Below are 72,089 nucleotides of genomic sequence, written 5' to 3'. Positions count from 1 at the left end.
CCCCCACCTCCTCAGTTCTCAGGCCAAAGTAAGAGTTGATTAAGTAGTGAAAATGAGCCACCAGAACATGCTTCTTCATGCTGTAGTACAAGGTGTTCGAAAAGTTACATTTTAAACATGTGAAACTAATCACATCACTTCTAGACGACTTAGTCTCGCCTAAGATGTTCACTGTGTAGTTCTGCACTTTGTGAACAGGGGCGTGGAACATCCTGAAGAGCTTGCCCACCACCTTGGGCTGAGAGGCAAAGGTGCAGTTGGGGCACGGGATCACCAGCTCCTGGTCAGCCTCATCTTCGTGGTGATGATGTAAATGGTTTTTGAGTGAAGCAAGCACCTTTGTCGAGTATCTGCAAAGGCACTTTCTTTCCAGAAGGTTCCCAGAGAGAAACATCTCCCCATGATGTGTTATAGAAGAACTTCTCTCCTGGATCAAAGCCTTTAAGGTCCTTCAGCAACTCCCTGCAGCTGTCAAGCCCGACATCCACAAGAATTCCTTTCACCCTTTTCCGCACCTTTCTGATGTTGTCAAGATTTTCCACAGGAATTTGAAACATTTTTGAAATTTTCCTGCTTGTTGATTGCCTCTCTTACTGCACTCCCTGAGGGTGGTTTCATCATTTTGTTTCCTGCTTTATCCCCAATGCTTAAATTCTTGATAACTGCCATTCTGACTGGAGTAAGATGAAATCTTAGAGTAGTTTTGATTTGCATTTCTTCAATTACTAGAGATGTTGACGAGTCTGTTCAGCTCCTTAGTGCATTTATTGATAGGGTTGTTCTATTTTTTGGTGATAAGTTTTTTGAGTTCTTTATATATCCTGGAGATTAATGCTCTATCTGAGGTACATGTGGCAAAGATTTTTTTTCTTGTTCTGTAGGCTCTCTCTTCACCATATTGATTGTTTTCTTTGCTATGAAGAAGCTTTTTAGTTTGATCCCATCCCATTTTTTTAAAGATCTTTTTGTTAGGTTGTAAATGAACACAATATCTTTTTATGTATTTACGTTTTTATATGTGGTGCTGAGGATCCAATCCAGGGCCTCACACATGTGAAGCAAGTATTCTACCACTGAGCTACAGCTTCAGCCCTTCATCCCATTTTTTGATTCTTGACTTTACTTCTTGTGCTTTAGGAGTCTTGTTAAGGAAGTGAGTTCCTAAGTCAACATAGTGGAGACTTGGGCCAACTTTTACTTCTATTAGGTGCAGGGTCTCTGTTCTAGTACCTAAGTCCTTGATCCATTTTGAGTAGATTTTGGTGCAGTGTGAGAGAGAGGGGTCTAATTTCATTCTGCTACATATAGATTTCTAGTTTTCCCAGCACGATTTGTTGCAGAGGCTCTCTTTTGTCCAATTTATGTTTTTGGCGCCTTTGTCTAGAATGAGATAACTGTATTTATGTGTATTTGTCTCCATGTCTTCTATCTTCTATCTATATCTGTTTTAGGGCAAATATCATGCTGTTTTTGTTACTATGGCTCTGTGGTATAACTTAAGGTCTGGTATTGTGATGCCCCCTGCTTCACTCTTCTTGCTAAGGATTGCTTTGGTTATTCTGGGTCTCTTATTTTCCCAAATGAATTTCATGATTGCCTTTTCTATTTATATGAAGAATGTCATTAGGATTTTAATAGGAATTGCATTAAATCTGCATAACGCTTTTTGACAATGTTAATTTTGCCAATCCAAGAGCACAGGAGATCTTTTTATTTTCTAAGGCCTTCTTCAATGTCTTTCTTTAGTGCTCTGTAGTTTTCATTGTAGAGGTCTTTCACCCATTTTGTTAGATTGATTCTAAAATATTTTTTGAAGCTATTGTGAACTGGGGTAGTTTTTCTAATTTCTCTTGCAGTGAATTCATCACTGATGTATTTCTAAATGCATTTGATTTATGGATGTGAATTTTATATCCTGCTATTTTGCTGACTTCAATTATATGTTCTAGAATTTTCTGGTGGAATTTTTTGGAACTTCTAAATATGGCATCTTGTCATTGGCAAATAGTGATAGTTTGAGTTCATCTTTTCCTATTCATATCCCTTTAATTTCTTTCTTCTGTCTAACTGCTCTGGCTAGAGTTTTAAGGACAATGTTGTAGTGAAAGAGGGTATCCTTGTCTTGTTCCTGATTGTAGAGGGAATGCATTCAATTTTTCTCCATTTAGAATGATGTTGGCCTTGGGTTTAGCATATATAGCTTTTACATGATGTTGAGTTATGTTCCTACTATCCCTAGTTTTTCTAGTGTTTTGAACATGAAGGAATACTGTATTTTGTCAAATGTTTTTTCTGTATCTATTGAGATGATCATATAATTCTTGTCTTTTAAGTCCATTGACATGATGAATTATGTTTATTGATTTCTGTATGTTGAATCAAACTTGCTTCCCTGGGATGAACCCTACTTGATCATGGTGTACTATCTTTTTATTATGTTTTCGTATGTGATTTCCCAGAATTTTATTGAGAATTTTTGCACCTATAATCATCAGGAATATTGTTCTAGAGTTTTCTTTCCTTGATGTCTCTTTTTCTGGTTTTGGTATCAGGGTGATACCAGCTTTATTGAATGAGTTTGGAAGGTTCCTTTCTTTTTTATTTCATGGAAGAGTATTGGCGTTAATTCTTCTTTGAATGTCTTGTAAAACTTGGCTGAGAATCTGTTTGGTCCTGAGTTTTTCTTGATTGGTAGTCTTTATGGCATCTTTTATTTCATTGCTTGAAATTGGTCTGTTTAAATTGTGTATGTCCTCCTGGTTCAGTTTAGGTAGGTCATATGTCTCTAGAAATTTGTCAATGTTTTCAAGATTTTTTATTTTATTGGAGTATAAATTTGCAAAAGTGTTTCTAATTATCTTCTGCATTTCAGTAGTATCTGTCATGATATTTCCTTGTCTATCACATATTTCAGTAATCTGAGTTTTCTCTCTCTTTCCCTTTGTTAGTGTGGCTAAGAGTTTATCAGTTTTATTTATTTTTTCAAAGAACCAACTTTTTGTTTTGTGAATTTTTTAATTGTTTTTTTTGTGTCAATTTTATTTATTTTAGCTCCAATTTTAATTATTTTCTGTCTTCTGCTTTTAATGTTGATTTGTTCTTTTTTTTTTCCTCCCAGGGCTTTGGGATGTAATGTTAGGTCATTTATTTGTTGACTTTATATTATTTTAATGAATAAGCCTAATGCAATGAATTTTCCTCTTTGCAGTGCCTTCATAGTGTCCCAGAGATTTTGATATGTTGTATCCTATTCTCTTCTCTCTCTCTCTCTCTCTCTCTCTCTCTCTCTCTCTCTATATATATATATATATATATATATATATATATATATATATATATATATATATAATCACCCCTGGTTTATTTTGCTATCCATTCATCATTCAATAGCATATTTTTTAGTCTCCAGGTGTTAGAGTAGCTTTTACTTTTTATTCTATCATTGATTTCTAGTTTCATTCCATTATGGTCTAATAGAATGCAGGGTATCTCTATTTTTTTTTTTTTTGCATTTGCTTAGAGTTGTTTTGTGGCATAAGGTATGTTCTCTATTTTAGAGAAGGATCTGTGGGCTGCTGAGAAGAAAGTGTATTCTCTCATTGATAGATGAGATATATGTCTGATAGATTGATATATGTCTGTTAAGTCTAAATTATTGATTGTATTATTTAGTTCTGTAGTTTCTTTGTTTAGTTTTTTGTTTGGAGGATCTATCCAGTAGTGAGAGAAGTGTGTTCAAGTCACCTGGTATTGTTGTGTTGTGGTGTATTTGATTCTTGAAATTGAGAATGGTTTAGGCTGTGTAGTAGTTTAGTAGTTGAGTGCTTGCCTAGCATATGTGAGACACTGGGTTTCATTCTCAGCACCCCATATAAATAAATATAATAAAGTACCATCAATGACTTAAAAAAAGTTAAGAAACTGAGAAGGATTTGTTTGATATTTATAGATGCTCCATTGTTTGGGGACATAAATATTTATGATTATTATGTCCTGTTGATGTATAATTCCCTTAAGAAATATGAAATGTCCTCCTTTGTGCCTTCTGATTAACTTTGGCTTGAAGTCTACTTTATCTGATATGAGGATAGAAACCCCTGCTTGTTTATGCGATCCATGTGAGTGATATATTTTTCCCCATCCTTTCACTTTCAGTCTGTGTATGTCTTTGCCTATGAAGTGAGTCTCTTGGAGACAGTATACTGTTGGTTCTTGTATTTTAATCCATCTGCCAGTCTGTGTCTTTTGATTGTTGAGTTTAGGCCATTAACATTCAAGGTTATTATTGAGATATAATTTGTATTCCTGGTCATTTTGGTTTATTTCTAGTTTTTAATTTGAAATATTTTCCCCCTTGATTGTCTATTCCTTTAGGGTAGTTCCTCCCTTCATTGGTTTTTACTTTTTTATTTCCTCCTCATAGAATATTTTGCTGAGAATGTTCTGTAGTGCATGCTTTCTAGTTGCAAATTCTTTTAATGTTTGCTTATCATGGAAGGTTTTTATTTCATCTTTAAATCTGAAGCTTAATTTTGCTGGATATGGGATTCTTGGTTGGCATCCATTTTCTTTCAGAGCTTCATATATATTATTCCAGAACCTTCTAGCTTTGAGGGTCTGGGTTGATAAATCAGTTGAGATTCATATTGGTTTACTCCATATGTAATCTGATATTTTTCTCTCCCAGCCTTTAAAATTCTATCCTTAGTCTGTATGCTAGGCATTGTGCCTTGGTGTGAGTCTATTGTAAATTTTGTACATTTGGTGTTCTTTAAGCCTCTTGTATTTGATTTTTCATTTTATTCTTTAGATTTGGGAAACCTTCTGATATTATTTCATTGAAAAGATTGTGCATACCTTTGGTTTGGATTTCCACACCTTCATCTATCCCAATAAATCTTAAATTCGGTATTTTTGTGTTATTCCATACTTCTTAGAAGATCTGTTCATGGTTTTTTAACATCTTCTTTCTGTGGTCAACTCTATTTTCAAGATTATATGTCCTGTCTCCATTGCCTGAGGTTCTGTGTTCCAAGTGGTCTATTGGTGATACTTTCTGTTGAATTTTTAATTTGGTTTATTGTTTCCTTCATTTTGAGCATTTCTGCTTATTTCTTTTTCCCAGAATCTCTGCCTCTTTATTGAAGTGATCATTCACTTCCTGTATTATCTCTGATTTAATTCCTTATGAATGAAATCTACTTTCCAGATTGGTTTATGTACATTCTAAACTCCTTCTCTGACATCTCTTCCACTGCAATATCAATGGATTCTGTTATTGGAGTATTTTGGGCTATTTTGTTCCCTCGCTTTTTCATGTTGTATGTCAACCCCTCTAACAGTATGGATCTGAGGCAGTACAGTTTTTACCGTGTGTACTTATAATGTCCATGGATATTTCCAGTACCTCACTATTTAGGGTGAGACAAATAATATTAACAAGGAATGCAGACAATATACATAATTAAAATAATTCCTACTATGACATCTATAATGTTAGTTATCATATTAGTCAGAAATTATGTGATCACTTATTGCCTATAATAAAAACAGCAAGTTTGCAAAAGGGTTTACAGTTTTAAATGATGGACAGGGAGAGAAGAGAAGTGATATAAGAGGTAAAGATTCTGAGGGAGAAGATGAGAAGACAGAGTAAAAGTTTAAAGAAAGAGTGAAATAACAATAGAGATTGGCTGTTAATAGAAGAAAAGAGAGAATGGAGGAAAATAGGTAGGAGAAATGTGTGTGTGCCTGTGTGTGTGTGTGTGTGTGTATAAAGAAAAATAATAAAATACAAAACAAACTAAAATATACTAATCAAACATCTTTGTTCACAAAAACCTAAGTCATGAAAACTAACTGGCTTCAAAAATGCTAAAAATGAGAAACAAAAAACATGAAAATTTGTAAGCATTCGTGTATCTTCAAGGTCACAATTAAGCAGAGAAAAAGAATTAAAAAAAAAGAAAAGAAAAAAATATTGATAAAAAGTTAAAGAATTGTTTTTGTTGGAGTTCAAAAGATTCTCAGATTCTCTTCTCAGCAGTTTTAGGTGGGGTCTTCTGGAGTGTGATGCTCCACACTCTGGCTTGCTGGAGTGAGAGAGGTAATTCCATCAGTGGAATTCCTGGAGGCAGGGTGTAGGCTTAGGTGGCTCCAGGATCTTCACTGAATGCCAATTGGTCTGGAGATTCTCAAATCACTGAATCTCCAGTGCCCAGTACTTGCTGGTTCACTCTAGAAGACTGTATCTCAGAGATCTTCCCTGGGTTCCACTCATGTGCTAGGGGAGCCAATTCTTCATCCCCTACATCACCTGCTAATCCCATGTTTCCTGGTCTTGGGTTCAGTCTCCAAACAATCTTTCCCACCCTTGCCCTTGTGAATTCCTGGCCAGGTGCATCTCTCCCAGCCAGTCCTGCAAGCAGTTGGACTACCAGCAGTTGGAGGGGGAGCAGTAGAGCCAGTGGGTTTCCATACCAGTTGTCCCCTTTGTAAACCTCTCTCCATGTTTGATTTTCTCTTGGTCACTTAAGCACACTCCATGTCATGTAGTATGTGTTTACTGAGCCTGTATTTTGGGCCAAACTTGGGTTTGCCAGGAATCGGCTTCCTCAGCTGCTGACTCCCATACCATGGCTGCAGAATGGTTCCTTCTTTTGTCCTCTGCAAGCTGCCTGGAGAGATGGTGGCTTCTTTCCTTGAACACAAATATCATGCAGTGTGTCTTTCAGGTTTCTTAGGCAAGGTCCTTGGTCTCTAAACACTCTGTACCCAGACATATCTCAGCCCCCCCCCCCCAAAAAAAATGCAAGTTTCCTTAATTCCCTGTGGTCACGGAGGCATTGCTCTGGATGGTGTTTCTGGCCTGGCTGTGGCAGGGGCTGTGTTGCTGAGGACTTTTTCCTTATTTTATTATATCCAACCTCTGCATTCCTGGTCTGCTTTGGATGTCCAGCTTTAAATTCCAATAAAGGCCCCGCCCCCACTTTTTTTGTTCACACATCTTGCAGAGAAGCTGCCTATCTGCTCTCTTGATTTCACACCATGAAGCAGCCAGGAATGTGAACTCCTCTATTCTGCCATTTTGAAAAACCTTAAAATGTTCATATTTTAAAATGTATCTTGTATTATAAGAAGATCCATTTATGACATATGACTTTTATACCTAGAAATGGGGAGAGGTAGACTTATAATCAAATTTGAAAGTTTGGGGGGTATTTTTGCCTACCTTTTTTTAGTCAAATACAACTCTCTGATTCACGCTGAATCTATAAGAGAGAGAATGACTTGGAACATTCTTGAATAACTTAGAGGAAAACCTTATTTTTCTATTGAAAATATTTATATCCTATTATAACTTTATAGTGCTTTCCAGTGAGGTGTGTTACTTTTAAAGTAGGTTTCTTAAATAGTTTTAATGGAAATATGATTAAATTGAATTAGCAGCTAATCTACCATATAGAATTTTTCTGAGCATAATAATATGCATCATTGACAATCACATTCTACCTTAAATTAACTTTATATCCTTCTTCATCTTAATGTCAGAATCTCATAACACTATAATTCTGTAAACAGCTTCTCCCACATTTTGTATTGTTTTTATATTTTTAATCTCTAGTCATATAATAAACCCACAATATGGTATTTTCATTTTTATATTTTATACTTAATTCACATTTAAAGAATGCAATAAAGGAAAAAATCATCTATTCAGATATTTGACATTGCTACTGCTCTTCTTTCCTAACTGAAGATTCATCTGTATGTAGCATCATTTCTCTTCAGCCTGGAAAACTTCCTTTATCATTTCTTGTAACAGAAGCCAACTTGCAGTATATTCTATCAGCTTTTTATTTGAAAAAAAATAGGTTTATTCACCTAAATTTTTGGAAGATGTTCTCATTAGTGATAGAATGGTTGATTGACAATTTTTTTTTTTACTTTCCACATTATCTTCTAGATTGTACTCTTTCTGATGAGAAGTAAACCATCATTATTAATGAGATGCCTTTATGTCATAAGTTTTATAAAACTCTCACTGCTTTTTAAATTTTTTTAAAAAGTTTACTTACGATGTTATCAGATGTAGTTGTACTTATTTTTTCAGCTAGCTTGGAGTTCATTAAGCTTCCTAGATTTTTGAGTTCCTGTTTTTGACTATAGAAAAATGTGGGCCTATATTTCTTCAGTTATACTTCTTATGCCTCATTCTTTTCTCTTATTTCCTTCTGGGACTCCAAATACAGGTATGTTTGATGCTTCATATTATTCCACAGGTAAGTCAGGTTCTGTTTATTTAAAATAATTTGTTTATGTGCTTTTGTTTGGATGACTATTATTTTCTTGTATTCAAATTCTCTAAATCTTTTTTCTGTGATGGCCAATCTACATTTAATGCCAGCCAATTAATTTGTTTCAAATATTCTATTTTTCAGTTACAGTATTTCCATTTGATTTCTTTCTACAGATTACATATATTTCCTAAAATTCTTCCACTTTCCTCCATATCTTACCAATATTTTTCTATAAATTCTTTAAATAGCCACTTCATTTAATAATTATAGTTATTTTCAAGTTTCTTTCTGCTAATCCCAACATCTGGGCCAGCTGTTGCCCTGTTTTTATTGACTAATATTTCTCTTGACTATTGATCACACTTTTCTAATTTTCCATTGTGTAGGGCTTTTGTAATTGCATACTTAATCTTGTGAATAATACATTATAGAAAATCTGAAATCCAATGTCTTTCTCTGAAAAGTGCTTAATTTTGTTCTAATGGGTAGTTGTGTTACTGAATGAAAACACTGAGCCTGGGGAATCTTGGTTTTAGCCTTTTTGAGTGTAGGTTTACTTTAGTTTTGTCCTTACTCCTAGGGGAATTCTCAGTCTGAGGATAAGGTATTTTTTCCCCCCGTCCATGCTCTGGATGGGAATGTGCCCCCAGAAGAAAAATTGAATAATGTGTGTCTTACGTACTGCGGTGGTTCCTTCTAAGTGCTGAATGCTATCCTAATTCTGCCTCCTTTAGGTCACTTTCCAGTGGCTTTAGCAGAATATAGAATATCTAGAATATATAATGTGGTGGGTAGGAGGGTTAGTCTGAAAGAAGGCACTACAACATCATCAGCGCCAAAAGACTTCATGACAAGGTGCTTCCATCAGTGTGAAGAGTAAGAATGAAGAAACATATTCAGGGCCAGAAATTAGGATATCACCATTTAGGAATTTGTGTTCATTTATAGAGAGATGTAGCCACAATTTCTTTATGGATGCAAATATCAATGAGATTATAAGACCAATTCTTAAATTATCTGTGGGGAATATTCTATATATTTCTGGTCATTTTATATTTTTCTTCATTTGAAAACATTTAATTCTCTCAGCACTTAACTGCCTTGCTTATAGTTGCTGGATACATAGACAATTATGAGAATAGCTAACTTTGATCAAATACTTATTATGTGCTAGGTACTGTTAGAAAAGTTTTAATGTATTATTGATGCTTTTAGTATTTACAAAACAGAGTTTATTCATTGAGTAGCAGTTTTTGGATTTGAACTTGGTGATCAAAAGCCTGTTCAATCATTTGCTATCAGGGATGCCTCACTGGGGTGAGAATTTGAGACCAAGGATGCTATAAGAAATTGTCTACTTGTCTTAATGAACTCAGTACTAAAATGGGCTAGTCATGGCTGCCCTTGGTGACTCTAGATAGATCTAAATAGTACTAGTTGACCTTAAATTCTAGAGGGATCTAGTGGGTTAGTTTCTAGTGGAACTAATACACCAACAAACTAATAAATCAGTTGCTTTTCTCTGTAAGTGGGGAGAAGGGACTGGAGCTTTTGTTAAGCCTTCTGACTTAGATATTGCAGGTTCCTGCAGCCCCCTCTTTGGTGCTACTAGGATAGAAAATTTCTCACATGTGTCATGCTTTACTGCTTTGGTGGCAGCTGAGGCAGCTTTTCCAATTATCTTTTGCTGAACATAACTAATTAATGGCTGATGGTTGTCAGTTAGGCAGAACCTGTGCCCCTAATGAGAAGGCACAGCAAAATGCTGCTCTGATTATCAGTGGAAGCATCTTTATTATACCCTCATCAGCTGTCTAATTTATGACAGAAGAGGGGGGAAATGTAGAGAATGTCTTGATGGTTCAAAATAATTTCAACTTTCAGATATGTGAATTTGCTCACAAAATTAAGTCTTACTGGAAATAGATATAGCAATGTTTGTTGGTTTGTCTATAGACATTGTTTGTGCTTTTAATATATTTTTCATATCCTAAAAAATAATGCACACTACTTTTGGACTTAAACTTTTAAGTTGTATGGTAGACATGGCTCTGTGTTACTTCAAATATGGAACTTGAGGCTCAGAGCCTTGTCCCAGAAAGCCTTAAATTGTCCCCCAAATCTAAGACCCTTAAAAAATTCAAATAGACTTGTAATTCTAACTTCCCCAGAAACCTAACTTTTCAGTTTTTTTATAAATATCAAGAACATGATATATAATTTTCCAATAAAACTAGCACATAATAATAAACTGTTGATAATTATAATCTAATAAACTATTGAATAAGTGAATGAATAGATGAATGAATGAATGAATGACATAGTTGGTTGGGAGTTTTTCATTTGCAAGTTTCTGAAAACTTAAACTAAAATGTTGCAATTTTGGTTGCTGTACCTGGAAGGCAAAGGGTCAAACTGGATGTGGGTCCATTTGTTCTTATATTTACTGTCCATCAATTGGCTTCAAATTCTCTCTGGCTTCTTTAAAACCATGCCACATGGATATGATAGTAGACAGCTCTGGGGTTATTTTCTTAGAACTTTTAATTCAAAGTAAAAGAAGGATTTTATATCACTTCTAATCTGGGAATTCCAGATAAGTCTCTTTCTGATAAGTCACTGAGTCATAAGTCCACCCTTGTATCCAGCATGGCTGGGCATTGTAATTGACAGTCCTTCCAAACCCTGTGGAGGTGAGAAGCGTCCCTCAAAAAAAGGGAGTGGAGGTGCAGTTCCTTAGGTAAGGAGGGAGGCAGTTTGGGCAGCAAACTCTAGAGAAAAAGCATTATTAATAATAAGAATGAAAACACTTATCCACAATCTACGAGTACTAAGGATCTGAGACATTAAGTGACTGAAACAGGAACAGAGCAAATGACAGATAATGAAAAGGTTAATTCTTAATAGATTCTAAAGAAAATACTTCATATTTAAATGTATCTGCTGATGGCATGCTTGCCTTTTCTTCTTTTTTTCTAAAAAGAGAATGCATCAGTCAGTTTTCATTGCTGTGACAAAATACCTGAGAATATTAACTTAAAGGAGTAAGGTTTTATTTTGATTCATGGTTTCAGAAGTTTCAGTTCATAGTCACCTGGCTCCATTGTTTTTAGACCTTCAGAACAACATCATGACAGGGAGCTGCCCACCTCATGGTGTCCAGGAAGCAGAAAAAAGATAGAGAGGAAGGGGCCTGGGGAAAAAATATTTTTCAAGATCATACCTCCAATGACCTACTTCCTCAAATTAGGCCCTAACTCCTAGAGTTTCTACTACCTCCTAATTCCCCATTAATCTATGAGTTCATAAGTGGATGAATTCATGAGGTCAGAACCCTCATGACTCAGTCATCTCTCAGAAGCCCCACCTCTGAATATTCAAAATGTGAGCTTTGGGGACGTTTTAGATACAAATCATAGAGGCAAACTCATCCATGAACTAATTTTAAGGCTATGTTGCTAACATGAATTTTAATTTAAGAATGTATGCCTTCCCTGTGACTCTGTAATTAAACTTTCTAGTTTCTCATGTGACTTGATTCTTTTCAAGTTAAGGTGATAAAATTTATCATACAACTAAATAACTTAATTTTGTGGATTTTTTAAAAAAATTATTTATTCAAATTTTCTGATATTTCATCAAATAGATTGTTCATTTCTTTAGTTAGTAACTCTATGCCTTCCTCTATCCCAATAATTCTTAAATTTGGTCTTTTTATGTTATCCCATAATTCTTGAATATTCTGCTCATGGTTTCTTACCATCTTCACTGTATGGTCAATTTTATTTTCAAGATTATATATTTTGTCTTCATTGTCTGAGATTCTGTCTTCCAAGTGATCTAATCTGTTGGTGGTGCCTTTTATTAAGTTTTAAATTTGGTTTATTATTTCCTTCATTTCAAGGATTTCTATTTTTGGGTTTGTTTTAGAATCTATATCTCCTTATTGAAATAATCTTTGCTGCCTGTGTTTGCTCTCTTATATCATCCTTTAATTCACAGAACATTTTAATTATATACATCCTGAAGTCCTTCTCTGTAATTTCTTTTGCTGTGCTGGCCATGGATTCTAATAATGTAGTATCTTGGTTTGTTTGGGGCACTTTCTTCTCTCTCTCTCTCTCTCTCTTTTTTTTTTCATGTTGTTCATGTGTCTTCCCTTCTAGCACTGCAGATCCAAGGTGTTACAGTTTTTACCTTATAAGCTTATAGTGTCCCTGTGGGGTTCCAATACCTCGCCTTTAAGGGGGAAGAACACTATTAACAGATCCCAATGCAAACAATATACAGCCTTAAACCAAATAGCTCCTATTAAGATGTTTACGGTTTTGTCACAATATACAGAAATAGTAAGTTCACGTTTTAGCTACAATATAAACAGTAGGTTTACAAAAGGGTCTACCGTTTCTGGTGGTGGACAAAGAGAGAACTGGGGGTGCTGTATAGGATGAGATGTTAAGGGGGTAAGAGGTGAGGACATAGAGTTATTAGGAAGCATGAAAGAGGAATCTAAAGAAGTTGGCTAGCAGTAGAAGAGAGAAAGTGATTTGGGGGAGACAAGTAAGTGGGAAGACAATAGAGAGAATACAACAAATAAACATAAAAATTAAGAAAAACAAAATGTAAAAATAGGAGATAAAAGAATATGCAATACAACTGTAATATACTATTCAGACATCCCAGTCCATGTGAGGGTGGGAGAAGAGAGAAAAGAAAAAAAAAAAAAAACCTTGAAGGAAAATTCAAGGATTGTTTCTGTTGGAGTTCAGTTATATTTCCTGCTTCCCTTCTCATCCAATACGTGGGGTTGTCTATTGTTTGCTGGTATCTCCACCCTCAGGATGGCAAAGGTTTTTAGGGTGGGAGGGTTGGTCTTGGGGGTGGAACTCCTGGAAGTGGTGTGTAGCACTTGCTGGTCCCCAATGGGAGACTGTACCCCAAGGATCTCCTTTGGGGCCAGCTCTTGTGATGTGGATACCTGGTCTTATCTCCTTATATGACCTGTAGACCTCACAGTTCCTGGTCTCTAATTTCATCTCTAAACTGTATCTCACTCACCCCCTCCCTTTCTCCTTCCCAGTTAGGACCTCTCACTCCCAAGGTCTTGTGGGCTGCGTTCTTGGGGCTGTGCACCTGCGGAGAGCTGTTTTGTATCTGGCAGATCAGAACTAGGCCTTGGGAGCTGAGGACCAGCCATGTAGCCTCAGGCACTGTGCTGAGTTAGTGGCTGCAGGGGAGAGGGGGGAGTTGGGGACTATAGGTACCTTGGTATTGTTTTTAGCTCCCAGCTGGTGTCCTAAGCTGGAAGTTGCCCCAACTAAAGAGGGCAACAAAGGTATTCCAAGATGGAGGTGGCTGCTTTCAGAGATGGGGTGTCTGGCAGGCAGTGGTGTTGGGTGGCACATTCAGAAAAGTAGCTTGGTGGAGTGCAGTTTTGTGGCTGGGGGGTGTCTCCAGACCCTGTCCGGTATCCCCAGGTGCAGGTGACTATGGCAGCAGTTGCAGTGTCCCAAGATGGAGGCAAGGGTGGAGCCCCACATTGGTAGATGGAGGTCCACACGGGAGCGGAGGCCAGGGGTCCTGCACTGGTGCTGATGCTGGGGGTCCTATGTGGCCCAGCAGCCAGGAGTCCTGCATTGATATTGAGGCCAGGGCATCTGTGTGGACACAGCTGCCAGGATTCTTGCATTGGAGCAGCTGTTGGGGGTCCTCTAATAACTCTCAAAGAAACAGTATTCCCACCAATTTTGTGGTTTTTAAAACTATAATTAATCTTATTTTTATTTAAGCAAATCTAGAAGTTAAAAAAAATCACTTAAGCAGGGATTTGGGTTGGATAACAATGACAATTTATGACCTTTGTTAAAAAAACAAAACAAAACAAAAAACGATTGACATAAAGCCAGTCACGGGAAAATAGCATATCATAGTAAATTCAGAGCATGGGTTCTAGGGCCACATCTAGGTTTGAATCCATGTTCCTAATGACTTGCTTTTTTAAATCTCGGTGACCACGAGCAGATCACCTAACTCTTCAGGATCTTGGGAGGTACAATGGGGAAAAGAGGTTTGCTATGTGGACTTAAATACTTCAATCCATTCAAGGGCTTAAAGTGATACCTCCTGAATATATAGGAACTCTTAATTTGATTTTTCTTCTCTTTGTATTTGTGACTTTTTAATATCTTCTCATAGTCCTTGTTTAAAAATTTTTGTTTTCACAGATCTGTGATGGAGAGGAGATACAGTTGCTATCCTCATTAGAGAGGCTGCATGCATCCCTTGATGCACAGCTGCCATGGGAAAATGGGGAATCACTTCACCAGCCAGTGTTGCTGAGGAATCAAGTGTCCATACAAATATCAAGTAATCGGCTCTTTTGTATCCACAGTGTTGCACTCTCCAGTTGAGACTGACGTTTAGTGAATTCAAGATGAAAAGATGCCTTATGGTGAGGATATTGAAAGTCTCTGGAGTTAGACAAAGGAGAGCTGAACCTTTACTGCAGGCCAGAGCATTTACTTCATCAAAGAAGTGATTTGGTGATTGGATAACCAGTTCTGTTAAATCACGAAACACAAGCACCAAAGTGAAATAAATCAAAAGGCACCCTTAAACCTACAGCAAATTTCAAAACTTAATTTTGTTGGTATGGTTCATGTTAATCAGGTTAAAAACTTGATGTCTATACAATGAAAAGTTATTATTTATTTGAATCTGTGTTTGCTTTTCAGTTACTAAGAAGAAAGGTCAGTGTCTTCTTGTGATTTGTCTATGTTAGCTGAAAGTTCTCTTGAGATTAGAGATTCCCTCAGAAGAGGAAATGAACAGATGTAATGGACCAGTCCATTTTTTCCTGTGTGTTGATAGCTTTTCTGGTTGTTAATTTTGAATGATGTCGAGCATATTCAGAGAGTTAGATCCCTGTGCCTAGGGACCAGAGAGGGTGAGAATGAAGTTGAAATATTCATATTAAGAGGGCTAGTTAGGACCTTGTTCTAACACTATTAAGGTAGGAAGCTTATTCATCCACTATTCTTAGGTTTAATTAGTTGATTTGTTTGGGACTGTAAAACTTTGAAATGTAAATCTCATCATCCTTTATTACTTACTTTTATCATCCCATGAAATTATGCTTTATTGGCTTTTAAGAAAAATATCTGAAATTGATATGCAAAGGGCCACCCATGGACACAACAGTCATGAAAAAGATAAATTTGCATTTTGAAAAAGAAAAAAAAAACACTAAAATGTCTTTTGCTTTGAATTCTTTTTGCCCTTGAGATGAATATTCATGCTTGATAAATATTCACTCAAGGCCTTTTACATGCTGCCTGTGGGAAGATTCTAAAACACAACCTGGAAATTAAAATTTTTTTTCTTCTATGAAGAAAAAGGCTTCACTGTTAGTTCTCAAAGCCTCCACAGATCCACCTTCAAATTTCTTCACACTGTGTTGTTGCTTTTTAACTTGGCCTGGGCCTTGCCTCAGCCCCACTCCTAAGAAGTGGAGCTTATTCAGAATTTCAAATGTTTATGGTGCTGAACTGGGAGTCTGGATAGAGGGGAAACAAAAGGAAATTTTTAGTTTTTGTCGAGTTTACATTCTAAAACTGAAAAGACTTGTTTTTTAAAGAAACTACACTGCTCACAATATTAGTCAAGAGAATTTTGGAAGACTTTTGGAAGGGGTCAGTATAAATCAGTATTTATCTTATAATTATATTAACAGTTTTCCATTGATAAAATTTTAGATTAAAAATGTTGTAAATGTGGATATTGTACCCTATTTGAATTTTTAAAGTTTATAACTGATTTTTCTCCTTTCTATCATTTCTTCCAAACATAAAAAAAATCTTAACCCAGGCTTCTGATGGGTTAAAAATATTTTCAGACTAATTAATATCCAGCCCTGAATTCCATTACATACTCTTCTATGAATAATGCCATCTCACCCCAAATTGAAGCCTGGGAAATTTGCAATTCCCTCAAAGGATTGTAAATGAGCCCCTTGTCAAGCTGCCAAAGTAAATGAACAAGATTTAAATTTTGCTATAATATCTATCAGAAATTCAAATGACTAGTAATTAAAGCAGTCCGTGCTCTCTTGTGGCATGTGCAGCATGGCAAAACAGCCCTAATGTGTCACCTCTCTGCTTCTGCTTGTTTTATTGTATCTATTGAGTACCAGGTGGCTTATCTCGTGTGCCTTGTAGTCTATTAAATTCTCAAAGTGAAATAGCAGTAAAACACAATAAATATTTTATGGTATGGATGAATATATGTTTCTCAATGTGATTCTGTGCCCTTGAGTTTTATAAGAGTAGTATTTTCTATTATTAAATAGTTTTTATCATTACATAAAATTTCAAAAAATACACAAGAGGTAGAGTCTATTCATAATTTATTACCACATGATCATTACTATTAATATTTCTGCAGGTGTGTGTTTACTGATGTCTAGATATTTTGCTACATATTCTAAAATAATTATTATCCTCTATACCATAAAAAATTTATAACTTGATCTTAAAACATCTTTTTCTGTTATAAAATAATATAGTATTATTGAATATTTAGAAAGTTATTTAACATAATGTAGAATTCATCCAGAGGTAACCACCATTAGTATTTTGATAATTTTTAATTACAAGCTTTTTTTTGAATATTTTTATGTATTTAGAAGCACATAATAAGAAATGATTCTTTTGGCATAACGAGTGGGGGAGTATTATAAAATTTTGATGAAGGATGCCTGGCAGAGGGGCTTATGCCATAATATAATTATCTTTCAGAGTTAGAAAAAGTCAATGATTCAGGTCATTAAAGATGAATTTTAAAGAAATGGAAAATGTTTCTAGGTTACTTGGCAACGAGAATGGTTTCCACTTATTCTCTGGAACCTCTGAAGATGTATATTGAGGGGGAAGGGAGACAGAGTTTGGAGAGAAGAAATTTCTAGTTTAGTTATTTCTTCTTATCCAGTGTTATAACTGTACTTAGCTGCTATTAACAAGAGCTGGAATCCAACTTCAGCAAGTAGTATTTTACATCATCATCAGAAATAGTGGGAGATAACTCTGGGGTATGTGATAGAGCTCTGGAATTGTGGGTAAAAATCCTGAAGCAGAAGAGAAACATTTGAGAAAGTCTAAATCTATGAAAATTTGTCCTTGATCTATTGAATACTCCTGAAAATACTTGTCCAATTGTTTTTCTTTTTCCTTCTTTTTTGGAGAATCACATATTCATTTATTTCATGAAATGCCTTAAATTTTAAGTTCTAGGAATGTGAATTAGTTTTTATTTTCATTGTTGGTATAGATGAAAGGAATGTCCAATCATACAAATGGACAGCTACTTTCAGATTTTATCAACATATGGCCAATATACATAGTAATTGGTTATTAATTTGTTGTCATCACATACATCAATTTTTGTTGTAGTCTAAGTTTGAAATTCAAACTTACATAAACCTTAAGAGCCTTTTTATATAGTTGGGCTATTAGTTGAGTAATACAATTTTCACTCATCTTGACTAAGTACTCCTCTAAATAATTTTTTCAAGAATTTTTCTACATACATAGGCTTTGTGGGTATTTTTGTATTAAAGAATGTCTTTGTGGACATTCTTATTTTATAATCTTTTCATTGAAATTCTGTAGACATTACTCCAAAGGCTTGCCAATTGATGTTGCTAAGGAACATTTTTTGGGGGTCTGGGGGTTACTGGGGATTGAATTCAGAGGCACTCGACCACTGAGCCACATCCCCAACCCAATTTTGTATTTTATGTAGAGACAGGAACCCACTGAGTTGCTTAGCACCTCACTTTTGCTGAGGCTGGCTTTGTGCTAAGGAACATCTTAATTCAGGTTTTTTGGTTTTTGTATTTGTAAATAATGGATAATTTCTGCTTAATTTCTCAAGACTTTTAATCCCCTTTGTTTTTCAGTCCATAGTCTAACGGTCCAATGACTATCATTTGGATTCTGATACTGAAACTGAAGTAACAACTTACCTTTACATCCCAAAGTGCTTATTAATGATTTATATGCAACAAGACTATGCAACAAGAATGTTACCTAATGGCATGGAAGGCACCTGTGCTGCTACCACCAGGTGCAATATCCCTGTTATCCCTTAGCTGAATAGGTTCAACACATTGTTCAAAGATGTTCATTATTTATGCCAGTGATATCTGGCCGAAGTGGGTTTTCTGAACTATAGTAAGACTAAAGCTCAATCATTTTTCTAGAAGACAATGATAACTTTGATTGCTTCTTTACACTGCAATATTCCACCTAGTAATTGATGAACATTATGTCAAGATTGAGAAAAGCATTTTGCAGTAAAATCCTAGCTAATCAAAGAGCATTAAACATCTGGCTTAGAATCCATCCCTGTCCAAGATGAACACTTGGATGTTACAAGCAAGGCAACAGCTGAGCATCTGTGGTTAATGTTGAGAATCATAAACAATTTTGATAATTAGATGGCAGTGATTAAAATTTTTACTATGGATTTAGCACTCTCATTTGATTTAGTCTAGATGTAGACTAAATTTTCAATCTCCGTTTTCAGGTATTTTATATATTTCAAACAATTTTTTTATACTTTTGTTGCTTGTGATAGTTATTTTCTTGTTTCTGTGTTCCAAATAACTGTAATCCCCTAATTTTAAAAAATTTCTTTCTCCCCTTACTATGCATTCTGGGAAATCTAAAGTTTGTTCTCCAGATCACAGATTCACATTTTCCTGTGCAAGTTCTGCTTTTTACTGATACAAAGGTATGTTTTGGTTATATTTTAATCTTGTTTCCTTAAAATTCTTCTCTAGCCATCTTTTGTCACCTAATTTTAATTTTTTTTTGGGGGGGGGGATACCAGGGATTGAATTCAGAGGCACTCGACCACTGAGCAACATCCCCAGCCCTATTTTGTATTTTATTTAGAGACAGGGTCTCACTGAGTTGCTTAGCACCTCACTTTTGCTGAGGCTGGCTTTGAACTTGAGATCCTTCTGTCTCAGCCCCCTGAGCTGAAGTACGTGTGCTTCCGCACCTGGCTCTAATGTTCTTTTAATCTCAGTGGTTTTCTCTGCCTTTTGGCTCTTCTTCCACAGACAGTGCATATTTGCAATCTGTTGAGGATATCAAACAATTCTAAAAATGATTAGCTCATGTATTATATGTTTAAAAGTTCATTCTTATTTTAGATCCTAAGGATAAAATCTTCAGACAGGTTTTAAAATTCATCCTTGTAATGAAAGATCCATGGCTAGGGGCCAAGTTGATGTACACACCTTCTGACCCCATGAAAGAACCTTGGCATGCTCATCAATCTCAAGGGCGACTCTGCAATACTCAGATGAGGTGCTGCTCTCTGACACTATTTCCTGTCAACTTGATTCTCTGAGCAAATGAAAGACTAGAAAAAATAAAACACACTGACACTATACTTGGTGTTTCTTTCTGAACCAACAGCATGGTGGGAATTGCCTTTCTCTGGTGTCAACTTGAATCCTCCTACTTTATATCCTGTTGCCTTGAGGAGTTGCAGTTTCTGAGGAGACATAGATTTTATGGGCTGTGGGATTAGCAGCCCACCCTGCAGAAAAATCTCTACCTGTACATCTCAGAAGTATTTCTCATTTCAAAATTAATGGCCCAATAAAAATACTGCCCTCTTTTCCATTGATCTTTGTAAGACAAAAAGGCTGAACATTCGCATTAAAAATAGATAACTACCATAAATGTAATCCAATTTATAGTTTTCTCTTTGGCTATGGAGTCTCTGGGTGTCTTATTTTTCCTGTGCTTTTAGGTGATGATACTGTGTAAAGGAAATTTGTAGCAATTACTCAATGATTTGAAATAAGATTCATTACTAATATGTTCATGTTTCATTTCTAGACATTACGCAATGGCATAATTTTTCATTTGCTAAGGCCGTGACTTGATGCTAAATGTCACAGTGTAAAATACTTTAACTTCATGGAAATTACAGTTTGTAAAAAATATTAAGCAAGAAAAAATCTTGCCCATATTGAACAGGGATAATAAACCCTGCTGTTATTCTTAATGTACCCTACACCCAGTATTTGACTTAAGCACAGCAGGGAGCTTAGAAGCTGAAAACAGAAAGAAAACATATTAAGTGTATATTTTTTCTGCTTTTGTTGATACTCATATTTAGTGTGATGTAGTTTCAGTTTAATTATATGACTAGACAATAACTATAATAGTTAGGAGTCCAGTATTATGTTTGTTCAAGGTAGTTTTCAATCTTTAGTTTTTACATTGATTTTTTAAAATATCTCCAAGAATTTTTCAAAAAACATATTTCTTTTTGGCTATTTGAAATAATTTAAAAATATTTCTCATGCTTTCTTTTAAGAAAGACCTGAAAGCATTCTGAGTTCTGAGTAGACCACATATTTTCATTTGAAGTTAAGGAATAGGGATCTGCATTAACTTTGGGGTTAGGTAATGTATTAAATGGAATCCCTAACAGTGGCATATTCTTTTGCATATTTTCAATCATGCAATTGTGAATGCATGATTTTACTGTTTGCTTACAATCCAGTTTTGCATGCATATTCAACCTGTTTTGCATGTGCTAATTAATGGAAGAAATAAATACAAGTAGAAATCAGATGATAATCTTCCACTGGCCCTATCTCTGCTGTCATACTCTGGAGGACTTTGCCTATTCTTGTCCCCCAACTGCGTGCATACTTCTTTAAGGAAGTAAGGAATTATAGATTTGTAGAATGGTCCTAGGTAGATGTGCTACCATGAGCAGCTGGCTTGTGGTTACACCTGTGATTTTATGTTTACCTTAGATTCAAGCCCTGTTAAGTCTAAAACCCCTGAGCTTCCCTGGATGTTGAGGTTGTGTTCTACAGATGCCTGATTATATATCATTCACATTATTATTTAATTGTTGGATGCTCTAAAATTTTGTGTTTTCAACGAAATTCGTAGTTCTTTGAGGTCAGGATCATTACCTTATAAACTCTTTTCTTATTAGATAATATTATACTTGGCATTCTGTAAACAATTGAGTTAAGCAGAGCTAAATGCAATTGACTTTACATGAAAATGTGCCTGCATGCTCTGGAAATCAGGGTATTCAAATTTATTTTCTTTTCTGGCTAAATAAATATGTCAAAAAACATTTTCTTTTAGGCTTCTAACTTTCTTATTTTAGTTAATATAGAGTTCTTAACAAAGGGAGAAAACATATGCTGTGGTGTCAACCAGGATACAAAATTATATATACTATGTCGTTTCTACTAGTATAGGAAAAAGTTTAGAAATGTCTGTCTCTGGATAATTATGGGTTTTCTTCTTCTCTTCTTTTGACTTTCCTGAACTTTTAACATTTTTGGCTCTCAGAACATTCACTCTTGTAATCAGAAGAAAATTAAAGCAAAAAATCTTTGTAGCCCTTGTGTGTGTGTATGTGAGAAAGAGGCGGGGGTGGGGAGAAGGAGAGAGGAGTGAGAGAGAGGGAGAGAGAGAAAGAAAGATGTTTTTCTCTGCAAGTAAAATGAGCTAACAACATAACACTCCAAATAAAGTTATATTGTGGTGAATTGCTATTTTACTGAAATGTGTATAGGGACTTGATAGAATAAAAGCCATTTTGCTCTACATTTTATTAACCAGAACCCTTACTTTATATTTAACACACATGTATATCTCCATTCTGTATTTATAACATCTCTCCTCAATTTCTATTTTAATATTTAGCAGGCTCCAATTTATCTGTTAAGTGAAGAAAATATGTTTTAGTAAATCAAATGTCAGAGTTAAAGGAGATAATAGTTTGCAGTTCATAGAATGATAAAAAACACTTTTAAAAATGTTTTTATTAGTGCATTATAGTTATACATAACAGGAGGTTTTGTTTTGACATGATCATACATGCATGGAATAGAATTTCTTCCATTTCAATCCCCACTGCTTTCTCTTTCTTTCCCTTTCTCCCTCCCCCTATTTACTGGTCTTTCTTCTATTTATGTTTTAAAATTGTTCCTTTACAGATATACATACAAATGGAATTAATTGTGGCATATTCATATATGTCCATAGCGTAATTTTGTCAGTTTCATTCTGGAGTTCATTCTCTTTCTCTACTGTGGAGAACAGTTATTTGAATCATGGTCTCTGATTGCCTCATGGATATGTTGTGTTGGAAACTTCTTGTACAAAGGTACGGTCAAGATGGGCCAGATGTTATGGTGACGCTGGCCTGAGGAGGCTGCATGCAAAGTCACAGAGCTGTATCAATCGGGACCTTGAGCTCAGGCACCAACTCCCAGGGATAGAGAATTCTGAGCATAACAAGATAACCCTAGTGTCTTGCAGTCCTGTGTCCTTCAGATTGCCTGTTTTGTTTCATATATATACATATAACATTTTCTTTATTCATGTATCTGTTGATGGGCATCTGGTTTCGTAATTTAGCTATTGTGAATTGCACTGTCATGAATATTGAATTGCACTACTACAACATGCTGATTTTAGTCCTTTTGGATGTATACTGAGGAGTGGGCTACTTGGGTCATATGATGGTTATGTTCCCAGTCTTTTAACGAATCTCCAGTTTGCTTTCTAAAATGGTTATACTAATTTGCAGTCCTGCCAACAATATATGAGTGTATCTCTTCTCCAATGTGCTTGCCTGAATTTATTATTATTTGTGTTCTTGATGATTGCCATTCTAATTGAAATGAAATGAAACCTCAATGTAGTTTTGATTTGCATTTTCCTGGTTGCTAGAGATGTTGAACATTTTTTTCATATCTTAATTTTTTTTTTTTAGTTCTTGATAGACCTTTATTTTTTATTTTATTTATTTATATGTGGTGCTGAGAATTGAACCCAGTGCCTCACACATTCCAGGCAAGTGTGCCACCGCTGAGCCCCAGCCCCAGCCCTATCTTTTTCATATCTTTATTTTATTTTATTTTTTTGTTTCTTGACCTTTAGGGCTCTTTTAAGGAAGTTGGTGCCTGCGCCAATATGTTGGAATATTGAAGCTATGTTTTCTTCTAGCAGTTGCAAAGTTTCTGGTATAATTCCTAGGTATTTGAACCACTTTGATTTGACTTTTATACTGGGTGAGAGATGAGGATTTAGTTTCATTTTTCTACATATAAATATCCAGTCTTGCCAGTATCATTGTTTAAAAGGCTATCTTTGCTCTAACATATATTTTTGGCTTTGTTTTATCAGATGACTATAACTTTGTGGGTTTATCTCTGTGTCTTCTATTCTATTTCATTGATGCTAACACCATGCTGTGTTTGTACCATAATATAACTTGATATTGGTACTATGATGCCTACAGTATCACTCGATCACTCTTCTTGCTCAGGATTACTTTGGATAGTCTGGATCTCTTATTTTACCAAATGAATTTTAGAACTTTTCTTTCTTTTTTTTTTTTAATTCTGTGAAGAATGTTGCTGGTATTTTGATGGGTATTTCATTGAATCTGTATAATACTTTTGGTAATTTGTTAACATAGCTATTTTGACAATATTAAATCTGCTTATTCAAGAACATGGATGGTCTTTCCATCTTCTGAGGTTTTCTTGAATTTCTTTCTTCAGTGTTCTCTAGTTTTCATTGTAGAGTTCTTTCGCCTTCTTGGTTAGATTTAGTCTCAGGTATTTTATTTTTCTGAGATTTTTTTGAATGGGATAATTCCCCTGATTTCTTTCAAAGCATATTTAATATTGGATTATAGGAAAGCAATTGATTTATGAATGTTGATCATGTATCCTGCTATTTGCTGACTTCATTTATCAGCTCTTGAAGTCTTCTGGTGTAGGTTTTTGGTTCTTGTAGATATAGGATCTTGTCATCAGCAAACAGAGGTCAGTTGCAGTCTTCTTTTCCAATTTGTAGCCCTTACTTTCCTTCTCTTGCCTGATTGGTTCTGGCTAGAGTTTAGAGGACTTTGTTGAATACAAATGAAGAGAATGGATATCCTTGTCTGATTCCTGATTTTAGAGAAGTGCTTTCAGTTTTTCTCCATTCTCTATTGGCTTTGTTTTTTTTTCATATATATCTTTTATAATGAAAAACACTATTTTTTAACTTGTGTTCATATTAATGGGCAATGTTTCAGAAAAGTTAAATAATTGTATAATAATTTGTCTCTTTTCCCCCTTCCTTCCCAAAACCCTAATGACATTTGTGAAATTATGAAGTGATGATGCTGGAAATTAGTAGAAACAAAGTCATCTTGAGCACCTGACTTCAAGTATGTGGAGGGTTGAGGGTTGGTCCAATTTCTGCCCCTGAAGTGCTTCAGACTAATGGGGAGAGAGGCATGTAGAAATAGTTACAAGTGTGCCAACTGCTCTATGTTTATGCAAGGTTGCACTTATTTGGAATCCTATTTGGGCTTCAAAAGTTCTCATGGATGTATGGTACATATTTAATCAGCATTTATTAAGCTCCTATTCTGTGTCTGGTTTTATATAAAGTTCTGGTCTTTAGAGTGAAGGTCAGGTTTGAATCTTGGTCCTGCCTCTTTTCAGCACCCTCATGTGGGTAATTGTGGAACCAAATGAAGCTGTTGCTTCTTGTGTCAGAGACTATAGGGAATTTCCCTTGAGATAATAGTTTGGGAGGGCCCTGACACCAGATATGACCAAGGCTCAGTACAACAGGAGTGTAATTACTGGGGTCTCAATCTCTGACTTCACCTAAGGGTGAAGGAAATATCATTTTTATATGTTCTATAACTCAGTTTTTTTCCTCCTGACCCCCATGTCACTGGGCCACCCCCAGGCTGTGTTGACCTTTCCGCATTTTTATACAGAACCAAGGGGTGGTGGTGACTGAGAGAGGACCGTCCTTGGTCATTGTTCATACATGCCACTGCTTTTGTCTTCTTGTCCCTTTCAGGTCTGGAGCTTCTCTCAGCTTCCTCTACTTTCCCAGGGCTACAGGAATCACTATGTCCCACCTTCCAGATAGTCACACAGCCACACCTGTCTCCAGTGTCTCATGGCCTGCAGGGTGGGTCATCAAACTTGGTGTCATTTCCAACATTTCTCACAGCCTCCAGACCCTTCCTTCCTGCCCCGCTATCATATTCTCCTGCCAAATATGTTGTTTGTACACATAAGTAGTCCACCATAGTAGGTGTCTATGGAAAATTCTAAGGGGTAGGGTGTTTTCCGAAGCCAAGGCCAGGAGGATTTTCAGACCAGTTCTATTTTCTCCTCAGCCACAAAATTCCCTAGAGGAAATGAGGGGCCGATTGGTTACTTATTGGAAGAGAGAAGGAAACACACTGGAAGAACAAAAACAAGTGAATGTCTTGAAGTTTTATGTAGCTACATGAATTTAATGAAAGCATCAGAAAAGAATGATAGTTAACACACATAGTTATGCTGTAATACTTTACTTTTTACTATCTTATTTCTTTTTGGTAGGGTTCTTTTTTCGTCTTTTCTTTTTTTGGAACTGGGGTTCAAACCTAGAGCTTTGTGAATGCAAGGCAAGCGCTTTGCAGCTGAGCTACATCCCAGCTCTGCTGTAGTAGTTTAGATAATAGTCTATAAGTGTTTTATACTCCAGCTGTGCAGAAGTAGGACTTAACTGTTGAGTGTGGCCTGGCCTTCATAACTGGCATCTAATGAATAGAATACGGAAAATGTAACAAAATGTTTCTAAGGTGAGGCTTCTGTGTCAGGCACTCTTGGTTGATGTGTTCTCTTGTTTTCTTTCTCTCTCCCTTTTGGAGTATTTGCTCTGCGGGGGAGCCCACTGCCTCTCTGTGAGCTGCACTATGGAGAAGCCCATGGGCAAAAGCAGAAAGAGGCATCTGGCCAACAACCCATGAGGAACTGAGACCTGTCAATAACTATATGAGTTTGTAAGTGGATCCTTCAGTTCCAGTTGAGCTGTGAGGGGATTGCAGCCTTGTAGATGGAAATCACATAAGAAACCACCTAGCTAAAAATACATATAAAGCAGACTAGAGCCAAATGCAATGAACACCACAAAGTTTTAATGGATAAGATTAAATTAGCAGTGGAAAATAAGTTGTTTCCACCTCTGCTGTATAGAAGAGGTCGTTTTCATGGCAGCATATTGAAATATCACAGTATGAAATCAGTTTCAATGAAAGGCAAAGGCAGTGTGGACAGTTTGCTCATCTATAAACTTAGTTTAAATGGATGCCTCCATTACTCTGCCCAGAACCAATAGCAATATGTGTGGAGTAGAAGTAGCTGAAGATACCCAGTAAAATTGCATTTGTCTGCTGTCAGTATTATAATCCTGCTCTGGAGTTCTAGAATTTACTTTTCTTTCTACTCTGATGTTTATAATTGAAAACATAATTGCCATAACTTTGAAGCAATTTAAACAATGCTTTGTTAGAAAAATTACCCTTAAAAATGTGATTTACAAAGAGTATACTGGGGTAAGCAGCCACAATTATCTCTGTTGCCATAGAAACTTGCAGTTTAAGTTTAATCTAGGGTGTTAAAGTAACTAGAAGAATGTTGGTGAAATTGAAATACAGAAAGATGCATGTACTACCACTGACACACAGTAGCCTTGACACGAAACTTGTGATAAGCATTTTAAAAAGCAAAAGCATTTTGTTCTGTTTTGAAAATGAGTCACTATAACTTGAACTAAAAATTACTCAGAATTTGGATGTGATCTTTTGTATCATACGACTAAGGTAAGTTTGGTTTCTGCTTTGTCTATGGGAAGTTAGACATGGAAGATAATTTCCAAAAGTTGTGGTTGATGCCTACACTGATTTTTCTTTCTGCACCTTTAAAAAATAAATTTAGAATTATAGCTCCATTCAACATCATGACGAAAAAATAAATGAGATTATAACTTAGATGAATAAAAAAATTAATGAGTGTTCTGTACTCTTTTTCTCTAAAATGACAGTAGAACTCAATGCCATGAGCTTACGTGTGTGAATGTGTGTGAGCATGCACACACACACACACACACACAGAGAAGATTCAGAATTTTAACAGTCAGTCCAAAAGATTTATGTGCATTTTAAAGTTCAGGTTTTATTAGAATAAGTACAATTTAAAAGCTCTTTCTAAAGTCTTTAAAATAACAATGCAACAGCAAAAATATTATCTTTGTGAGAATCTTTTCTGGACCAGGCACTGAAGTTTGAAAGTTTTAAGCTCCCTTGTTTATGTATCAGTGTAATTGAAGGGAATCGGGGTATGTTACCACAAAGTAGGCCACTTTGGCATAAGAATTATTTTAAGATGAAAACGTTTGAGATTCATCAGATGTAGAAATGCCTTCTTGGAGCTTCAAACTCCTGAGAAATAAGTAATGCCATAAATCTCCTCTTCTGGGGAAGTTTCACAGCCACAGTGATAATGGAAAATTAGCACTGAGATGTAGTTCCACAAACCAACCTTGCCAATACGGCCTTTGTCTTCTACTGGTCTCTTCTGTGTATTTACCCTCCCACAGCATTCAGCCCTTAGAAGTCTCAAAAGCCTCTCCCTTTGCCTTGTTTTGCCTTCACAATTTATCACTCTTTGTTATAAAGGGTTTATAAACTCTTGGACTAACTGCCTCTTGGGGATCTTCACTTCTTTCCTAGTAAGGCCTCTGTGCCACATAAAAACATCAAATAAAACTTGTCTGCTTTCCTCCCTGTTTATCTGTCTTTTGTCAGTATAATTTGCAGGGTCCTAGTTAATGAACCCAAAGGGTAGAGAAAAGCTTTTCTTCTCTTCTATGCCATTGAAAACTCCACACCCCAATTTTTGCTTTCTGGGGCATCTGATAGTGAGGATTGGGTACAGCAGTTGTGAGTACAAAAGTCTGGGGGTCGAAGTAGGGAAGGGGAGATTTTGTAGGTGAAACAAAGAAATAGAAAACAATAGTTAAAGGGGGAAACATTGGGAAAAAATAGGCCCAGTCTGTTTCTCTATGTACCCCCCATTCTATTCTTAATTCTAGGGAAATATGGAAGAGAGAAGTTCTGAAAGGCCTTTCAATTCCTGAAACCACAGGAAGAAATATGTAGTTGTGCAGAGAGATTCGATGGGCAACTTTCTCCTGATCCTGAATCCCTGCTTCAATTTCCCCAGGCCGTGCGTATGTGGTCTGTCCTGAGCAGACCTAAAAGCAAGCCACAGTTTTCTTTCCTCTCATCCTCTTTTCTAGAAGGAACTTAGAACACACAAATCCCCTCATTTATTTAAAATTCAAACATGATTCCTTCAATTTTGATCATGTGTAAAACAGAGGTTTCTTTTTAAAAAAAATATTTATTTTTTAATTATAAGTGGACACAATATCTTTATTAATTTAAGTGGTGCTGAGGATCGAACCCAATGCTCCATGCATGCTAGACAAGCGCTCTCTCTCTGAGCCACAATCCCAGCCCTAAAACAGAGGTTTCTTGATTGCTTTATTCAATTGTGAGATATTTATCAATAGCAGAATAGCAGCAACAATTCAGCCATCAGCTGCTACTGTCATTTATGAATGTTAATCAGGTGCCAAACACTGCTCCAGCTAGTTTATATACATAAATCTGACAATTTTTTCTCACATGATTCTATGGAATAGGTATTATTTACCTTCATTTGTTGGATAAGAAATCCAGGCCTGATATATTAGTCAGTATTTTATCACCATAACCAAAATACACAAGAACAATGTAGAGGAGAGAAGTTTATTTTAGGATCAGTCCATAGTCAGTTGACTCCATTGCTCTGGGCCTAAAATGAGGCAGAATATCATGATGGAAGGGTGTGGCAAAGGAAAGCTACTCAGCTTATGCAGCCAGGAAGGAGAGAGAGTGTGAGGAGCCAGGGACAAAATATAATCCCCAAGGCACATCCCCAGTGACCCACTTCCTTCAGCCATGCCACACTTGACTTCAGTTACCACCCAGTAATCCATTCAAATTATTAATCCATCAAGTGGATTAATCCACTGATTAGGTTACAGCTTTCATAATCTAATCCTTTAACCCCCGGCATCAACACAGGAGCTTTGGGGGGACACCTCATATCCAAACCATAGTATCTGATGAAACTGATAACAGCAACACATTCTTTTGTTTCCTGAATTTATCTTTTAAATTGGTTCTCTTACCATTCACATGGAATCAAAAGCTCCTTGAGGACTTATTCATACTCTGTTTTGAGTTGATTCATAGCACTGAGCAGAGTGAAATTTTTTGGTTATTTTTTTTTTATAATTTATGAGTCATCCTTGGAGAAAAGGAGGACAATGAAGCACCATGTTCCTGAAGTTTCCCTCTCTCTGCCCAAGAATGTAGCCAAGTTAAGGGAGCAATGAGAGAAAATCTGAGCCAGAATGTCTAGATATGTGCAATCTTGAAGACACTGACATTCTCTCGTGTACACTGGGAATTAGGGTAAGTTAGCGTCATCTGTAGAAAGCTGCTTTCTTACATGCACACCAAGTTCCTTGGGAAACAGGTCATTCAATGGGACAAAACATGCTAAGCTGATGATGTCACTGCTTCTGTAATCTAATCTATAACTCCCCCCCCCGCCCCCCCCCCGCTTCACTGTGATAACTGGTGTGGAATAGAACACCACAGAGAGGGAGATGCTTGTCCAGCTGACTACCACTAGACAATGCATCATGGGGCATGGAGGCTGTATGTGAGATGGAGGTGGAATTTCTGGACTTTCTGGACTTTCTGGAAGTACCTGTCCAGTCTACCACCACTGTATCCTCCCTACAGACATTTTTCAATAAAGTTTATGTCTCATATTTCATCTCTGAGTATCTTCTTTGGTCTCTTGGCAACTTATCCCATGGTCCTAGTGCAATAATTAAAAACTATATGTTTATGATGTACAGAATGACATTTTGATATATGTATACATTGTGAAATTGTCAAGTAAAGCTTGCATGTAGTACCTCACACATTTTTTTGTGGTGTGAACTCTTGAAATCTTGTCTTATAAATTTTTTTAACAATATGTTATTTTAACTATAGTTATCATGATGATATGAAATAGATCTTTTTAAAAAAAATTTTTTTTAGTTGTAGATGGACACAATATCTTTATTTCTTTATTTTTATGTGGTGCTGAAGATCGAACTCACATGTGTGAGGCAGGTGCTCTAACACTGAGCTACATCCCCAACCCATAAAATAGATCTCTTGAACTTAATACTTATAACTGAAATTTTGTGTCCTTTGACTAACATTTTTTGTTTTATTTTTAAAATTTATTTATTTGTTGTAATTTGTTATACATAACAGCAGAATGCATTTGAATCATAGTACACATATAGTGCACATTTTTCATTTCTCTGGTTGTACACAAAGTAGAGTCACATCATTTGTGTCTTCATGCATGTACTTAAGGATAATGATGTCCATCTGATTCCACCATCTTTCCTACCCCCATACCCGCTCCCTTCCTCTTCCTCCCCTTTGCCCTATCCAAAGTTCCTCCATTCTTTCCATGCTCCCCACCAACCTCCATTATGGACCAGCATCCATGTATCAGAGAAAACATTTGGTCCTTTGATTTTTTTAGGATTGGCTTACTTCACATAGCATGATATTCTCTAACTCCATCCATTTACCTGCAAATGCCATGATTTTACTCTCCTTTAATGCTGACTAATATTCCATTGTGTATATATACCACAGTTTCTTTATCCATTCATCTACTGAAGGACATCTAGGTTGATTTCACAATTTAGCTATTGTGAATTGTGCTGCTATAAACATTGATGTGGCTGCATCACTGTAGTATGCTGTTTTTAAGTCCTTTGGGTATAAACATAGGAGTGAGACAGCTGAGTCAAATGGTGGTTCTGTTCCAAGTTATCCAAGGAATCTCCATACTGCTTTCCAGATTGGTTGCACCAATTTGCAGTCGCATCAGCAATGTTTAAGTGTCTCTTTTTCCCCACATCCTCACCAACACTTATTGTTGTTTATGACCAACATCTTTCCAATCAGTCTTCTTTCCCCCAACCTCAGATCCTGTAGCTACCATTTTATGCTTTGCTTCTGTTCAACATTTTTATACTCCACATATAAGTGAGATCATTTAGTATTTGTCTTTCTGTACCTGGATAATTCCCCTTAGCATAATATCCTCCAGGTTCATCCATGTGGTTGTAAATGGCAGGAATTCCTTCTTTTAAAAGGCCAAATAGTATTGCATTATATATTTATATGATGTTTTATGTATTAATTAATCAATGACACATAGATAATTCCATTCTCTGTTTATTGTGAATAATTCTAACACAGTGTTTTGTTCATAGGTACTCGACATCTGTTAGCTGATTGTTATAGTTTGTATATGGATATAAGTTTATTCAGCTTTACTATTTCTGTATTTGATATATTATCTATCTAAAGCAAAAATTTCTCTCTCTATTTTGAGTTGTCATAGTCTATACTGGCTGGAGGGATTTTAAGAGTGAGAATTATGAAAATTATTCATAATATCTTATTTATTCCTATAAGTACTAGATTTTAAATATGTGGTCTACTCCCTCTTTTGATTATAAAATCTTAATACTATATCACAATTTGGGGATGTTTACCTCCTTTCCCAAAGCATACTATTGAAAGAAATAGAACATTTAAACATAAACACTGTGCTGGAGACATAGCTCAGTGGTAGAATGCTTGCCTTGCATACATAAGGCCCTTGGTTCAATCCCTAGGACTACCAAAAAAAAAATTAAAACCCACTACAAATCAGTTGCTTAAAGTTTCTTGAATTATACCGTTAGTGATTTAAAAAATAATCTTTTCAGTTATCTCAGATGATTAGTTCAGAGTTCAGGTTCTGAAGTTCATAGTTTGTATTTATTTATTTATTTATTTATTTTTAAAGAGAGAGAGATTTTTTTAATATTTATTTTTCAGTTTTCGGTGGACACAACACTTTTATTTTTATGTGGTGCTGAGGATCGAACCCAGCCCCGCGCATGCCAGGCGAGTGCGTAACCGCTTGAGCCATATCCCCAGCCCCAACATAATTATTAAGATTATGTAGAGGAAAAAGAAACTAGAAACCCCACATCCATGCTCCGATGACTGGGGCTATATGACAATCACTGAGGCTTCTCCATTACTCAAGACCATTGTGTGTCAGAAATTGCCCTGCTACCAAGTTGCTGTTCCTCTTAGATTAAATAGCCTGTCACTCTTAGGGCTCAGCAGAAGTTCAGACTCAAATTCCACAATCAGAGTATTTATTATATTTTCGAAATGCATTTCCTTTCTAGCATGACCAAGGTAATTTTAAAATGAGAAATTTTACTAAATCTTAAAGAGGTATTTTTTTGCAATCATTTTTTACTTTAAGGTACAAGAAGATCATTATAAAAAGGTACACAAATGTTAGTACCTTATATTGCTTAACATTATACTGAAGTTCTATTTTTGAATAGTTGATGTTACTTTAATAAAATCTGGCAGCTCATGAATAAATGAAGGTATACATGAATGTGATCTAAAATGGAATTGTCTAAAAATACTAAAGTAGCTATATTTGGGTCATCACAATCACTCTTTCTGAGCTTTTTTGTTCAAAATTTTCAGTGAACAAAATATGTTGTACTGATGGATGGTGTCATGTCCTAATACAAAACATTGAAATATAAATGTCACAGTTGCTCTTGCTCTTGAATAGAACACCTTTTATTTTTTTTCTCTCTCTCTATTTTTTTGGATTCTGTTAAAAAGCACTTCTTTGAAGACAGTTTCTACCTTTGAAATGTCATTACTGCTGCTTTATAGATCATTCTCTGAAAAAGGAGCTATAACCAGCATTCTTAATTGGGCTTAAACCAATATCTCCTTGAAATTAGCAAAAAGTTATGACTGAGAAATGTGAAAGGGGCTTAGTATAGTAGTTAATATAACTACAATAAAGCATATCCTGTTCATAATTATTACTGAGCTATAAAGCAACTTCCATAGCATGGAAATCTGCTTTTAGAGACAACTATCATTAGGCTTCCTTTCAGGGCAACCAATACATACTGTGGACTGCTGAATAAAGGGAAAAGGGAACTGGGAAGATTCTGAACTTATTCTGAGGTCATAATCAAAAGCCCCAGGGGCCATTGTGTACTTTTGATTAGGGGTGATGCTTTTGCTCCTGGTTGCTTCCAGCACAAGTAGAACCTAGTAGCAGAGTGGTACCCATTTCATGTCTTTTGTTGAGGGGCTGTTGTAGGCTGTACCAGGTGGGTCAGAGATGATTGTTCTATGCTAATTAGGCCTCATTAATTCCTACAGTAGAAAATCAATCCATCAGTGATCAACTATAGACAAAACACCAGGTGTGGCCCTGCTCAAAACATGAAGATGAGGATGATCTGGTTCCTACCATACAAAAAGTTCATTTCCTCTGATCCATCTAGTCCAGATAGACTATTTTTCTCCTTACCATTGGTCTGGGGCTATCTCATGGATTATAGCAACAAAAGGCTCAGTGGTTTAAAGGGAATTTGATAAAACTCTTATCTCTCTATTGGGAGAGAAAGTTGATTTATAACCACTTTTCCTTATACTCTCCCTGGTTCTTTATAGGCATGAGGAGGGCAGCCTGGAGAGTAGGAATTAGGTACATTTCTCTTTTCCAACATATGCTCCTGTCTCCCTTTGCCTCCACACACCACTGACTTATGTAAAGTTGACAACACTTATGGGAGATGGGTAACTCTACGTCTCTCCTTAGTTAGTTTGTAAATATCATTTACATTAATCTATGCCACACAACATTCCATATATGACATTGATGTGAGAAATGTTAGTTGAATATCTCAATTATGATCTCTCTCAAGAAATGAAAATTTGAATAAATGAATAATGTGGGTTAATGCAATTAAATTGTTTTTCTTCTACCATTCAGCTGAGATTTAGGGAATATGATTTCTAATTTTCAATGATGAGAGAGATAGAAAAAGTGATAATTGGATATAATGGGCAAGAGGGACATAGGGCAGCCAGAGGCAACAGGAACTGTGGGGAGCTCTGCCTGAAGGGGAAAAAGGAGTGGATCCAGGAAGAATTTACTAAAAGAAGCCTGTTCTGTCATCACAGCCAAATGTGCTGCTAATCCCTGCACATCCCCTTAAAGCCACATCGGCTTTCTTTCAGAATACTGAAGTGAGATCAGAGCTGAAGAGTATGAAGGATGCTTCATTGCAGAAGCATAATAGATATTTCGGGCAGGGACAGCTTGTGCCAGACATGGAATTGCCCAGGGGTACTAACTGACAGTTTGCCTGATCATGTGCCCAACTTATCAGCAACTTCAAGCTTGGGTAATATTTAAACAAAATGCACTTCCCAGGAACTCTTACTAGCTTTGGTAAGTCAGAGAACAACCAGGATTCTTTGATAGCTACTATGCAGGGATCCTTAAATCCATGGCTAATGGAAGGAATGTTGGGGAAGCAGTTTTGTTGCTAGGTCTGGTAGGAGAGAAGATTGTGACTCTCTTCAGGTGTCAAACCTAGAGAAAGTGGTCTCATTTGCATTTAGGAATTGAGCAATCTCCATTATTTAAGAAGTATGGAAATGAAAGTCATGATTGATTGATTTATTAAAGGATGATTAGAATAACAAAAATCAATTTGTGATATTTCTTTAGCTTTTTCTAATTGGACAAATGATTTAATCCCACAGATCTCAGTTTTTTTTTTCATAACCCCCATCTCCCAAACTCCTATTTCTATATACTAAGGTTACATGGCTGATTGATGGCTGTATTTGAATTGTCAACTTGATTGGATGCCAAAGATTAAGAGGCTTCTGGATGTGTCTAGGAATGATTGGCATGTGGGATAGTGAACTGAAGTGGAGACCCTCCTGAAGCATGGACAGCACTGTCCAATAGAATGTTTGGAGGCTTGGATGGAATAAAAGTTAGAAGAATAAGGAAACAGCAGCAGATGCAAGCTCTATTCTTTTTGAATGGGTTCATGATTGCTGCTGTGATTGCCTGAAGGTGTCAGACACTTCTTCACTCTTCCAAGTGGACTCTGCCAGTGATTCTTCAGGGAGTTTCCAGAAGCCTTTGGTCTCAGACTAGGGTATCACTGTTGATCCCTCTTGTTCTGAGGCTTCAGCCTCTTGGACTGTGCAGCTACTGGTTCCTCCAGCTCTTCAGCCTGCAGATGGCCACTGTGGACTATCCAGGTTCTGGTTCCATAAGTCAACCTAATAAATCGCCTTTTTATAATTACTTTCTGTTGATTCTGTTCCTCTAGAGAATCCTGTCCAATATAATAGCATAACCAAGATTAGAAATTAGGTTCCTATCTCTAGTCTTCCATCTCTTTTCTTTGATCTATAGTCCATGGCCATAGGAAGGAGGGAGAAATTAATAGAATAGCTATTAAAAAGGGCAGTAGAAAAAGAACATTATTGGACCATTAAGTTGAGTGAAAATATAGGGGAAAAATCACAATAAAAGCTAAATCTATTATTAAAATCAGAATTCCGATATTTAAATAAGTATACAAAGTAAAAGAGAGAAACATTAGTAAGAAAGTTTGGCTTAGGCAGGTATGGTCAGTTGGTGGCTTTAACGGTATGCCACGTTTTATAGACTCAAAACAAAGGTTTCAGAAGACTTCTGAGAACTCATGGGCATGAAATCTAAAGTTTTTATTACATCTTCATATTGAAGACATTCTTCTTATTTATTTTAAGGGGAAAATTGTAATCACACTTCTGCTAAAATCATTTATTAGAACTAAGAAACATGATAAAGAAAGGTCATCCCAGGTATTACCTGTCAATTTAGCTGTATCTTTTCTTTTTACTCTTTGTCCCTGTGTCCAGGCCTTTATACTTCTTGACAACCTATTGCATATGAAGTGGGCTGCTATCCTGCTGCTATAATGAGCTGAGGGCCAGGGGGAACAGGAGGAGGCTGGAAATTGTTTTGTCTATATTTCTTCCTTAACCCAGCAGAAGTTTGATGCATTTATATTGCTGTCCTACAGAAACAACAATGACAGCATAATTTACTGAGCTCCTATCTTGTGCTAGGGATTATGCTACATTCTTTGAATGCCTTACCTGATTTCATTAATCTAATCAACAGGAGACACTGGAAGAAGAACTAAACCTCCTTCCAAAGAACACCTAATCTATTTTCAGGCAAAAAATTTCTTTTGGTAAAAGCAATCCGTGATTTTTAGTATGACTGAGAACCCTAGATACAATGTAGACAATCTTCATCAATCCTATAAATTAAAAAACCTCACCTACTATTTATTTCCCTGTTGTTTTCCACATGCTTGTTATCTCATTTTCTGCTGATGATGGAAAGCGGCATCCTCCAATTCAGCCATGAGAGCAAAACTCACAGACGTGACTACACAGGCAAAAGTATGTCTGAAGGTTCATAGAATAGGGATCTGGAAAGTTTGTTCTGATTCAAAGGGGACAAAGAAAACAGAATTAGGAGCTCACATGTTTAGTAAGGTGTAAGCATCTGCAAGTGAGATGGTACAAATCGCCATCCACAAAACAGGATCTAGATGATGTAGCCCTTCCTTGACCTTCATTTAATGTATGCAAGAGAGACTTGTCCCTTTGCCCTGTCATTTGGGGGGCTGCTTCTTCTCCCAATGTCACTTTACAATTCACAGAATCCTGATGAACTGGGAAGATCATAATTTCCAATGCAGACTGATTTCTACTGACACCTTCATCTTTCAGGCCATTTGTGGTTCCCAAATTCTGGCTCTGGGTTTCTACACAGGTGCATTGGAATCTTTTCTGGGGCTGGGACCACTTTTTTCCCTGGGACTCACCATTTCTGTGTATACCCTGTAGCATCTGCTCTAAGTTCTTTCCACTTTCTGGGGTGGTTGGAGACAGGGTGGGCGTGGGTTTCAGCTGCTTAGAATCTGCTGACTTTAATTACTTTTCTCACTCTTCTTCTCCCTTCCTTCTCTCCTTTTTTTATTCTTCCCTTGGGCAACATTTCTCCTTCATTTCCAGGAGCACTGGGAAGTATAATATTTTTCATGACTGAAGATTTAGGAAAACAATAGTTGTCTTTGCAAGCAACATCTGCTTTGAGGCTTGCACACAATATTAACCTGCCACTCTGCTGTGCAAAGTATCCCAAAGTAAAATACAGGAAGAAAGCTATACATGTTATCATACAAATTATCCTGCCAGGTTATTTATTAGAATAAGCTACTGAGAGAGATTGTAATTTCCATTCTTACTTAGGAAAAGAAGTGATCACAGGGGTCACTGTCCTGTTTGCTCCAGCTGACACATATGTCATAGTGTCCAGGAGATCTTGGTCTTCATTAGTTAGGAAGTAGAGACCTCTCAGTCCAGTCACAGCAGCTGGACTCCCCAAGAGTTCTCATCCTTGACTGACAGGCTGCTCACCAAACTGTCCAGAAGGACCTGCCCATGCATGCTCAACAACACCCATGCTCACCTCTTTCTTTATGTGTGACAGTGCTAATAAGAAGGACAAAGGGAGGAGTTTGGGGACAGAGGTAACTGGCACCAGTCATTGAACCTCCCTCCCAACTTCTCATCCTTCCCCATCTTAGTAGCTCCAAGAAGGAGGGAAACAGAAAGAAATATGTGTTTTTTTTCATGGTATTTATCCTTTTCTTCTCTTTAGACCTAGTGGTAAAAGAAAACAGAAAAAAAGGGAAAGATGTTGCTACATTTCACTCCCTATTAGCCCCCATTCTAATCCTTTGTTCTTCTAGTCTCAATTGAAATTCTTCTTCACACTGCATCCCCAGACCCAGTTTGGCTCCAAGTCCAGATGCTCTTTACCCCAACCCTATCAGTGTCTCACTCTCATCTCCAGTCCTAGCTTTTCCTAGAACCCTGGGTCTCCAGCTGACGTCTCCATCCCAGGTCCAAGAGTCAGTGTGAGTGTGAGTGATGGGAGCAGAGAAGGTGATATTCCCAAATGTGAGGTTGTACCTACAGGGAAGATGTATTCCTATCAGCTTAGTCAGAAACTCTTGAGTGAAGGTTCCTTACCAATACTGGCATGCTTGGTGATATTGTGCCCATGAAGAGTGAATAGAAGTTAGGGGGCAAACTTAAAAAAAAAATCCCGATTTCCAAGCATAAATCTCAAAGAAGATGTTATTAGGATCAAAGACTTCCAGATGCTTTTGGCAAACAGCATATTCTCAGGTTAAACTGGTATTTGATCATTTCGCTGTGCAGCAAACTACTCCAAAGCTCAATGAATCCTAACAATAAACATTTGCTTACTCATGAGTATGGTCAGGTTGGCTTGGCATGGCTGGAGTCTATCATGTGCTTCTGATCAACTGGCAGATGAGCTGGGGTTGTCTAGTCCAGAATGGCCTCAGTCCACTGGTCAGGGGATTGAGTAGAGAACACTTGAGTCACTTGTCTTATTCTCAGCTGCGCTTGTTTTTGTGGAAATGGCAGGTTTCCAAAAAAAAAAAAAAAACAGTGGAAGTACAAGAACCACTTGAACATGGGGCACCATGTTGCTTCTGTCACATTCTTTGGCCAGAGCAATATACAAAACAGCTTAGAGCCAAGCAGTGAGGAAATAGATCAAACCTCTTGGTGGCAGGAATTGCAGAATAACACAGCAAAAGGAATGGATTGAGAGAGTCCTTCACTGGGCCATCAATACCATTGTGAGTCTTCCATGGGTATAAAATACATAATGCCTGAGGAGTAAAAGACCATCTCCAACATAAATAGAGAAGTGGTTGAAATTAATCTTTGCTCTCCTCCAATTGATTCCTCTCTTTGTCTTCCAACAAGGTGACTTACTTATATATCATTCAGAACAGCTTAGATTTCTAAGATGGGATAAAATAGTTCCTGGCTAAAACTTCCCCTTTTCAAGAATATCTATATTTAATGGAGTATTCTTAAAATCTGTAATGATTGAATTTCAGACATTCAAGTTAGTGATGACAAATTCAGAAGGTAGCAAATGCATTCAAGTTCTCAAATCACATTTATTACTTGCAAAACTGTTAGTTAATTTATGTATTGGGTCATTCCATTTTTAATTCTCTTATTTGCTCCTCCAAGATGTTGGCTCTCCTGCTAAGTGCCATAGGTATTAGGTAATTGTTGAATTTATTGTGTAGTTACAAGAAACATAAACCAAGTGCAACTAGCTTAAGGTTAGAAGAGCATATTTCATTAGAGTGTCTCTCTAATAAAATAGAAGAAGAACAAAAAGTCAAGGGCAAAAATATGGCCAGACTTCAGGAAGGATTGAAACGGGACCCAGAACTCTGACAGGAAGCTTGTGCTCTTTATCTCTGGTCTTGATATCTCTTTTCAGGTCAGCTTCATGGGTCTTTCTGTGTAGCTACTGTATGTGAGACAGAGCTCTTGGGGCTGGAGATACAATAGTATTTCCAAGCTGACCAAGTCCCTGCTCTCACAGAGGCTACACTATTACAGAGAGTTTAAGGGAACAGAAAGAAGAAACAGGCACACAAATAATATAATGCCAGGTAGAAATAAGGACTACAAGGGAAACATGAGTAAAAAGTGTTGAGATGGGAGAAGTAAAATTCTGAGGAAATGTCGAGGAGAGTGTCTAGGAGATGACCTTTGAGCAGAGACTTGAATGAGGTAGAAGAGTGGAGAAAGAAAATTTTCCTTTCAGTGTTCCCTAAACTTTCAAAGAAGGAATGTTATTTGGCTCAGCTTAGATCCAGACCAGGTGGGTAGGGAACAGAGTCTGGTGTCTCAACATGGCTGCCCAGGGAATAAAACTATGTAAAACTATGCTGATAGGTAGGAAGTAATTTCCAGAGAAACAAAGTGTATTCGTTTCTTACCACTGCTGTTACCAATCACCACAAACTTAGTGGCTTAAAACAGCAGAAATTCATTCTCACAATTTGGGAAGCTAGAAGTCCAAAATCAAGGTGACCACAGGGTCATGCTCCATCCAGATGCCCAAGGAGAGAACCCTTTCCAGCCTCTTGCAGTTTCTGGTGGCTCCTGGTGTTCTTTGCTGTATAGCAGTACAATTCCATCTTTGCCTGTGTCTTCACAAGGACTTCTTCCCTCTATGTCTCTCTATCATTTTCTGTCTCTTACATGGACAACATCATTACATTTAGGAGCTACCCTAACCCATTTGGAACTTATCTCAATCCTTACCTCAACTACATTGTTAAAGATCCCATCTCCAAGTACGGTCATATTCTGAGGCTCAGGGGCACATGAATTTTGTAGAACACACTATATTCAACCCACCGCAGGAGGAGAGAGTGAGTTACTATTGGTCCCAGGATTTGGAGAATGCCGGAGAAAGTGTCTAATAGGAATGAGAATATAGGTGACTGCACTAAGGAATTCATAGTAAAGGCATGTTGATAGATGCTGGCAGAGCTAACAGAATATTATAAACTGCTACAGGAACCTTGGTGAAAGTATGGTGTAACTCTGGCTAGGGCTGTCAGGGTAGGTCATCCCACTGAAGGGATACTGAATTATCTTAAGATAGAAGTACTGATGGATGCTGGATTCAGATTTGACACAACTTAGGAAAAGAAGAGAGTCTCTGTGTCTCTCAAAATGACTATCCCACTTTTCAAAAGAGGAGCAAATTCTAGACACTTGAGTACATATTGTGGGTTCTGCAGCATGGATTTAAAGCCTTGCATTTCACCCAGTGTGGTTTTGGTATGTGCCTTGTTCCATGGACTAACCGTTGTTTCTGTGATATTCCTTCTTGGCTTATTGTCCCTCTCCTGGTCCCCTATTAACTCAACTTTATTTAGTGAGGCTGTCATTACACAGCAAGAGCTATAGTGACTGATAAGAAATGCATTAATATTCTTACACGTCATGCTGAGAGGCTTTTAAAACTGTAGTCATGTCTTCCATATACCAGAGTCAGATCTCTGGATACAGGGATATAAAAGATTTTTGCTTCCTGCGAGATCTGTTTCTCACAGAGGGTAATGAGGTTCAGGAAATGGCAAACCAGATGCTTTTTTTTTTTTTTTTTTTTTTTGCAATTTTGCATAGCTCAATCGATTTGCTTACAGCATGCAAAGGTCTCAGATTTTAAGAGGAATCTGAGACCTGCTCTGCATCTAAAGCACTGAGCTGCTTGTTTAAAAGATTTTCTATTCCCAGTTTCATTTGCTATTAGAAGGAATAACCCACATAGTATTATTTTTCATATGAGTGTCTGTAGACATAGTATTTCCGTTTATTCTTTGCTAGACATTCAGATCTTTAGTTGCAGTATTTGGATAGGTTTTCCTTAATTCCTTCCTTTGCCAACAGTGGAATTTGCATGAAGAAATTTATTTATTTATTTATCTATCATATGCATTGAGCCAATGTGACTCTACTACAAAATGAAAGTATCAAAGAATAAATTTGCTTCAAGAAAATCAGTGAAATTAGCTGTCTGAACTAAGAAAAAAAGAGAAAGAATTAGAACAGTCACAATTAAGAGAATCCTTGTAGTTACAAAGGCCTTTTAATGTGGAAATTAAACACAAACTTTGTTTATATACTTAAGGTAAACAAGGTCAATGAAGGGGCAGCATAAATTAAAAACTCATTCCTTTTGTACTATTTTTCTTGTTAGTTTTTATTTTACTGAGTATCATTTAAAAGCAAAACAACTCATTTCATCTTTGTTATTTCAGATAAATTATTACAAGTCTTTATATTAAACACTGAGGGTTTGGACAGGGAGATACCTGGGACTCCCAGTTTTCCAGGTGCAAAGCTTGGATCCAATTCTGCATGCCTGCTGGTGTACCTCATTGAGGGGCCATCTGGCAGAAACGGCAAACCAGAACAACTGGGAAGCAGTTATTGTGTGGATTTTCAAAGGCTTAGGAATGGTTTAGTATATCTCTCCAGACTTTCTCCAACTGACCAATGTCTGAAATGAACAGTTTTTGTAATAACACCATGGCCGGGGGAGGGGGGCTGTACTCGTGATTTATCCTGAAGGGTGGTGCATGGATCAGGGAGCAGTCCGCAGCATCAGGCAGAGTATCTGATGGTTCTGAGGCATGGAGAAAACTTCAAGAAACCTATGGAAGAACCTTTATGTAGTCTGGGTATTATCTGGAGCCCGGGCTTTGGAGTGGCAGACCTGGGATTAAATCCTGGTTCTGAGACTTTTCAGCTGTAAATCATTTCTCCTGTTTCCTCCACTCTAAGAGAAGATTTTCCACCTTGTTTCAACCCTGCTGTGATCCTTAAATGCAATATCAGCACACCTCCCAGTGTCAGTCTCTCCATAGATGATTATTTCCTTCTTTCCCAACTTCCTCCAGAGCCAATCCACGTTCTTTGCACTGGGCCAACTTCACACCTTGCCATCTTATAATGGTTTTCTTTGTTTTATTTATCGTACATGTCATGAGTGAAGATAACTGCATTTTCCCCATCAGTGTGAAGCAGACACTCTGTCATCCCCATTCCGTCTACGTAGCCCAACTAGTGACCCTATTGCTCTGACTCTGGTTCCCTCCTGCGTTCTGGCTCTACACCTTGGAGCGCTTACTGGGGTTTTCCACTTGAATGCTCTGCCAGCTCATCAAATTCATCATCTGTTCAATCTCATATGAAATTTGCCACCTTATCCCCACAGCTGATTTTCCCTTCTATTTTTTTTGTCAGTTCTGTTGTTCTTCTAGTCATCTGAAGGGAAGTTATTAGAATTGTCTTCAATGCCTCCTTCTCCCCTGAACCTTTTTTAACAGACTCTGAATGCCACTGACTTTCTTCTCCCTCATGTTCTTAGAATCTGTTATTTCCTTTTTTCATCTTTCATTCATTGTTTGCTTGTCAAATGCATTTATGGAGCACCTTGTGCATGACACTGCAACAATTGGATTATATCAGTCTAATTGAATTATATCAGTCTTATAATTATTTTTATTATAAATATTAACATTTTAATTGTAAAAATCAATGGGTTTCATGGTGACATTTCCATACATGCATATATCATGCTTTAATCTTATCCACCCACCCTATTATACTCTCTTAGGCTCCTCTCTCATCCCCTCCTCCGGATCTCTTAAAATAATCTTTTAACCAATTATAGATGTTTTGATTCTGGAACCAGATGATCTGGATTCAAATTATTGTTCTGCAAATTCCTATCTATAGGACTCTTAGCAAATGACTTGACCTCTCCTGACTCTGAGCAAATGACTTGGCCTCACTTTCTCATTGATAAAGTGGCCATCCTGATAGTACTTAGCTCACAGGATTGTTGAGAGACTTAGGGGGGTTAGTGCATGTCAAGTGCTAAGCTGGCACATAAGCAAATAAACAGCTTGACATAGGTCACGGGTATTAAGTTGTTTTTTTTTTGTTCCCTCTACTTCCTTTCTCTATAGTTCATCCTTTATCTGATTTTTAAAATTTGACTTAGTTTCCAGTTTACTAAGTGTTCATTTCTTCTAGAACAAGTCCCTTCCTTCTAGAATAAGTCTTTTGCTTGACATTCAAGAGGCTGTTTGTCCTTGGCCCTAACCTCACCTCTGGCTATTCACAAACCCTGTCCTCCTGCTATTGGGTGCTAGAGCTCATCAGAGGGCAGAACCTCAAGTTTGCATGGTCCTTTCTGAATTCTTGGGATTCCTGTGTGTTAGGGGAGTATTCCCTTCACCATCCTCTGCTGGCTTTCTATGTCTTACTCTTCAGATTTGTGCATTATAAGCTTTCTTATTTTGTCAGTCTAACCTTTTCTAGAGATTCTTCTCCAACTACTCTGAGACCAGACTTCCAAATAGCATTGATTTAGTTTTCCTTTTTTAACTACAGCACATTGTACCTTGTTCTATATTTTGCTCTTTTCCTTACCAAATTTTGGCTCCACATTATTAGAACAGGAATTGGCAAACTTTGTCCCTAAAGAGTCATATAGTAAATATTTTTAAGGCATTCAGATCATGTAATCTCTGTCACTCCAATCAGCTCTGCTGTTGGAGCTCCAAAACACCCTTAAATAATGCATAAATGCAAATGGGGCTGCCTTCCAAAAAAACTCTACTTATCAGCATGTGTTGTGGGCTGGATTTGACCTTTGGGATGTAGTTGCTGATCCCTGATTTAGGGGAGTGTCTGGTCATATACCCAGATGTTAAATAAAAAGCTATTGATGGGGTGATTTTGAATGTGAGATTTTTGTTGGATTCTAATGGGTCTGTGACCATCTCCATATGTGGACCGAGGAGAGTCTCCTACTACTAATAGGCATGCAGCAGGTACACTTTGGGAAAACCATAAATGCTTGCTATATTATCATCCATGTTCTTCACAGAAATTCTATCAGTATTCTTGATAGTGGAAAAAAATGGGAGGTGGGGGAGAAGTGGTTGCCAAGAGGAAAGTCTCATCACCATGGAAACACCTTGCTGCCTTCTTGCATTGGTCTTTGAACACCAGGTGGTTCACAGACAGCCAAGAAGCACTGAACTTACAGTGTAAAGAGAAAACTGCTTTTGACCATACTCAGAAAAATATATTTGGTTTGGTCACTGGTCTGTCCATTCCTGAATGCTTTTTCAGAGTACCTCAACATCACTGTTAGCTGAACAGTCTTGGAGAACATGTTTTTCTTAATGATTAAGTACGTGATTGAAGTTTTAGATTTTTTTCTTCCCTTTCAGACTGTAGACTAATGTTAGACAAGTGTGACTAATCACATTTACCATTTTTTTTCACACTTTATTACTTCAACAAATGGAATAGGAAAATCTTCCTATTACCCAAAGCATCTAAGATTTCATGAAACTATTTAAAAAATTTATTAGTTTTTTTTTCTCCCTGGAATTTCTTGCAAAATCTTAAAGAGTAACCATGCCCATTATAATATCCTACATGGAAAGCGACTCTTAACATATGACCCCTCCCCCCCAGTCATTTTCATCATATGATCAATTACAGATTAAATTCTTTGAGATACAGCACATAAGAATTACTTTCTGTAATTGATTTAAATCTCAGACTTTAAGTTATTGTTTCCTGAGGAGATGCAGATACTTAGGAATTAAAGATGTCAGAGGCTAATACCAGGCACTGGGAATAGTGCCCAGATAAATGGAAGTCCTGTCTGGATCCCAGGATGGTCATATTTGCTTAGAGATATTGATGGAAATTGATTTCCAGTTGAAGGCATCAATGAGAAGAAGACTTAATTCTCAAAGAAATATTGAAAAAGTGTATGGTCTCTATATGGTAACACCACTGATTGTAAGTGTGCTTTGTGTTGTTTTCCAATGACATCAATATTTTGGTCCATTTCGTTATGGACTGACTGCAAGATTTATAGATATGACTTACTAAGATTCTTGAGAGCCAGGCACAGTGGCACACATCTGTAATCCCAGCAGTTTGGGTGGCTGAGGCAGGAGGATCTCCAGTTCAAAGCTAACCTCAGCAAAAGCAAAGCACTAACCAATTCAGTGAGACTCTGTCTTTAAATAAAATATAAAATAGGGCTAGGGATGTGGCTCCGTGGTCAACTGCCTCTGAGTTCAATTCCCAGTACTGCCCCCCCCCCCCCGCAAATTCTTTAGAGACTTACCAAATATTGGGCTCATTCCAAGAAATCATAATACATTGGTGGACCTAAAGCTCAGTGGCCATGTTTAGCTGAATCTGTGCCCTTGTCCCTTCAGGCATCTCTCCTTCCACTGCAGGGTTCCCTCCAGAGTTTTGTTCATTGACCAGTTTCACAATTTTGCCATATCTGAATATTTCTTTTTTTTTTCTTGTTAAATTGTGAACCCTTCTATCAAAGTCCTACTACTTAGTTCCTGTGAATGTGACCTTATTTGGAAGTAGTGTCTTTGAAGATATAATCAAGTGAAGATGAGGGCATACTGGATTAGCATGAATTCTTAACTTACAACTGGTGTCCTTAGAATGGAAATGTAAACGTAGGCCCAGGAGGAGAATGTCACGTGAAGACTCTGACATGTACCTGTGTAAGCATGCACACACACAAATGTACATGCACAAGGAGGATATGTGGAGAGGGAGGCAGAGGCTGAAGTGATGCATTTATTTCCAAGCTCATGAATGCCACTGCCCAGCATCTGGCAATGACCAGGAGCTAGGAAGAGCTTTTCCTCCAGAGCCTTGGGAAATGTGGCCCTACTGACAATTTGATTTCAGACTTCTGCTCTTCAGCTCTGTCAAAGAATAAATTTGTTAAGTTAACCAGTTTGTGGTACTGTGATGTAACATCCCCAGGAAACTAATACAACTTGTGTTGTTACTTAGACAATATGTTTCTTTAAATTGATTATTTTTTTACATAAGCATATTCATTTAAAAAGTAAATTTTATAGCAATCGGGTGCATGGAGAATCAATATTATTTTTCATATGTCAAGTGACTATAAGATAAATATAAAATTATTTCCCTACAAGCTATTCGTCAATGAATGACCTGATGGCTGGCTTTGACACTCCTCTGGAAAACTTTTTGGCTTAACAGCCTGTATTCCTTTGTATTGGTTTTGCCCAAATCCCAGGCTTAGAGGAAGAGTAGTTTGTACTAAAAAACTTGACTGTCTACTTGAATAATATATGAAGATGCTTTTGAATGAAATGAATAGAAACCCAGGTTTCAACTGTCTTCAACAATGAGGAAATTTGTTATCTCAAGAAACAAGAAATCAGAGATGATATAAGTCATCAGGTACAATATGATCATGACTCTGGCTCTGGTTTTCTGTTCTTTTCCTCATTCTGCCTTTATTTGGGTGTTTAGAAATGGGCTTCTCTTAGGGTACAATATAGTTTCTAACTGAAGAAATACATGGGACAATGAAGGAGGAGTGTGGGGTAGATGGGAGGGAGAAACCCTTTCCCATATCATGGGTCAGAAAGACAGTCCCTTCTGTTGATGGGGTCTACTTAGGACGTATGTCCATTCCTGAACCAATAATACTTGACAGGCGAATGGTTGTTCTGAGTTCCTGAGCCAAACATGGACAATCTTTCTATGAACTGGTTAAAACTGATTCACATATGCTTGGGCTGTTTGAGGGGACAACTAAATACCTAAATGAAATTGGGGTTCTACTAGAAATATCATATAGGGGTGGTTAGATGAGAGTAGGCAAATAACAAGTTTCTCCATAACCCCTTTGGCTACTTAACAACTAACTGCTCCCTTCTGCACATGAGTATACTATCAAAAGGATGAATGTCTACATTAAATGTACTCAACTCTTTCCAAGGGATCAAACTTGAAGTCCTGTCCAGATTCTGTGCCTGGCCCCAAGCTCAATATCTCTGAATGAAATGAGCAGAAACCCAGTAACATCTTCCCTTTGGCCTAGAAATCTCCAGTTAAAGGTTAAATCACTCACCACCCTTCCCAACCTTATCTCATTCCATGGTGGTAGTGAAAATAATAGAGCATACCCATTTGGGAAGAGGAAGAATGGAAACAGTGACAGTGATCAGTGTTTCAAAGCACAGTTCCCACCCTGTTGGACAACAGGAGTTCATGGGTTACATGTGGCAGTCATTTTAAGTGCCCTGGTTCTGCATTATAAAAGGGTCATCCATCCATTGTTCTCCTTGGGCACATCTCAAATGGGCAGTAAGGAGAGAGGAGAAAGTTGCCCTTTCTAGAAAAGGCAAAGCTGTAGCAGTCCCCCACCCCCTGCTTCTTTTTGTACAATCTTAGATACCTTGTGCTTGTTTTAAGGGTTGAATTTTCACAGGAGATCATTGGCTGGGATCAGGCCATTTGGGGTAATACTGTGGCCTTAAACCTTAATAGATATTTGTTTACTTGTTACTTTTGTTAATTCCATGGATTAAAAACCAGAGGTCTCACCCAGACATGAGTCTACATGTTTTGGATTTTCTTCTTTGTTTTGTTCTCTCCACCTTTTTTTTTTTAATTTTTTATTGTTGGCTGTTCAAAACATTACATAGTTCTTGATATATCATATTTCACAATTTGATTCAAGTGGGTTATGAGCTCCCATTTTTACCCCATATACAGATTGCAGAATCACATCAGTTACACATCCATTGATTTACATATTGCCATACTAGTGTCTGTTGTATTCTGCTGCCTTTCCTATCCTCTACTATCCCCCTCTCTCCACCTTTTTGAGATATAATTAGCAAATAAAAATTGTATATACCTACAGTGATACCATGTGATATATGTGTATGAATGTAAAAATACACACATACACATTGTGAAATGATTACTACAATTGAGTTAATCAACACATTTATCATATCACATAGTTATTTTTTGGTGTTTATCAGAACATTTAAGATTCACTCTGTTAGCAATATTCAAGTATACAATATGTTATTAGCTATAGTCACCAAGCTGTACAATAGACCACCAGAACTTAGTTTATCTATCTAACTGAAACTTGGCACATTGGACCAACATCTTCCCAGTTCCCCCTAACCCCAACCCACTAACAACCATTCTACTCTTCTATAGCTATGAGTTAAACTTTTTTAGATTACATGTGTAAGTAAGATCATGTAGTATTTGTCTTTCTGTGGCTGGCTTATTTCACCTAGTACTATGTCCTTCAGGATTTACTTCTTTTTTGTGGTGAACACACACTCACACACATCAATTTTCTTTTTCTGTTCATACATGGGTAGACTTCTAGGTTGATTCCACATCTTGCCTACTGTGAGTGATGCTACAATGAATATGGAAATGCAGATGTCTCTTCCACATACTGATTTCATTTCCTTTGGATATATACCTAGAAGAGGGGTATATATGGTAGTTGTATATTTTAAATTTTTTTTTTAGAAACTTTCATGCTGTTTTCTATAACAGCAGTACACTATTTTACATTTCCTTCGACAGTGTGCAAGAACTTCTTTTTCACAAATCCTTGCCAACATTTGTTTTCTTTTGTCTTTTTGATAATCACCATTCTAGAGCAGGTGTAAAGCAATATCTCATTGTGGTTTTCATTTGCATTTCCCCAATGATTCCTAAAACCTGTTGGCCATTTGCATCTCTTCTTTTGAGAAATGTTTGTTCAGGCCCTTTGCCTGTTTTTAAATCTGTTTATTTGTTGTGTTGCTTTTGAGTTGTCTGACTTCCTTATAGATTTTGGATATTAACCCATTATTGGATTTTGGTTTGCAAATGTTTTGGCAGGTTGTCTCATCACTCTGTTGATTGTTTTCCTTTGCTGAGCAGAAGCTTTTTTAGTCTAGTGCAAGCCTTGGATTTTCCATCTGCTTGCTATCTGCCTCTGTGCTTTGTCCTATCATCCTTCGTGGCTGCTGTAGAATATGGCACAGCCACACTCTAATCCATAAGCTTAGGCTGCTTCCATTCCAGCTGCTGCTTTCATTCTGAGAATGTTTTAGTCTGAGTCCCATAGAGAAGACTTATTGGAGCTGCATAAAAAGAGCCTGCGTGATCAGGTCTGTCTTTTGTTCCCATATTTTCTCCCAACAAGTCTCTTATTCTCTGCCTTTGTTGGAAATTTTTAGTTTGGGGGAGATAATTTTATGATCTTGCAAAACAAAATGATCAGTCTCCTGGTCATTTTGGTTTATAAGTCATAGGTAGAAGTAACTGTTAATAGTAAAACTGTTCTTCCTTTTGGGGGGTCTGCATTTAAAATAGCTACTTTCAACTTAAGCTTGTCTAATTTTTAAAAATTTTCCCCAAACACCATCAGAACTAGCTAACACAGTCCAATGGCCTTAATTTTTCCTAATGTTAGAGCCTTTATAGACATGTAGTCCATGTTCCAGGACACATGTATAACAGTAGAACTGGTAGGTTTTTCAACTGCTTACATTTCTTGGTTGAGAACCTCTTTGCAATTCCACATTCTGATCATTTTAGAGTGGATTATAATCTGCACAGCTATTCATTGCAGCATTTCAAGGAACTATGGGGTCCTCACTGCCTTACTCCCTCCACTCCCTGCCACACTGGGGATCTACTGCCTTCAGCACTCCATTGCCTACTGCCTATTTCTGTGTCTATCTTCGAGGCAATCAACAAAAACTGACTCTAGTTAACTTAGAATGGTAATTTGTTGAATGGGTACTGTGCAGCTCATATAATTGTTGGGAAGGCTGGAGTACTAGCTTTGGAAAACAGTCAAGAAAAAAGGTTACTCATGCAGAGACACAGCCAGTTCTTATCATAGCCCCGTGCTGCTGAGGACCACTATAGTTAGTGGCACTGACCCACTGGATGTCATAGCTTGGAGCAGCACTGTTGCCCCACTCGGAAAGTGATGTTGATGTTTCTTCCACATCCTGAGCACTGTCTCCGTTCCCTGTTTTATTATGTCACCATCAATAAATGGAGAGGTCTCAGGTGGTGCATCTGGTTGGCTGAGTTTAGTTCATGTGCTTAAGCTTAGATTCCAGGAGCAGCTTTAAAAGCAGCTTTTAGAGTTTTCAGCTTCTATTTTAAGAGGCAAGTCCTACCTTCCCCAGGACATTTAGGTTCACAGTTCTCTATATATGAGAAGCAGTCAAGGACACTGGGTCATAAAAGAAATGACATGCCCATTTCAGCTGAGTATGCACCTGCTGGTTGTATTTTCTCTGAATCCACAAAGCTAAGGTTTTATTAATAACATTTCCCCAAGTTCTACAGGTACCTAGGTAACAATTATTAAATGTCCACAAAACATTTCAAGTACTAGAGATAATCTATAATTCTCATGATTACCAACAGTAGATATTATTATCCTATTACTAATGATGATGATTATGATAATTATCCCAATGAGGACTTACTAAGCACATATTATAGGCCCTGTGTCACATGTCACATGCTTCATCTGCACAACCTCATTCAATCTTCCAGAGTAATCATTACTGCTTTAATGATCAGGAAATTGAGACCCCAGGATCAAAGAGGAGGGAATAGTGAGCAACAAGAGTAGTGTCAGTCTAAATGCCTCCAATGCATGAGCACTTGGCCTTGTATCACTCTCCCACAGTACATATATTACAGGATACACCAAAATTGAATTTTGGTCTTGGATTTGATCCAAATTTATAACTTTAAATTCTTTTTTATATTTGCTCTTTTTTGTTTTTTACATTTTTTTCATTTGTTCTTTTTTGTTATGTATGACAGTAGAATGTATTTTGACATACATACACTCATGGAGTTTAACTTCCCATTTTTGTGATTGTACATGATGTGGACTTAACACTGGTCATGTATTCATATATGAACATAGTTGTGCCTGATTCATTCTACATCTTTCCCATACCCCCCCCCCCAACTCCCCTGCCCAATCCATTGAACCTCCACTCTTTCCCACCTCCTTCCCACCTATTGAGAGCCAGCATCTGCATGTTAGAGAGAATAATTCGGCCTTTGGTTATTTGGGATTGACTAATTTCACTTAGCATGAGAGCCTCCAGTTCCATCAATTTATTGTCATGTTATTTCATTCTTCTTTATGACTGAGTAAATTCCATTGTGTGTATGTACCACATTTGCTTTATCCATTGATCTGTTGTAGGACATTTGTTCCATAGCTTAGCTACTGTAAATTGAGCTGCTGTAAACATTGTGGCCAAGTCACTATAGTATGCTGATTTTAAGTCCTTTGCATATATGCGGCGGAGTAGGATAACTGGGTCAACTGGTGGTTCCATTCCAAGTTTTCTGAGGAGTTTCCATACTCCTTTCCATGGTGGTTGCACCAATTTGCAGTCCCACCAGCAGTGTATGAATGTACGTTTTCTCCTACATCCTCACCAACACTTATTGTTACTTGTATTCTTGATAATTGTCATTCTGACTGGAGTGAGATGGAATCTCCTGTGAAGACCAAGTTGCTAAACGCTCACTCCATTGCTGTTGGTGTCACCTTAAACTTTTGATCCACAAATTGTCATCACATCGTTTTATTGTCTTTATCAATATGCCATCATCAGTAGTGTGAACAAAGCTTAGCCTCTGAATTTGTTAGATCTGAATATTCATACTCAAACTCTATAAGCATCCTAAATGTAACTTGAAATGAAATTTCCTTATCAGCCCTATTTTTAAATTTTATCAGTGGGTTGAAGTATTTTTTATTGAAAGATGCAATGCTTTTAATTAACAGTGATTGTTAAAGCTATTGACTTTATGTGCTGAAAACAGTTATTGTGAATTTTAAAATGGTCAAATAAATAGGGAGCTAGATTGGTAGTTAATATAAGATTAACTAAATTTATGTGCTAGATAGGCTTTTAAAAAGATCTTTATTTACTTTTTAAGAAAAATATTTATAAACGTTTAAGTAGTACAGTATGGAATATAATTAGATTATATCATAATCTTAGTTTTCAATGGTTTTTCTTAGTTTATTAATATTCATATTTAAAAAATATTTAGGAACTATATTGAATTTTTAGCCACTTAATTCTATTTATGCCTTGAGTCTTTTAGGAAAAAAAAGATCCTTTTTAGATTTTTCATTTCAAGAGGGAGAATTTTATAAAATAGAATGTTGACATTGGTACCTCAAAAGTTTATGAGGAAGAAAAACTCCAAAATATTCAACATCAAGCAGTACGAATCATCTATTATCTGAACTGAATAAAGAATTTAAAGAATGAAGATAGGAGAAAAAATTATTAGGGAAAAACATGGCATCTCAAATACACAATATTCTTGCTAATCAAACATTAGAGCAATAAATGTATGCTTTAAGAAGACTTTTTTTATAATGTTAATTCTACAGAGGCTAGCAATTTAAACAAATTGATTGCCCTAGACTGTCAATAATTTTTAATAGTTGAAGTTGAAGGATTTAATTTTTTTCCAAATCTGTGAATTCAAAGGCACAGTGTTATAGAAAATATGTTTTTGAAAACAATATTTGCCAATTATATTCCATTGTGCCTAAGAAGGTTAAAATAGTATTACGTGGACAAATTGAAAGTGACCATTCACCACAGTGTGGTAATTGAGTAGCACTTATAACTGACAAATGACAATACTGTGAAATTGAGTTCCTGCCTTTAATTCTGTATTTTATTTATTTGTTTTGTGTGGTGCTGGGATTGAACCAAAGCAGGTGCTCCACCACTGAGCTATACTCCCAGCCTCCCTGCTTTATAAATTGTAACTACTAAGAAATGTTAGAAATAAAATTGCAATGTTTAGCTTGTGTTTTAGAGGTTCTTTCTTTGAGAGCTATTGTTAGCTTTGGTTTTCATTTCCAGCCATATATTAGCACTTGACCATTTAGTGCTCATTTAAAACATATATTTTGTGTTGTCTGATTGTAAAATTGGTTTCTGCCTGATCAGAAGGCCAGACAAGCATTTCTTAAAACTTAGAACTGTGCAAAGTGCTTTCTGGATCCTGGAGGAAGGGCTGAGCTGGGCTTATACCAATACTGGTCCATTGTGCTTTCTAACAGATGGTGTTCTCCTTCCAGTATTCTATAGAGCCAATGGTCATACTTGCTTCTTTGCTTAACCCAGAGTGTTAACACTTTAACCTGATGAGCTATTGAAGGCTACCTGAAACATGCTGTTCAAAATTGGGGTGCCGCCTGGGGGAAGCATCGCTGCATCTTTAAACTTGGCCACTTGGTGGCACCAAAGAGTAAGACCAGCCTTGTACAGAAATACATTCTAGAGACAACTAGTGCTTAACAAAATGCATTACAGAGAGAAAGTAAAAGATAAATAGTTTGTTGTTGTTGTTGTTTTTGACAAAAAGAAGTTTTAAGTTTACTTATTTTCTTCTTTGGTAACATTAGCCAATATGGAAGCAGCGAGTATTAGACTAGAGAGAAGGTTTATCCCTCAGGCGCCTATGGGTTCCCAGAATGCTCCTTGTCAACAGAATAGAAATCCTGTTGCAGGCCAGGGCATGGAACTGTATGCATCACATGTGTTACTATATGAATTTCTTTTCCTTTCTTATATGGCAATTTTATGAATCCTCTCAACACTGTAAAAGCTATTATTCTTATCATTTTACACATAAGGAAATTGGGCTTCTAGAGACTGAATGAGTATGCAAAACCACACGGCTGGTAAGTAGTCTGGCTGGGATTGGAACCCCATAGTTAGTGTTCAGGTCCTGGTCCTTCATTGCAACACTGTGTTCCATATCTGAATGACTCTAGTTACAGGAAGGAGGGTTACTTCTGTGATTTTGACCCTTTGGAAAGGGGAGTCCATTCAGGAAAAGCCATCTCAACATGCATATCCTACATGGGTGTGCAATCTATTTAAGAATTACTGCGATGCTGTTATCACTGGAGAGAAAGATGAAGCTCATTTACTGTACTTATCACCAAATTTCAGGCTGAAATATGTTTTTAAAGATTTCAGAGGCACAGAAGTTTCAGCAAGGGACTCCAACAGCACCAGGTGATATATATATATATATATATATATATATATATATATATATAAAATTTTTTTTTTTTTCATTTTTTTTCAGTCCATGGTCCCTAGACAACAATCTCAGGCAAAATTCTTTGTTTCATGTGGTGGTTGTATTCTTTCTTTTACTGCTGGACAAGGAAATGGTTTGACCTTGCCTCTCTGTGAAAGCATGAGTGACTAATGGCTAAGGCAGCCTGGTGGTACCTTACAATAAGTGTTTTTACTTATTGTCCCTTTTTTCATATCTTTTTTATTTCAGACAATCATTTTGCAGTTGTTAGGACTTTCCCCTATTATCCCCTTTGTCACCATCATTTTTTTTGCTTCCGTCTCAATCTCTGCCTCTGTTTAGAATTTACTCTCCCATTTTAACCTTTCATTAATTTCTTTGTTCCCACAGTTCAACTTTCTCTTTCTCTATCTTTCTCTTTTTCTGGTTGAATAAGCCCTAGGGCTGATCTAAGGGCTTTTTAGCTTAACTTTTGGAGTGGCTGGGACATCTGAGACTCGGGAATGATGTGGGACCAGGTGTGGAGGCCCAGAGTGGCTGGCAGATGTTCATTTTCTGTCTACCCTTCTTTAGCAATGGCCGGGCCTTGTGCAACTCTGGGCCTGGTGATTAGCCCAGGTGTGGGGGTGCCCATGTGTATCCAGCAGAACTTGCAAGTGGTGGGGGATCTTAAGTGTCTATAAGATCTGATGGGCCCTCCCCAACTCAGCCACACTGTGGTCTGCTCTTGTGGTGGGGTCTTGTGGAGAGCTGAAGACTCCGTGGTGTGCACTGATGGTAGGGGATTTCTCCTGTAAGCTTTGTATAAAGACCAGCCTGGGGCTCATTCTTCTCTTGGCTCTTATGTGCTATAGGCAGTTGTCACTGCGGTCTTCATCCAAGTTTTCCAAGCCTACAGCATGGTTTCAGGATTTTCAGTTTTAAAATTGTGAGGCAGTTTTCTTTGGAATTTTTTTTTTTCCCACTGGGATTCTGGGCTATTCTGTTTCCAGAGGTGACCAGCTCTGAAGGGATGGTGAAGAGGCCTGAAATTTACATTGAACAACAGAAAAATATGGGTTAAGCCTGAATTTTAGAGGAGTTTAAATGTCGGACTAATTTTGTTGCTCTTCATTCAAGTGCAGTGGTTTTAAAATAATGCTTGTTCTTCATTCTCATCATAAAACTCATATAGGGAAATGTCACGTTGTACCTCATAAATAGGTATTATTATCATTTTTTTAGGGGGTGCCAGGGATTGAACTTAGGGGCACCACTGAGCCACATCTCCAGCCCTATTTTGTATTTATTTAGAGACAGGGTTTCATGGAATTGCTTAGCACCTCACTTTTGCTGAGTCTGGCTTTGAACTCGAGATCCTCCTGTCTCAGCCTCCACAAATAGGTACAATTATTATGTGTCAATTTGTCAATTACAAATAAAATAAAACTTAAACCAAAATTCACAAATGGTCTTTGTAGAATGTATGTAAAGGCCAGTAAGGAAAATGTTGATGTGCAAATGTGACTTGGCTTTAGGTAGGACCTCGTGGAGCCAACAAGAGGGTCACAGATCCAAGACTGAGTTGGAAGATTTGATACTTCAGAACTTAGGCCTTTTTCAATTGACATTCAAGAACTTTTCAAAATGTATATAACTGTTTCTATAATTTCGGCATTGCAGTTTTTGAAGAATGAGGTGACATGATTTAGGGAACTAGATATGGAGGTGAAAAGGGGAACAGGAAAATTAGAAAGCTATATAAATCACCAGAGATGGGTAATAAGGGCTCTGATTGAAAGGGCAGCTGTGATTATAGGGAGGAAGGATTGACCCACAGGGAAGAGTAGAGGCTGACACATGACTTGGAAACTAATATCAGGGAAAGACATCACCATGCTTTTACTAGGGTTAATGGTTGATGGTACCTTAAGTAATTCTCTGTTACCACACTGAATTGTTGAGGCAAATAATTTTGGAGATAATAAGTGGAATATATTTTTAGGAGTATATGTCTTCTGGAAGCACACAAAGCAACATAAAATGAAACATAGCCTCTCCTCCCCAAACTGGTATTAGCATATTTTCTCTTAGAAATGGCCTGTCTTTAGGTATTAAAAATATAGATTGCTCAATGGTCCTTTAAGATTTGTTTTGTTGTTGCTATTGTTATTTGCTGGTTATTGGGAAGGTATTTGTGGAAATTATTGGAGGCTGTCTTGGAGGCTGCCAATCACAAGTGGGTTCTGGGCTTTTGGGCTTTTGGGCTTGTTGACTAATTTGTACTATTACCAATGATGCATATATGGGACATCTCAATGGATTCAGGAAGCTCAGTGCTAGAGAGACCTAAATAAAGGACAAGGACAATGTTCTCTTTCCTGGATAACAATTTTCAGTCCCTTTTCTCCTGAAAAGGGATTTTGCTGCTTTGCCTAATAAGTGCCTAAGCTGGAAACGGATGTGGTGGCAGAGTGAATGGCAGGAGAAAATGGGAGGTTGGCAGGCTTGTTGGAAGAGTAAAAATAAGTCAACATTGAAGTTATGCAGCTCTCTAATTTGGCTTCTGGCTGGACTGTTCTGGTTCGGGATTTGTGGGCAAGAAGATGGTAACCACTTGCCAAAATTTTGGGTTAGGACTGTCTGTGAATTTTAACTATACACTTATTTCCTGTCTTCTATAACCAAAAATAATGGAGATTTGGCTACATCAACAGAAGATGTAGAAGTCACAATACGTATTGAAATCAGCTTTTGGGCTTACAGAATAGGACAATGATCTTTGGATATGAGAATATATGTTTATTTTTATCTCTTTCTGAGGGTTCTCTGTATTAACTTGAACAGATTGTCTTGAAAAGGTTATTGAACTGGGAATCTATTACTGCTCATTATATTTTTTGCATCTCTGAGAAGCATGTTAGCAAATTTTGGAACAGAGTCATAGATTACACTGCTAGGGTAAAATCTCTCTTTAGGGAGAAAGGACAGATTAGCTGGTGGAACTCTCCTTTGGAGAAAAGGTTTTTGGTCCTAGTCTGAGACTGGTAGTGGGACTGGGAGGGAGTCAGGATATGACTAAAAGCTGACCTTTGATCAGGAGATTTGGATGATTTGAATGGAGTCTAATTCTTAAGATTACTTTGTAGTCATAGACACTAACTAGATTCATCCTTACTACTAGTGAAAATAAGTTTGCTTTGCCAAAAGAGATAATTAATAATCACCTTATAAATAGTAGTGATTTTTTTGTTTAGTTTTATTTGTATTAGGGATTGGACAAAGATAGATATTAATTCCTGTGACATTCCTTATCTCTAACCATTTAGTAGGGGTACCAAAACAAGAGGTCCATGCAATCAAATCCAAGTCCATCCGCTCACCACTCAAAAGCCAATACTCAGGAGGTGAGAATTGGTGGAAAGGAAATGAGCTTAATTCAAGGACCAACATCTTAAGATGATGTGGGAGAAAGTTTCATCTTCCCCACAGGTTATCTTAGTGTGCTCAGGTATGTGAAAAGGCTTTTAATAGGGAAGAGATAGAGGTGATGGGGGCAAAGGATAGGAAGACTATGTGCTAGTCGGGGTTCTTTGCCATTCAGAGCATGCCTCCTTCTTATTCCCTGGCTGGAACATTGCAAGCGACCTTGATCTCCTGGGGCTATTTCCTATACCCCTTTAGATAAACATGTAACTTTTCTGCAAGTCCAAACTCACAAGGGTTTAAACTGTATGTTAGTTGATTATAGAACTAAAGAACAAAAAGGGGTAATTCACATTCTGATGTTATCTGAAGATCTCCAGACATTCTGGGTTCTGTAAATTTAAAGAAAGATTATTTAGCGATTAACATTTTAATCGCCTAAGTGTGACATTTCTTTTTTAGAGGGGGAGGGTACCAGGGATTGAACTCAAGGGCACTTGACCACTGAGTCATATCCCCAGCCCTAGTTTTTGTATTTTATTTGGAGACAGGGTCTACACTGAGTTGTTTAGCACGTCGCTTTTTGCGGAGATTGACTTTGAACTCCCAATCCTCCTGTCTCAGCCTCCAGAGCCACTGGGATTATAGGAGTGCCCCGCCGTGCCCAGATTAAGTGTGACATTTCTTTAGAATTCTGGGCAAAGGAAAGGGAAGGAAAGATGACTGGGCCAAAGACAACTTGCAAAGGGGCAGCCACTGTTATTATCACACACATTCAGTGGAATTTAGTCAAATGTGTTGTTTTGTGTCAGTTATTAATTCTCTCATCCAAGAAATATTTATTAAGATCTTTGTGTTTGAGGTTTGTTACTAGGTAAGGACTAATAACTAGACAGAGGCCCTGACCTCAAAAGCCTTTATGTAGGGGAATAGTTATGTATATGTGCGTGTGTAATGTAAAAAGCCATGGCGTTGCTTTACTTTGCTATCCCACCAGATATTTGAGAATCAACAATTTTTAGTTTTTATACTTATTCTGTCCTTCCTGCTTATTCTTTTCCATGTTTCTCCTTGGCTCAGCCTCTTTTTTTCTCTTTCCCTGATTTATTGGGGCATAGCTGAGTGGCTATTTGCTCTGGAAAGTTCTGTTTTTGTAATGAGATAGGCACTTTCAGTACTGAAAAGCTACAGGCTGACAAAATTGTTCTAAACTGAAATATTTTAATTGTAAGAGAGGAGCTAGCTTCTAAAGGAATCTTTGCAATGAATCCTTTGATAACTAGAAGGATCCTTTTGTAATGTAAATAATGATTCTTTGTTTCATCTGTTGATATGCTCTAAATTAAAAGTGGGATGAACTTGCATTATAATAGTAGAATAAAACTAAAAAAGTCATCATTCCAAAAATGACTTGGTTGTAAAAAGAAGAACAAGTACAACGTGACTGTCATTTAATTTCAAGGTTAGGTAGTGAGTGAGGAAAGTAGGTGGTAAACAATGGAGTTATATTATGTGCTATCTGAAAGGCCTGAAAGATTTCTTATTTCCATCTTTTAAAAAATTTATTCTAGGAATGCAATTATGAAATATGAATATGAATTTGTACTTGAAAATGAGGATGAGCCTAATCTTAGTACATGGTTCTAATGAATCTAATAGTACATGGTTCTAATATCTTCTGCTATAGCTTCAGTTTTGCTGGTAACAAATGTGATTATTGAAACTCAGGAATGAACTTCTAAATCAGAGCAGTGGGGGAGGTTTAGGGAAATAATGTTGTGCAGAGTCCTGAAGCTCTTCAGAAGTACCTAGCTACATTGGTTCTTAGAATTCCTCAGAATTTACAGTTCCCAGGTACTGCAATGTTTTGAAGCTCGTCTTGAGACTATTCTATGAAGCAAGTCTTATCTTTCTTTTTTATGTCCAAGAAAAGCAAAGTCTAGAAAAGTTTCACACTACTCTTCTAAGCCACTGGGGGGAAAAAGACATTGATTAGAAGTTGTCCTGTCTATTTGTCTGTTTCAAATATTTTCCTAAAAAAACCAGCCACAGCAACATCTAATAGTTAATCAGTATTAATTAGTCTGCATTTGTGGTATTATATGTATGTGCTGATCATTAATCTTTGTCTAAAATACAAGAAAAGACGTTAGTTAAGAATATAAGTAGAGTTAAAAAGTTAAAAAAATATTTAAAACCATATCCAAAACTAACATCTGTTCGTTGTTGAAAGTGTGCTACTTATAAGAAATTCTTAGATAATTAATAAAGGTGAAGTCAACTCTTCATTTGGCAGCACTAACCATTCTTTATTTTTATTGAAAAGAATTTAGAAAAACCACCAGCCATACAGAGAGTGAGGCAGGATAGGTTAGGGACCCTTGTACAGGCCTCACCCCACCTCCATCAGTAGAATTGATATGGGGCTTTCCTCCTGCCCCATTGCTGTTCTTGGAGTAGCTAACTTCTCCAAAGTGTAAATGCAAGATCCTGTATTTCAAAAAGACTATTGACCATCCTGAGGAGCATGCACAGACATCCCCAAGTTTGACCTATATTGATCTAGACGCGAGAGTCCTCTACTTAAAACCTCATACATATTACTTGCATCTCATGCATCTGATGTAAAACCCAGGAAGGAGCATTTGATACATGCAGAGTAGGCATCCTGGGCAAGACACAGGAATCTGTCAATCACCCCTCGTTTAGCATAAACCACTCCTAGCAAAATGTCTACCAAAGACAAAGAACTTAGAAGCTCACATAAGCCCAGACATCTAAGTCTGTGGGCAGATGTCTTTGCCATGTCCTTGCTGCATATCTTCTTCTGTGATTCTCTTGGTCTTGCAGAATTCTTCTGACCACCAGCACATTGGCTACCACCCAGGTACCATGACAGAGGGTAGTGTTATTTGTGTTGACATATTTGCTTTCAGTCTTTTCTTCTGTATGTATATACACACACAATTATAGAAATACAGCTGAGATATAATAAGGGCCACTCTGCTTTTCACACTAAATGTTATATTCTGGGTATTTCTTTTCGTATGATTATATGGAAAACATTTTTTTTCATGGAAGCACGAGCACTTTCTGTCATATTAGTCACACTATTTTACTTAATAACTTTCCTATAGAAAGTTTAGAATTTTATATATTTCCCTCACAATAAATACCATGATGACCAGCATCTATATAAATCTATTTAAATAAAATCCCAGAGATTGAACTCTTGCAAGATATGACCATTCAGAAAAAGCTGTCTATGTGGGGAGGGCAGAGTGGTTCTTGTCTCTGCATTTTTATACAAAGAATAATATTTTATAAAGCATTTACCAATTTGGTAAAGAATAATTGCATCTTTTTATTTAGTTTGCATTTGTTGAATGTTGGTTTATTGAACTTGTATTTTTTGGCTACTTCTTATTTCTGGTTCTGTGAATTTGGGTTGATGCCCTTTTTTCATTTTTCTTGTGTATGTACTTTATTAATCTTTAATATTCTTTCTGAATTGGGATATTGATCCTTTGTCAACATTTTACAGATATTCATGCCCAGTGAAGCATCTGCTTTTGTTTATAAAGTCTTAGGATGTAGGAAATGTTAGTTTTTACGTAGTCAAACATGGGTAGTCTTTTTATTTGTGGTTTGTTTGGTTTTATCTTTTAGAAATCTTAGATAAAATATTCAATAACTTTTATATTTTTTCTAGTTTTTATAGTTATTTTTTCATTTAACCTTTTCTATCATTTCCCTGTGTCTTCAGTGAAGATACTGGTTCTGTGGAATGATCTTGGTTGAGAGGCAGAAGACATTTTCTATGGTCAAAAAATATGGAAATACAAAGTTAATTATTAAGCTGATCTTAAAAACTAAGACAAACCCCCAAGTCCCCACCAGGACATCTCAGAGCATTAAACTTCCTAATGTACATTATTTCCTCTATGGGAGGGTAGCAAAGGAAGGCACTGACCAGAGTTCTTTCATCAACACATCCATTTTATTTTCCTGAGAACTTACTTATTCAGATGTGAACTCTTCAGAGCTCGCTCTGGGACATGTGGCCCTGCTCCATCTGAAATGTAGAAATGATAATAGAGATAAGATTAGACTTACAATCTTCTCAGAGATGTGTTGTGTTCTTGGCTCTTGGCCTCTTGCATGAGAGGATTTCAAGAAAGACGGGCGACTTAGCAAAAGCATAGTAAACTTTGTTAGAAGAGAAAGAAGTCAGCGGAAGCACCCTCAAGGGAGAGAGTAGATCTTATTGAGGTAAGAGGGAGATTGTTACAAGGTCCTATCCAAATATCACCCATGGGTTCTGTATTGACACACCACAGTAGCTAACAACCCAGGGACAACTCTTGTTCATCTTGGCCTGGCTGACAGGTCCTAATTGGAAATGGTTTTTCAGAATTTTTGGTTGGTGGGCTCCAGTCTCAATCACTGTGCTTTCCTGGGTCTGGGACTCTCTCTGTTCTGTGTTGGTTGTGTAGGGTTTTGCTTAAGATGTTTTAGCAGGCACACCATTTTTAGCAAACATATCCTTGTCCTTGGGTTCTTATCCCCTAATTTATCTATCTTCCTCCTGTTTTAAGAGAAATAGTTTATGAAGCTGAGATGAGGCAGAGGTCCCCAAACCCTCTTATCATACCCAGTGGTGCTACTGAGGCAGGGCTGTGGATGAATGGGCTTTCCCTGAGCAGTATTTTCTTAAACCCCTGAGCCATGGCTCATGTCTAGCTGTTCCCTCACAGTTGACCATGGGGCAAGGTGAGCCTCCACCTTAGTTTCCCTCAGGTTGTTAATCAATTACAGGGATATCAGAATGTCCTCATTTATTCAACAACTGTCGATATCCTTACTGGTTTGTGAATTTGAACTTCTTTCCTTTTTAAACACTTTTACTTATTTTTTTTTTAATCCACAGATAATATCGTATGCCTTAATCCTGTACAGATGACTATATGAAGTATTGAACTTTTTTTCCTTTGTAAGCTGAGTTGAGGCGCATGGAAAAGGATAAAAAGAAGACAATGTGGAGAAGCAGCAGGCTTGCAGCCCAGCAAACAGAACTTGAAGCAATTACATTTCCAAGTATGATGTTAATAACGCAAACTGTGTTTAATAGTCAGAAACAGTGAAACAGCAGATGGGCTTTAATTAAAGCTTCTCATCACTCTTCTAAATCGCCTTCTCTACACACGAGCAGCTGCTTCACGGCACCCGTGGAAAGATAATGTTTCCATTCCAAACTTTCTTGCACGAAACGTAAAATCTCACCCAACAGCGATTCTAAAATCGTAGGCTTTTCTACGTGATTTACAACTGTTGGACGGTGTATCATCGTTTGCTTATTTGGAAAGTTCTTGCATGCTTTATTTGTGTCTGCTTTCATTAGGTATGTTATACCTATAAAGTCTTAAAAATAACATTCAATGTAAAGTACTTAAAAGAAAGAGATGAATATTAGTTCAAATAAAAATATTTTCACTTTAACATGAATGACTTTGAAAGGAGAAAAAGCACTAAGAGATAAGTTCACATTAGGGAGGTGAAGGGCTGCTTGTCACCAACTAGTATGTTCAGGTGACACCGGTGGGAAGTAGCCACCTGCTTAAACATCCTGGTCACCGAGAATCTTTAGTGGAATCTGCCAATCATTTAGGGAGGACACACCAGTTGCATAGATAAATTTTCTATACAGATCTTGGAGGATTTTGCCTATCTGTGAATTCTTGGGCTATTCATCTTTACTTGCCTGAAGGTGAGAGGTGGTGGATTAAATGGCTCACCTCTTGCTTGCCACTCAGCACATGAAGTCACTTTTTTACTTCCTAAGTGTCATATAATAACTTGTTAGGATGCATAACCCAGTGTAGTATTGCTCTGGTAAATATGCCAAAGCAATTTTTTGATACATCTACTATGTAGCAATAGCAAGAAAACAACCTGATTAAAAAATGAGCACAGAACCTGGGAAGACATTTCTTAAAAGGAGACGTATGAATGGCCAATGGGTATGTGAACACATACTTGACATCACTAATCATCAGGGAAATGCAGATTAAAACCACAATGAGGTGTCATCTCATGGCTGTCATGATGGCCACTATCTAAAATACAAAAGCACAGAAGTGTTGGTAAAGAGGTAAGGAAAAGAGAACCCTTGTGTGCTGTGGAGTGGAAGGTAAATTAGTACAGCCATTATTGAAAGCAGTCTGGAGTTTCTTCAAAATTTAATATTAGAACTATCACATGATTTAGCAATCCCACTATTGGATATATATCCAAAGGAAATGAAATCAGCTCATCAGAGACACTGCACTCCATGTTCTCTGCAGCATTATTCATAGACAGAAAATCAACTTATGTTTATCAATGAATAAATGGATAAAGAAAATGTGGTGTATATACACACACAGATCTATATACACTATGGAATATTATTTTATTTAGGCTTAGGAGTGAATTCTAAGCTTTCTGTGACTCTAACAAAATAGCTGAGATAGTTAACTTATAAAAAAGAAGGTGTTTATTTTGGCTCACAGTTTTGGAGCTTCAGTCCATGAATGGCATGCCCACAGCTTTGGCCCTTGGTGTGTGAAATGGCAATGTCAGGGAGCATGTGGTAGAGCAAACTGCTCACTTCATGGCCAGGAAACTAAAGAGAGAAGAAAGAAGAGAGTAGGGTTCCATAATTCCCTTCAAGGGCACAGCCCCAATGACCTAAGGACCTTCCATGAGGCCCCATCTCCTCAAGGTCCCACTGTCTTCCAATAGGTCACCCTGGTAGCCTTTAACACATGGACATTTGGGGGAACATTCCAGACCCAGACCATACCCGTGGATGACCTTGGAGGACATCATTCTGGGTGAAATGAACCAGATCCAGAACAACTAACACTGCATGGTCTTACTTGTGTTTGCAATATTAAAATACAAACAAACAAACAAACAAAAAAACTCATAAAAGTAGAGCACAGAATGGAGACTATTGGACTATCAGAGGGAGGGTAAGGGGAGAGTGGAGGATGCCTGTCATTTCATTTAGACAAGATGGAGACCATTGTGCAGAATGGTGACTATGGTTGAAAATTATGTGTTGTAGGTTTCAAAATTATTAAGAGTAAGTTTGAAATATCCTCCCCACAAAAATGATAAGAAGCTGAAGAGATAGATTTGTTAATTAGCTTGGTTTAGCAATTTCATGTTTTAAAACATCATGTTGTATGCCAAAATACATTCAGTTATTTTTTTTTCTATTAGAAAAGAAAGACTCTGTAACATGGTCAGGAGAAAAAGTTTGGAGTGCTGTATGATGTGAGGATCCCAGAGTTAGGATAAATAGGGCATCAGAGCCATTTTGAAAGTTCTTTTATTGTGTGCCAAGATTAGAAGTATCAGAAACTTATAGCATAATAAATTAATACCATGAACTTTAGAACTGGCTGTGCTGCTCACCAGCTGTGTCATCTTGGGTAAGCTACTTAAACTTTCAGTTTTTTTTTTTGAAAACAATGGCAATAACAATAAAATTTAACATACATATTAATGCTCTGTATATGCATACACATATATTTACTCAGTAAATGTGCCTTAAATTAAGTAGATAAGATAATCCGAATGTGATAAATCATTATAAAGTCCAGTGTCTGGCATCTAGTAAATGCCATAAAATATTAATTATTCTCATATGAGATATGAGGATTCTCATATGGTAAAGTGCTCTCTCCCTACTTACTCCCAGATTTGGCATACAGTAAAAAAAACCTCTACACTATCTACTGTAGCCAGCCCTCCCTCTGACTTACCCTCCCTAGGCACAACTCCTTGCAGGCTCCTACCTCCCCCTCCTGTAAACTCCAAGCAATCGTGCCATCTATGTGAGAGCAGTGGGGCAGGCTTAGCATCTTCTGCCCGTCTCTGCACATCCTGGTGGCTCTTTTCCCTGGTTGGATTTGTTGGCGTCAATCTCCTAATTGGTACAGATAAACAGCTCCTGGCGATGTAAGCAGAAGTAACAGGCACCCATCAAGGGCAGAAACTTGCTCTTCATTTCCTTGAGAATTCCTGACAGGTTTCGTTCGGAGCTTATCAAGACAGATGAGGCACCCATGTTCTGTCTGCCTCCACCAGGGTCTTTGATCTTTGTTGCTGGGGGCTCAAGTCAGATTCGGGGTTTCACTCTGGCACAGGCATCTGGTTGCTAAAGGCCGTGTGTCATAGCAGGGACCCCAATTAGGGGTTCTCAGGACAGCAACGGGCCTGTCCAAGAGGTGCAGGGCAAATGAAAAGAAGCAGTAGAGCTGGGAAAGGCGTGGGGTGCAAGGAGACCTGGCTTGGGAAACAGGAGGCTCTGCAGCCTGACTTTGACTTGCCCTGAGCCCCTGTGCAAAGGGGCTCATTTCAGATTCACAGGTTGTAACCCCAACCCCAGGATGGCGGTCATAGGAGGCCAGGCCTTTAGAAGGGACTGGGTCGCCAGCGCTGGAGGATGGCATTAGTACCTTGATAGCAGGTTGGTTGCCCTTGCACCATGGCGGACACAGAGGTGAGGGGAGAGGGCCCTCGGCTGGCAGAGGCTTCTCCCCTGTAGCCAACTCAGTTCCTTGGAGATGCCACTGGCTTTGAATACTGTCTTAGGGTGATGAAGCCAAATGTGTATTTCCAGCACACCCTGGTGCCTGAACTCTATTCCCACTACCTGTTTGGCACTTGAACAAAGGCAACATGTCCAAAACTGGTTTCTTAATATTTCTCCCTGCTACAGGCTTCCTCTTCCCTAGTCGTTCTCATCCTGTTTGGGAGACATCATTTATGCCCATGGCTGGGGGTGAAGTCTCTCTTTCTCTCATGCCCTCACATCAAATCCATCAGGAAATCCTTTTGGCTCTTCTTGAAGAACACATCCAGAATCTGAGTCCCACCACCTCTGTGCAGACCATCCCAAGTCCAAGGGACCTTTATTACATCAATGGATTTTCAAGGGGTCTCTTTGGCTTCCCCTTGAACTCTTTCAGTCTGTTTTCATCAGAGTAGACAGACTAATACTGTAAAATTCAAGTTGGATCATTATTCTGCTCAAATCCTCCTGATAGACATCGACTTAGGGAGTCCATTATTATCTCTCCGTCTTCACTTCCACCTCATTCTCTTCAGCCCACTCTGCTTCCTGTGTTCCTGGAATAGAGTTTGGCCACACTCATACCCCAGTACCTTTGCACAAGCTGTTTCAGCTCCCTAGAATGCATTTTCCTCAGGTTTCTGCTTGGCTTACTTTCTAAATTCTTTGACATTTTCTAAATGTCACTTTCCTAGCTACTGTATTGAAAATCTTCCTCCTCTTAAACTTCCTCTTTTCCTCTCCTGCTTAATTTCTTCCACCTGTAGCCCTTATTACTTTCTAACATGCTATCCTGATTCACCTGATTCTTTGTGTGTTCCCTTCTTATATGTAAAATCCACAAAGGTCAAAATTACTACTTTTGCTTTATTCACTGCTGTATGCTGAGAGCTTTGACTTATAATACATTCTTGATAAGTACCTATTGAATGGCTGATGAATGCAAGAACTCAGATTGAAATAACTTGAATGACTGGTGTCCTGGGCAGAGGAATTGAACCAGGATATCTGGAGTGGAGAATGGGCACTCGCACTTTGATTTTATTATTTAATTTCTTTTATTTATTCTTTTGATACCAGGGATTGAACTCAGGGGTGCCTAACCACTGAGCGACATCCCAGCCCCTTTTTATCTATTTATATTTTGAGACAGGGTCTCACTAAGTTGCTGAGGTTGGCTTTGAACTTGCTATCCTTCTGCCTCAGCCTCCTGAGCCATTGGGATTACAGATGGGCACCACCATGCCCCGCCACCTGTAGTTTTAAAGCTTCCTAGGTGATTCTGGTACTGAGCTAACTTAGCATCTACTCAGCTAAATTAGCATCTGGAGGCATTCTCTGCGCAACAGCAACTGTTCATTTGTTCCATCAGTCTGTGTGCCTATCTCACACAGGTCCTGAATAGAGAGATGACGCAGACTATTTATCTCCTTTACTGTATTGACCATCCTGGGCAAAATCCTGTGATTTAACAAAGGAAGGAAGAATCATGACCAAAGTAAGTTAAAGAAACCTGCTTTTGTTTTCACTGATAGCCGTTCTTGCCATGTCGATACGACCCTGAAGGCATTTTCAATAACACCATAGAATGAGTTCTGTAATTACTTTCACCAACACAAACCTATAATGTCTTGGGGCTGTGAGTTTTAATAATATTTTTTGGAATGCATTTGTTCATTTGGTCACTGGAGGAAGGCAGAAGACTGATTTATTTTATCAGCCCTGAGCATTGTCTTTCATCCCTCGCTGTCCTGCCCCTCTGACTAGTGCAGTTAATGTGCACATGTATGCACACCCGCACACACACACACACACACGGTCACATACACGCAGCCTGAGAAACACTCATGATTTCATGCTAGGTTATAAAGAGACAGAAAAATGAGCTGTGCCCTCTCCTTGCTCTACTCTGATCAGCACTGGCTGTGTTTAGTCCCAGCTTCCCTCTCTTCAGCCCTTACAATTCCACCCTGAACCTGGTAAAATGCCCCATCAGGGGGCTCACCCTCTGAGCCGGGTACCCCTTCAGCTGTGCACCTGTTACTCTTCTTGGGAAGGTGTGCTGGGCTCTGCTCGGGAAAAGGCAGTGTCCCAATGCCGAAGAACTCAAGTATCTACTAAATTTCCCCCTTCTCAGCCTCTCCCTGGGTGTGTCTGACACAAGGCCCCAGCAGGAAGAAGAGGGGAATGAATTTGCTTCCATTTCTTCCTGGGAAGACCCCATGGGAAGGCTGGGTCTGTAAAAGAAGCTTGGTGTAACCCCAAACCTCCTCTTCAGCTGTGGAGGACACAGGAGGCAAGCAGTTCTACCAGAGGAGAAGTGGACCCGCAGCACAGCTCCCAAACCATGCCACTGTGGCAATGATCAGCTCATCAGCCACACCTGGAAAACAGGGGAATTTTTTTTTTCTTTTTAGTTTTTCTCCTCATCCAAGAGTATGCCTTGTATAATTTCACAATGTCTTGGGACATATTGGAAGAGGCTCTGAAGTCCCTGCTTGCTTGTTGGCTTAGAGGGTGTGTGTGACAGCGCTGTGGCAGTGCTATTATCTCCACATTGCCAGTTCTCTTTGCACCCCTTCCCCAGGACCCAGTGCCCTCCCCCCAGGCAGGCGATGCTGGAGAGGGCTTGTCTAGACTGTCAACGGCAGCCAGTGAGAGCTACAGCCTCAGAGATTTTCCACTCTGGGGTAGGATGTAGTAGAACAGGATGGTCCATGTGGTATGAAACAAATCTCATGTTGGGGTCCTTGTTTGTTCCTGCAGAACAGCCAAACTTGATGGTGGAGTTGGAGAGTGTGTGTGTGTGTGTGTGTGTGTGTGTGTGTGTGTAAAGGGCACAGAAAATCTCATCTCTCATCTCTGAGTTCCTGCATTCAACATGCCTTTTCCCCAATCTCCAGAGAATGTCCCATCTGAGGTGTCCCCTCAGCATCCACCTGGGCTGAACATCCAGGTTATGTCCCTTTCTCAGCATTTTGTTTAACTTTGAGGAGCAAAGATACTTGGGGTTTTTGGCATTTTCCCTCTTGGCTCCCCTGATTCTGGAAACCTTCATCCAGCTGGTTGATTAGAATTCCTCCATGTCCAGCATCAGGTATTCTAACACTTTCTCGAAGGTGCAAAGGCAGAATTGATCCTCTTGGCTATTTGGGAAAATCCGAGAGACCAAGATGGTCTCTGATTTTTGCTTTGTATAGAGCAGAGAAAAGTTAGCCTGTTTGCTGAAGTTTTTTATTTGTTTTTTTTTTTTTAAACAAGATGCTGGTGACGATGAGTCGATTTGTTAATATGTGATTTTGAAATTACAGTTCTTTTCACAAACTTTATATATCTATCTTGTCTCCCTCAAGGCAAAGACATTGAGATTGACTGTACCTTTATTCAAATGATGATATTACATTTCCATTTCAGAAGGGTACTTATAGTGGTGTGTTCTTCATTACATGCTCGATGTTCACTGTAAAATGAAAAAAAAAAAAGAGCAGGGAATTTGGAAAATTGATAAGAATTCCATGATGCTACTGCCTTCTGCAGCCTATGATTCAGAACTGAACAACAATATGTGCTGATTTATTAATCTTAATACAGGGGACAAATCATCAGACTTCAGCATTGGAAATCTTTTGTTTTGGACATCATTTTACAATTTTAACAAAGCTTAGGATTCAAAAACTGCATTATTCAATTGCTTTATTTGTATTTGCAGTGTTGCTTCCTAGTCCTGATATTCAGTCAAGTATGTTGAATGTGAACTGATAGAATAAATGCTAAATTTACTAATAAATAAACACAAACTAATGAACACATTATTTGTTAAATTCAAGGTATTTTAAAATATTTATTGTTTAGCCTTAGATTATAAAAATAATATCTTTATTTTTATTTTTATCTGGTGCTGAGGATCAAACCCAGTGCCTCATGCATGCTAGGCAAGCACTCTACTATTGAGTCATAACCCCACTCCAAATTCAGGGTATTTTTTTCATACTCATGAACTACTCATGGGTGATCAATCTACAAGGTTTCAGAAATTCAGCAAAGCATGAAGACATTTCCTAAAATCAAATGTTTATGAGCAGTTAATCTGCATGCATATACATTTATCAACTAGAAGTTAGGTAAGAAAAAATATATTTGTAATTTTTTAAATTCTGTTTTGGGTTTTGTCTTTCTTGGGATAGGATTATCTACTACCATAAAAGGAGTTTATAGTGCTCCAACTTGTTTCTCCTACTTAGGGAAGGAGAAGAAACTTAATCATGGAAATGAAAATAAGCCACTAAAGTTTAAATCATGAATAAAATGAAATCATGACTATGCTCTATCTAGGCCAGGAGGTATTTCAGGAAGAATGCAAGATATATATATATATATATCCATCCACTAGGAGTCATAGCATTAAACCAGATATATCAATCTGAGGATCTCAGAAGAGAATCTTTAAGTCCAAATAAAATGCCTTCATAAAAAAAGCTTAAATCATAATAGCAATAATAATGACTTTTGGCCTTGAGAGAAATTTTTATCATAATATTTTTCTTACTGTTATAGTAACTACATGATACAAAGAGGGGATGTGTTGTTATTTTTATTTGTAATAAAAAGAATTGACCCTGTATCAGATTAAGTGAATATCAAAGTATTTTCTCAAACTTCCCTGAAAAGGATGAATTTCAGCACTTCTGATTCAACATCTTTATGTTCTATTGCTGTTTTTGTTATTATTTCACTATTGGATTATTTATTTCTTAGTGTGAGATGACTTAGGGAAATAATTCCCCAAGTTTTTGGTGCCTCAAATAACATCACGCTGCTTGAATGAAGTTTTGTTGCCAGAGTTCCCCAAACAATCAGTAAGTTCTAGTCAGATTTTTCTAGTCAGGAAACAAAATGGCTAGAATTTCCCCGTGAGTTAGCTTTGAACTGGACTGGTTCACAAAAGATATTAAGAGTCACATGTGAAAATCAGTTATACTTTATGCACTAAGCACTAGAATTCTCCCATAAATCTATTAGGTGGTAGTTTTTCTCTTAATAAATGTCAGCATGATTGTTATAGTTTGGATATGGAGTCCCCCTTTGCCCATGTGGTAAAAGCTAGATCCATAGCTTGGTGCTATCAGGGGTTGATGGAGACTTTAGAAAGTAGGGCCTAGTGGGAGGTCTTCTGGTCATTTAGGGTGCACCCTTGAGGGGAACTGTGGGACCCCAGCTCCTTCTCCTCCCTTCCTTTTTTTGCATTCCAGACATGAAGTGAGAAGCTTTCTTCTGCTGCATCTTCTACCATGACATTCTGCCTTGCCACAGGT

General features: G+C 37.5%; 1 protein-coding gene and 1 long non-coding RNA gene across 2 annotated transcripts in view; one reads left to right on the top strand and one right to left on the bottom strand.

Annotated features, from left to right (window-relative positions):
- LOC124095915 (activity-dependent neuroprotector homeobox protein 2-like) overlaps positions 1 to 566 on the bottom strand; it is a 3,798-nt gene extending 3,232 nt beyond the window's left edge. Inside the window, 2 exon segments of the mRNA XM_046449350.2 lie at positions 1 to 359; positions 361 to 566. The exon segment at positions 1 to 359 is cut by the window's left edge and continues 747 nt beyond it. Of these exon segments, the coding sequence (XP_046305306.1) occupies positions 1 to 359; positions 361 to 557 (556 nt within the window). The 5' untranslated portion in view covers positions 558 to 566.
- An 11,299-nt stretch (positions 567 to 11,865) lies between these two features.
- Positions 11,866 to 63,650, top strand: LOC124095920 (uncharacterized). Its single transcript, XR_006852694.2, has 3 exons — positions 11,866 to 14,751; positions 19,029 to 19,091; positions 63,082 to 63,650. It is a non-coding gene; the product is annotated as an uncharacterized LOC124095920 (long non-coding RNA).
- Positions 63,651 to 72,089: the final 8,439 nt, after the last annotated feature.

The sequence above is a fragment of the Marmota monax genome, unplaced genomic scaffold, assembly GCF_021218885.2.
Source record: "Marmota monax isolate L192 unplaced genomic scaffold, Marmota_monax_Labrador192_F-V1.1 WCK01_AAM20220418_F8-fsc00030, whole genome shotgun sequence".
NCBI lineage: Eukaryota > Metazoa > Chordata > Mammalia > Rodentia > Sciuridae > Marmota > Marmota monax.
Note: the sequence above shows the minus strand (reverse complement) of the source record. Positions and strands in the feature narration are given on the sequence as shown.